At 48.0% G+C, this 70,145-nt stretch overlaps 4 protein-coding genes, 4 long non-coding RNA genes and 1 pseudogene across 11 annotated transcripts; 3 read left to right on the top strand and 6 right to left on the bottom strand.

The window, feature by feature from the left end:
- Positions 1–12,235: 12,235 nt before the first annotated feature.
- Positions 12,236–15,411, top strand: LOC120694846 (CBL-interacting protein kinase 2-like). The gene is made up of 2 exons (XM_039978142.1): positions 12,236–12,692; positions 13,526–15,411. The coding sequence occupies exon 2, from the start codon at positions 13,861–13,863 to the stop codon at positions 15,211–15,213; it is 1,353 nt and encodes a 450-aa protein (XP_039834076.1). The 5' UTR covers positions 12,236–12,692; positions 13,526–13,860; the 3' UTR covers positions 15,214–15,411.
- Positions 15,412–17,930: 2,519 nt separating this feature from the next.
- Positions 17,931–19,730, bottom strand: LOC120694847. The gene is made up of 2 exons (XR_005683671.1): positions 19,615–19,730; positions 17,931–19,527 (listed from the first exon to the last, which is right to left on the bottom strand). It is a non-coding gene; the product is annotated as an uncharacterized LOC120694847 (long non-coding RNA).
- A 594-nt stretch (positions 19,731–20,324) lies between these two features.
- Positions 20,325–23,143, bottom strand: LOC120694848. The gene is made up of 3 exons (XR_005683672.1): positions 22,460–23,143; positions 21,790–22,346; positions 20,325–20,852 (listed from the first exon to the last, which is right to left on the bottom strand). It is a non-coding gene; the product is annotated as an uncharacterized LOC120694848 (long non-coding RNA).
- A 12,585-nt stretch (positions 23,144–35,728) lies between these two features.
- LOC120694845 lies at positions 35,729–38,793 on the bottom strand (annotated as a pseudogene).
- A 4,804-nt stretch (positions 38,794–43,597) lies between these two features.
- LOC120694844 lies at positions 43,598–47,638 on the bottom strand. Of its 4 annotated transcripts, none has more exons than XR_005683666.1 (6): positions 47,441–47,638; positions 47,069–47,326; positions 46,803–46,888; positions 46,341–46,443; positions 44,963–45,208; positions 43,598–43,881 (listed from the first exon to the last, which is right to left on the bottom strand). It is a non-coding gene; the product is annotated as an uncharacterized LOC120694844 (long non-coding RNA). The 4 variants fall into 4 exon arrangements; XR_005683667.1 differs by having other exon boundaries at positions 47,074–47,326; XR_005683668.1 differs by lacking the exon at positions 46,803–46,888 and having other exon boundaries at positions 47,441–47,637.
- Positions 47,639–50,980: 3,342 nt separating this feature from the next.
- LOC120696265 lies at positions 50,981–51,470 on the top strand. Its single transcript, XR_005684049.1, has 3 exons — positions 50,981–51,040; positions 51,105–51,363; positions 51,429–51,470. It is a non-coding gene; the product is annotated as an uncharacterized LOC120696265 (long non-coding RNA).
- A 3,742-nt stretch (positions 51,471–55,212) lies between these two features.
- On the bottom strand, positions 55,213–57,452 carry LOC120694843 (WEB family protein At2g38370-like). The gene is made up of 2 exons (XM_039978141.1): positions 57,142–57,452; positions 55,213–56,940 (listed from the first exon to the last, which is right to left on the bottom strand). The coding sequence occupies exons 1-2, from the start codon at positions 57,436–57,438 to the stop codon at positions 55,516–55,518; spliced, it is 1,722 nt and encodes a 573-aa protein (XP_039834075.1). The 5' UTR covers positions 57,439–57,452; the 3' UTR covers positions 55,213–55,515.
- A 1,093-nt stretch (positions 57,453–58,545) lies between these two features.
- LOC120695621 (leucine-rich repeat extensin-like protein 3) lies at positions 58,546–63,197 on the bottom strand. Its single transcript, XM_039978820.1, has 2 exons — positions 62,980–63,197; positions 58,546–59,531 (listed from the first exon to the last, which is right to left on the bottom strand). Exons 1-2 carry the CDS (start codon positions 63,195–63,197, stop codon positions 58,847–58,849), a joined length of 903 nt encoding a protein of 300 aa, XP_039834754.1. The 3' UTR covers positions 58,546–58,846.
- A 3,589-nt stretch (positions 63,198–66,786) lies between these two features.
- LOC120694842 (cationic peroxidase 1-like) lies at positions 66,787–68,244 on the top strand. The gene is made up of 3 exons (XM_039978140.1): positions 66,787–67,085; positions 67,185–67,379; positions 67,460–68,244. Exons 1-3 carry the CDS (start codon positions 66,876–66,878, stop codon positions 68,027–68,029), a joined length of 975 nt encoding a protein of 324 aa, XP_039834074.1. The 5' UTR covers positions 66,787–66,875; the 3' UTR covers positions 68,030–68,244.
- Positions 68,245–70,145: the final 1,901 nt, after the last annotated feature.

Genomic DNA, 70,145 nt, shown 5'->3' with positions numbered 1-70,145 from the left:
TCCAATTCCTCCGCCGCGGTCGTGCCCTCCGGCTCAAAGGCGGCAAGGACGGCGCTCACCCCGCCGCAAGCCGAGCCTTCGCACCTGTCAGCACAGTTTCATTTTAACTCCCCGCGAGTTGGATCCGAAAGGAAACAGGGTGGTCCCAGAATCATACCTTCGCGCGCCTGGCGCTCCAGGCGGAGCTTGCCCTCCGTGGCATCCTCCCTGGCCTCCGCGGCCTCCCGAGCCTTCTGCAGCTCGGTGTTGGTCTTTTCACAGGCCGTCAGGTCGCGCTTCAGGGTGCGGACCTCCTTCTCCAGCCCTGAGAGGGAATCGATTAGCTTGAACACAAACGAGTCAGCATAAAGCATGGTACGCCTCTTACCCCGCTTCTCGTCCGCGAGGGCCTTCTCTGTCTCTGCCCGCTGCTTTTCCAGTAGGCGGTTTTGCGCCTCCAACTCGGCCAGCCGGGACTCGAGCTCCTCGAGTTGGCCATCTGCGGCCGGCGCCCCTCGCATCCTCTCGGTGGCCCGCTGGCTCAGGACGGCCAGTGCCTAACAAGAACAGGGCAATCAGCTCAAAATTCGGTGCGACACGAACTACTACACAGGCAAGGGATGTCAGCCTACCTCGGCCGATTCCGCCACATGGTGCGCGGCGGCCTGGAGCTCCTCCGCCAACCCAGCCGACTCATCACCTTCGGCCTCCTGCTCCTTCGCCACCAGGACCCCGGGCAGAACAGAGCCCTGACGAGTGGGGAATAGCTCCTGGCTCGGGGTCTCCTGCGGCAGAGGCGACGGCGACGCAGGTGGCACCCCTGCCACCCCCATTGGTGCGGCCTTTCTGGCCGCCGATCGCCCGGTGTTCTCCGCCTCGCCGGCGTCGCCTCCCGGCGAGTGCAGGACCGCTGCGGGCTCTCCACCGACGGATCGGAGCTAGCCGCCCCGGCCCGGCGGGTCTCATCAGCGGACTCTCCGCCTTCCTCTTCCTATGAAGCCAAAAATTGCGCATCATCAAGACACAAATCACGATAAAAATGACAAGGGATTGTACATGCAAACTCCACTTACCCTATGCTCCGGCGAGCGGTGAAAGACAGCCTCAGCGGCACAGCGGGTGGCTGTGGTCGGGGCACGAGCGGAGGAGATCCGATCCCTCCAAGGTGCGCTAGCCCGGCCTCTGCTTCCCCTTCACCACGTCCGGCGTCAGCGCCGGCAATTTCACCTGACAATTCGGGGGCGTCCTCCGCCCCCAGCTCTTCACTCCCCGACCTAGAGGCGGCGGCGAAGCCTCCCTTGGGCAGGGCACTCCTCAAGCCAGCCTTGGAGGCCGGGATCTTCCTGATGGCACGCCTCCTCCGCTTCGGCGAGGCCGGAGGGACGCTGGCACCTACAACTTCAACATCCGACTCGTCCCCAATGGACGAGTCGGACGACACCTCCAGAACTGTTGCCTCCGGCTTCTTTAGATCGGCCGAGGTGGCGGCATCCTTCCCCGCATCCCACTCTGACAGGGAAGCGGGAGACCATAACTCCAGAACTTTCTCCTGCATTCACAAAGACGTTCCGAGTTGGTTACAACCCAGCGGGTGCCCTGCATACGAAGAAGTAGGGTAGAAATGACTCCAAGGCTAAAACAGAACAACTCAGAACAAAAAGCAGAACAACACGGGAGAGACAAGAAGACTTATGGCTCTGGTCGGCCGCTTCAAGCAATGCGTCTTCAGGCACCCGCGGTCGCGGATCGGCCTTTGCATCATGCGAACAACCCGGTTCGCAGCTTCTTCCCAGGGAATCTTTCGGTTCTGCCCCCGGGTCGGGCCCTGATGACCCCAATACTCAAAGCCGGGGTGCACCCTATCCCGAATTGGCTGCACCAGCCGTTTACTGAAGGACAGGGCCACCACGGCGCCCGTCAGTCCCTGGGCTGACAGGCTGGCGATCTCTTTGAGAAGGAGATCCACCTGGACCATCTCCTCCTCGATCGGCTGTTCTTCCCAGCACGCGCGAGGCTCCGGCGCGCGGCCAGTGCGGGCAGGCAGACAAGGGGCCGGGTTTGACATCACGAACCACTCCTTGTGCCACCCCTTGTTGCTGTCGCGCAACTCCAGGGCCGGGTATGATTGGCCCTGGCGCAGCGAGAAGGCGGCGTCGCCCACCACGTCGCGGCGAGCGGCAGACGAGTACCCCCTCAGATGGTACAGAGACCGCCACAGATTGAAGTGCGGGGCAATTCCCAGGAACGCCTCGCACAAATGGATAAAGGTCGCAATCTGCGCGATGGAGTTTGGCTTGAGATGTGTTACCTCAAGGCCGTAGAAGAAAAGGAGCCCACAGAAGAAGGCCCCCGCGGGCAACGCGAAGCCTTTCTCGTAGAAGGACCGGAAGACGGCCGTCTCTGTCCGGTCCTCCGTCGGGAACTCCTCCCCGATGCAGCATTTCCACCCCGAGATCTCTTTCTCAGGGAGGAGCCCGCACTCCACCAGATATTGGATGTCTTCCTCCCGGAGGTTGCTCGGTGCCCACACCTCTGAGGGCGGCGGCATGTCGGCGGCGCCTTCAGACGCGAAGGAGGAAGATTTCGGCGACTCGGCGGCCATTCCGAGTGGCGGCGGGTGGATCGGATCTGTGGGGGCGCGGGGAGGACGACTGGCGGTGAGAAGGCGAAGAGACAACAGCAAGAAGGCAATAGCGAGAAGGCCAGGGAACGGGGTAGCCCTCCATGGGCCGGGCCCTTCCCCTTTTAAAGAGGATCAGTCGCGCTTGCAACGGCAACCCCAAAGATCGCGCGGAATTCGAATGGACTTTCCAGAAGCAGCCTGAGTCGTACTCAGCAAGGAGTGGGACCCCAACGATAACTTTCTGCCCGTCGCAGTAAAGACCAAACGGTAAAAATACAAACTACCAGGGCGCCGCTACCACTCGGCGTGTCTTCGCGACTCCACCAGCGACCCTGCTCGAAGGCTGGGCGCCACTAACACTCGGCGTGTCTCCGCGACTCCGCCAGCGACCCTGCTCGGGGGCTGGGCACCGCTACCACTCGGCGTGTTTCCGCGAGTCCGCCAGCGACCCTGCTCGGGGGCTGGGCGCCGCTACCACTCGGCGTGTCTCCGCGACTCCGCCAGTGACCCTGCTTTGGGGATGGCGCCATGACTTCAAAGTTGGGTGGATCTGGTCAGACAAACGATCAGGGAACAACAAGACGGCATGATGTACTGGGTGTTCAGGCTACCTAGGAATTCAGGCGAATAAGGCTTCTGTATTGACCCTCAAAAAGCTTCTTCAAAACCTTCCGAGGCTCGGGGGCTGCACCCAACGAGTGCGCCCAGGGGCGCATCCTGTTGAAGACTGAAGGGAATCAGACATCATTATGAGTCCCAAAGAACTTCGCACAAGTCAACCATCAAGATTCAAGCTCAAGCTCTTCAGCACTCGGGGGCTTGACGGAGGTACATCTGGTTACCTCCCAGCCGAGTAGTTACCTCCCGACTGGGTACCTACTCGGCCAGGGCCACTCTACACGTCTACCCGACGTACAGGCACTCGGCTGGATGTCGGAAGGTTCCTCCGAGGATCAGGATCAAGGCGCGGATAAGTATTCTGGATATCTAGGGATCTAAACCGACCTGATTCCATGTAACAACTCGAGTAGATATCTTCCCTTACTCGTAACCCACGGCACCTGGCCTATAAAGGCGCCGTGAGGGGACCCATAGAACGCATCCATCATCATCATCATCCCATCTACACCTTTCATCATCAAGCTCAATACATACAACACAGGACGTAGGGTATTACGCTCCCGAGCGGCCTGAACCTGTCTAAACCCTAGCGTCAACTCGCAACCATCTAGTTCTTGGCTCCGGAATCCCCTCTTCACCTACAAATCTACCACCGGGCATACCTCTGGTGGACTTGCCGGATAAGCAATCCGACAATGACCCTTTTATGGTAGGGGGGTTTCAATTTGGCCAGGTTCAGTTCTGAAAAAAGCAAAGGCAACATCAACAAACATTCCTCTCTTTTCAATGCTGTCATTGACAGTCAAGAACTGCTTGATCTCCAAATGGTGGGGGGTAAATATACCTGGACAAATAATCAGACCCCCCTACACTTGAGAGATTAGATTGGTGTTTAGTAAGCAAGGAATGGGAAAGTCTCTTCCCTACTGCCTTTCTACAAAAACTACCAAGGGAACTATCTGATCACAATCCACTTATCATGTCTTCAGCTATGAATCTTCCTTTGAGAAACTTAACCTTCAGGTTTGAAACATCTTGGTATAAACAACCTGAATTTATTGACAAGGTGAAAACAATTTGGTTGAAGCCTTGTCATGCAAATTCTGCTGTTGACAAAATGCAAAGCAAACTGAAAAGATTTAAACAGTATTTTAAGAGATGGGGCTTTAATGTCCAAGGATAAAGAAGGAAACTCAGGAATAATATGCAAGATGAGTTGTTGGACATAGAACAAGCTGAAGAAAATGCCATGCTATCCCTCAGCATGTACAATAGAAAGGTGGAAATTGAGAGCAACATTCTAAAGATGCTCAAGGAAAATGAGATATATTGGTTTAAGAGGTCCCACGAGAAATGGTTGCATGAAGGAGACAATAACACTGAGTATTTTCATAGGATTGCTAATGGGAGGAAAAGAAAGAACACTATTATTTCCTTCAAATATGAGGGGGAGAGTGTGGAAGGAATTACCAATCTTCTTTCTCATGCTACAGAATATTACAAAAAGCTGTTTCGGCCTGACATTGGCAATCAGTTCCAGCATGATTCTGATCTGTGGGATGAGGGGGAGATGGTCTCTGAAGACGATAATGCATACCTGACCAGACCCTTTACAGAGGAATAAATCAAAGCCACACTATTTCATATGAAAAAAAACAAGTCTACAGGCCCTGACAGTATGCCTGTGGAGATCTTCCAAGGGTGTTGGAAGATCATCAAAAAAGACATACTAGAACTGTTTCATGAATTCTGGGAAGGGGAGCTGAATGTAAGTAGGCTGAACTATGGAATAATCACCCTTCTTCCAAAAGTGACTGATGCAGAAAAGATTCATCAATATAGGCCAATATGCCTCCTTAATTGTATTTATAAGTGGATTACAAAAGTCCTGAACATTAGATTAGAACCAGTGGCTGAAAAGCTCATCTTATCTTCACAATCTGCTTTTATGAAAAAAAAGAAACATCATGTCAGGGGTGATGGCTCTGCACGAAATTTTGCATAAGACCAAAGATAGGAAGAAAACTGGTATAGTCCTCAAATTGGACTTTGAATAGGCCTATGATAAAGTTTGCTGGGACTTTCTCTTTACCAATATGGAAATGAGGGGTTTCAATTCTAAATGGTGTGAGTGGATAAAACAGGTTGTCACAGGGGGACAGTATGTGTAAAAATCAATAGTACCCTTGGGCCCTACTTTGTAAGTCACAAAGGGGTAAGGCAGGAGGACCCACTATCTCCTATTCTTTTTAACTTTGTTGCTGATTGCCTTTCTAGAATGGTAAGGAAAGCACAAAGAAACAATTTGATTTGTGGGCTGGCTGATAATTTGATTGAAAATGGGGTTGTCATTTTACAATATGCAGATGATACTATCATTTGTCTTAAAGATGACATTGAGGTAGCGAGAAACATGAAATTACTTCTTTACCTTTATGAAATGATGTCTAGACTCAAGATAAACTTCTCAAAAAGTGAAGTCATCCTGATCAATGGGGATGAGGACAAAAATCTGCAATATGCAGAGATCTTTAACTGCCAAATTGGCAGTTTCCCTATTAAATATTTGGGGGTGCCTGTTAGCCCTAGCAGACTACATGTCAAAGATTGACTACCTTTGGTAGAGAAAAATGAAAAAAAACTTAAAATTTGGAAAGGAAGTTCCTTATCTATTGCTGGCAGAACTAACTTGATTAATGCCAGCTTGTCCAACGCTTTTATCTACCATATGTCCTTGTACCTGTTCCCTAAAACCATTGTTGCCATTCTAGACAAACAGAGAAGGAAGTTCTTTTGGCAAGGAGGGGGGACCAAAAAGAAATACCATCTGGTTGCATGGAAAACAATTTGCTTAAGCAAAACAAGAGGAGGGTTGGGCATTAAAGACATAACTAAGATGAACATAAGTCTTCTCTGCAAGTGGTGGTGGAAGTTGGAAACAGAAAGTGGGCTTTGGCAAGATCTTGTTGAAAAAAAAGTACTTGAAAGGCAATTCTATTAGTGTGGTGAAACATAAAGCTGACGACTCCCCTATCTGGGCAGACCTTCTGAAAATCAGGGAAGTCTACTTGAGGGGGAGAGTTATTCAGACTGCTGATGGTAAAAGAATCTTGTTCTGGAAAGATGCTTGGTTACAAAATAAACCTATCTGTGTGCTCCACCCAGTTTTGTTTGATTGGTGTCAGGATAAAAATATTACAGTTCACAGTGTTTTGGAAAAAATAGGAGAGTGCCATTTGATAGATGGCTACCCCCTTCAATGTTTGAAGAATGGATAGATATAATAAATACTACTTTCTCTTTCAATTTCAAACAACAGCCAGATGAGATAAGCTGGAAATGGGGAGGGAAAAAGATCTTTACTACTAAAAGTGTTTATGATCACTTGAATCAGCAGCCTAAAGTCCGGTCAGAACACATTTGGAAAGCGAAAATTCCATACAAGGTCAAGATATTCACTTGATTGCTGGAAAAAAAATGCTATTTTGACCAAAGACAACCTAATAAGGAGGAAATGGCAGGGAAATCCTTCCTGTGTCTTCTGTGATCAAATTGAATCTGTAGACCACTTATTCTTTCAGTGCCCTGTGGCCAGATGTATATGGGGGATGGTTGGGTCCTGCCTGCAGGCTTCAAATGTGCCTGGTAACTACAGTCAATACAAGCAATGGATTGAAAAATGGTTGCCTGATGGGAAGGTTGTACATCATTTTGGTTTCGCAGCAATAAGCTGGGCCTTATGGAAATGTAGAAACAAAGCGGTTTTTGATAACAAAGTAATTCGACATCCGGCTGAAATTCTCATCCATGCTTGTGTATTTCTGAAATATTGGACATGTTTACATAAGGAGGAACGGCAGGTGGAAGTGCTGGAGGGGGTCAAGACTCTTCTTGCCTGCACGCACTGAGTGATGGCGCAACAAAGGAGAGCGACCCTGAATCTACTTCCGGCCCCATGCACCTCGACGGCTGATGAGGAAGAGGAGTGAAGGCATCGCTCTCTCTTGTTGTCGCCTTCTGAGCTAGGCTTTATGTTTCAGGACTTCTGTCGCACTGTGTTTGGCTGGTCTGTAATAATCATGCTTACTTCCTTGCTTCTGTCGGCTACTCAGTAATCCTAGCGCTTAAACTCTTTTTGCTGGATTCCCCTAGCGTGAAAGTCAGGCGGGGGCCTACTAGCAATCTCTTCCCCTCGGCTCTTCTAGCCTTCTGCTGCTCTACAAACTCTGTAATTCCGTTTATGAAATGGAATTGGGGATGTGCCTCGTTTCGAAAAAAAATTACTAATCCAATTAGCTCATGAATTATCTTTAGGCCATGGTGACATGAGGTGTGATGGTGAGGACTGGGAGGTCAGCCTCAGCTGGACACACCATGGGAGCAAGGTGTCAAGCTGCCATAAGATCTGGGCCCACGGTGTCAGAAAGGGTGGAGGCGGTGGTGCCACCTGGACGACGATGCGTGACGCTAGCAGAGTTGTTCGAGTCCGAGCATCGTCGTCCTCGTGTTGGTGGCGGGAGAATCATGGAGGGAGGGGACCTGTATGTACAGTACAAGGCGTGTCTGCTCACGAACCTGTGAGTGATACTGTGACAGCAACCATTCGATATGATCCTGCGGCCCGCAATTTGTGTGGTGATGATACTTTGAGCGAGACAAGTTACTGCATCCAGGCCTTTCCGTTGATTCTGATTCCGTCGCAGCTGCAAGAACCACGAAAGCAGCTAGGCTTCCCGTAAAGGAAGCAGCCTCCGAGACAATTCGATCGACTAGCCGCCATGGCGGTCGCAGCAGAGAAGCGGTTTCCAGAGCTAGCGCCAGCCACCGGAGCATGTATGCCGCGCCCGCGATGGAACAGGCAGCCGAATCTTTTTCCGGAGATGGCTGCTGCAGTGAGCGTCCAGCGGATGGAGGAGGTTTGCACCGGCGGCAAGGGACAAAAGCTGGAGTCGGAGCTTGCATCATGGTCCTGCAAGGAGCGCGGACCAAAGTGCCCACGCCCCTCCCACATGCCTGAAAGTGAAAGCTACTGTGTTTAATTTTCTCCTTCTGGGATCCTGATTTCAGAGGCATAGGCTGCGGGACTCTTTCTTGGCTGTTTCTATCTCTGGTTTTTTCTTTTTTCTTTTTTGAAATGGATATCTCTGGTTTTTTCATGCTCTTGTAGAAAGACGAACGAATTAATATTTGGTGCTCATGGAGTAGCTAGCATCACTCTGTTCTGCTGGTAGCCCAGCAGTGTTTTTCTCTTACACCAAATCTGTACTAGCCACCAGTTAGACAACAGTATTTTTCTCTCACAGCAAATCAGCACCAGCCATCAGTCACAGCCAGCCGTGAGTGCTCTTGCTTGATTACATATATCGCGAAGCTTCCGATGAGTAATAACAGGGGCGAAGGCATTTTTGGCGTCGGGGTCCGATGCATTCGGCACCGGGGTCCACCACACATATGAACAGTACTAAATAGTGATTTCCGACGACCCCGGTGCCTCCATGCAGCTCCGCCCCTGAGTAATAATGAAGCAGCAACATAGTACTATGCTAGCAGATTGGACATGCATGATTTATATATGTGCAGCTAGCAATTGCAATTCCACTGGCTCGAGCCCCATTTCATTACCCTTTCGTTTCAATGGAAAATAGAAAATCAAAACAGAATGGAAGAAATGAGCTAGGAGGAGCAAGCTGCTAGTAATAAGCTACCAGCAGGCAGCCGGGCGGGAGTGACGGGCGACATCGCTATCATCGTCTCTAGAGGAATCCATCCAACCGTTGATGATGCCATGGCTGATTTGGACATCGGGTGGGGTCCCTCGCTCCTCGTTTCGTTTGTGTGGCTTCATTTCCTGGCCGGTCAACGTCACTCACTCTTGTGGCCTGCACTGCATATCGATCTCCCTCGATCAGGTAATTAAAGAGAAAATCAGATGACGATGGTCATTCGTTTCCCTTTTCGATCGTAACAGGTATAGATGTCCATTCGGGCCGCCCAGCCCGGCCCGCGCCCGGGCCCGCCCTGGCCCGGTCATCTCCGGGCCGTGCCTGGCCCGGCCCTACTCCTTAGCGGGCCGTGCCGGGTCAGCCCACGGGCTGCGCCGACGGCCCAGGCACGGGCCCGCGGGCTAGTTTCGTGCCGGGCCAGCCCGCGGAGCCCGGCCTGCTTGTCGGGCTCGGGCCACCCGCGGCCCACGAAGGGAGGCGGGGCGCGGCAAGGGGGCGGCGTCCCAGTCGCCCGTGGGAGGAGGGGCGGCGGATCGGCGAGGCGCGGGTCGCCGGTCGCGGGAGGAGGCGCGGGTCGCCGACTCGCCGGTCGTGGGAGGAGGCGGGGGTCGCCGGCAGCCGGTCGCGGGAGGAGAGCAGGAGGCGAGGAGAGGAAGTGCGGCGGCTCTAGATCTAGGGTTGCGGTGCGGAGCAAGGGGGCGGTGTCGAGGAGGAAGCGGCGGCCGGGAGGCGGAGCCGAGGAGCGGCGACCGACGGGGCGGACCGGAGACGAGGAGGTGGCACCGTGGCGGGGTGGAATCGCGGTCTTGGCCGGCGTCTCGCCCTCTCGCGGCGATGCGGTCGCAGTCTCTGGCCTCGAGGCGGGGGCGGGGACGGGGGCGGGGGCGCTACGCGAGAAGGGAGGGGAGCGGGAGGCGGGGGCGCGGGCGCTGCGCCGCTGCACGAGAGAAGGGAGGGGCGGGGGCGCTGCGCGACGCGAGAAGGGAAGGGGGAGGGGGCGTTGCTGGGCTGGGCTGTCTTGGCCATTGGAGTTAGCGGGCCAATATCGGGCCGGCCTGCTAACTCCGTGCCGGGCCGTGCCAGCCCACGGGCTGGGGTGACGGCCCAAGCCCGGGCACGGGGAGCGGGCCGGGCCAGCCCGGGCACAGTTTGGACCGGGCCGGGCCGTGCTTGGGCCGGGCCAAATTGACCGTGCTTCGGGCGGGTTAACGGGCTACGGGCTACATGGACATCTATAGTAACAGGAAGCAGCACTAAGCAGGAAAGCATCTTGAAAATAAATAAAGTGGCATGTGGAGGGATGCCACGCACTGACATCTAGTAGTCTGCTGGCCTTTTGGTGGTCGATCGATTAATTCGTATCTCGCTCTCTCCGATGGATGCCTTGCAACAAGCAAGCAAGATCTTTTTTATGGCCTTGCTTGCTTGCTTGATGCTCAAGGCAGCAGGCGGCAAGCAGATGTTTTGTGCCTGAAACTGATCCAATCCAAGGTGGTATTGTCGCATTGCGTTTGGGCTACACGAACGAACGAACCTCTTTCGCGCGCAAACATTACTAGACGCGTCGTAGACAATGATGCATGCGTGTTGTCCGTCCAAGCACGCAGGCAGCAGCGATCCGTGAGACGACGTGTCATCTCCTCGAGTTGTGACTTGGATCGGACCTTGCTTGCTGTCGTCGTGCCGATATAATGGACCGGCAGCCGAACAAGCCGGAAATAAAGAGGTCTGGTCTAGATCTGATTAGCCGAGATAGATCAATTAGAGCAAATTTTATGGTTGCGCCGGGCAGCGAGTGGAAAGGGAGCCAGCGCGGCATGTGTTTAATTCTGCTACAGCAACAACAGCGAGCGGCGCAGTGGCAGGGGCCAATCGGCAGCAAGCAGCGCAGCCAATGAGAGCACCCGCGTGCGCATCCGGCCCACCTCAGCCGCCGTCTCGCGAAATGTCCGCTTGCTTCTTTTTCATATTTTCTCTCTCTCACGTCGGATTCCGCCAGCTCCCTGTCGCTTATAATACTTGCTCGTATATATATTAGACGACAAATATATAGGCGGGCAACGTACAGTAAAGCTCGATATATAGCATATCGTTTCCAGAGGAGAGAAGGACGCGGCGTGGCACCCCGGTTAGTTGTTGCAGCTCGATCGATCGTACCTGATCGGAGCCGGAGCAGGTAGGCGACAGGTGGACGGACGATCTAATCTACAGTAGCTAGGTTGAGGTGGTCTGGTACGGTACCTGATCGGACCCCGGCTGGTTGCAACAAGTTACTGTACTTGTTTAGCAATCACCACAAATAACCCAATCCTAATTCTACAATCGGCCGGAAGTTTCGATACTCACGGTCGCTCATGCATGGGTCAAGTTTCACCTAGCCCGCACACATCCCCACGTGGTGGGCCCCTTAGCCCTGTTGACCTTTTCAATCCCTCTTTCACCGTCCCCAATTTCCTTCCATAACATTTTGATCTGTAATTTATTTCCTTCCAAAAAATTTTCCACAACAATTTTATTCTTTGGAATTTTAGTCATAATTTTTCTTCCAAAATTTTGTTTCCAAATTTTAACCCTTTTTGAAAAGTTTCTCTCATAAGTTTTGTTATCGATTTTTTTAATTTTCAATGTTTTCTGCAATCAACATTTTCTTTTAATTTAGATTTTTTGTTTATAATATTGACTTCTAAGTTTTTGTTTTCAAATAATATTTCTTAATATTTTTATTTTCATATTTTTTTATCACAGATTTTGTTACCAACATTTTTTATCTGTCACAAAGTTTTTGTTCTAAAGTTTTTTCTCTCCATTTTTTCTCTCCTTTTTTTCTTTTCTCCATTTTTGTCTTCAGAAAATTTGCACAAATTTTTTTCAATTCATATTCTTTTTATACAAAACTTCACTCATGCACTACAGTTCGTGTCAGAACTTTGGCGGAGTGTTCAAGTGGATTCATCTCAACAGCTGACGTAGGTTGGTGAGTGGTGACCAAAGAACCAACGGACCTGTTAGCTGGGCCCACCATTCCAGCGGAAGCACAAAATTATTTACTGGTCGCCGTGCAGAAAATAATCCAGTGAATAATAAATAGCTGGTCGCCGTATTTTTCTTCACTCACTGCTGGGAACTCGGTCGCTCCACGTTTACTGCCTACTGGTCAGTGTACGTACGTCTACGACGGCAGGCATGTCGTGTGACGTGTGGTGACCGGGACACGCACGCCTCCAATCACGCTGCACGCGCCGAAGCCAGTTTCGCTTTTGGTTACCTTGCTTGCATCGTTCCTTCCGTTGCGCGTGTCCACTCACTGGCCGCCGCAGCGGTCGGCAGCACACGGCTCGCCGGCCTGAATTCTGGTGCAGGCGCCAGGCGGGCGGCAAGTTGCCTGCACCTGCGGACCTGCCATGCCAGCAATAATTGGTGGGTGATTTTAACGGAGAGGAGCCAGCCAGGCAGCACAGCAGAGCCCCGAATATCTTCTTCTGGGGGAGGGGATACCATACCATACAACTCCTACTACAAAACCGAAAGCCTCGCCTCCTGCCGCATAAACAGCATCGACACCCACCCGCCTCACCACCACACCCAGATTTCCTCTCCTCGCCGCGGCCTCCATTGACCGCCCGCGATTCCCCCGCGCGCCGCGCCAGCCCAGCCACCTTCTTCGTGCCGCCGCCGAGCTAGGGACGGCCGCCCTCACTCGCCGCTGCGCCCTGCTGCTTCTCTTCGTCCTCGCCCGTCCGGATCTGGTACCACTCCATCTCTTTCTTCTATCCCCGTTCATCCTCCGCTGTATGTGATTCGTCTAAAAAAAAGAAATCCATGGTTGGGGGGTCACGGTAGCTTCTCAGCGCTTGTGTTACAATACAAACCGAGATCCCATCCGTCCCGTGCTGCTGCATCATGTGACTGTCTCTGTTCATTACCCGACTTATACTAGTTACATATGCGATTGCCTTACGGAAAGGTATTGTTGGATGCACACGGCGCAACGTAATAGCGGATGCGATTTTGGACCGCATATGGCCGTGTTACAAAAATAAAAAATAAGAAATCTTCTTTATTTTACGTCATCAGTCATAGATACATAGATAGATAGATGCCTTTCATCGTTTTATAGCGCGCAGCATTTCTTTCCTGAATTCTTTGTCCCAAGATCTCTATCTAGTTTTCAGTCAAACAAAGCCACCTCCTGTTCCATTGCGCTACTGTCTTTCAATAGTTTTTTTTTACTGCTCTGGTCTTGCGGGGGGTGGCTTCGGAATTCAGATACTCCACAATAATAATAGATCCTCGCGGGTACTCACTGAATTTTGAGCTGCCTGCAGTTATTATAAACAAAAAGAACAAGGAAATTTTGAGCTCTCGATCCATATACAACAACCCGATCATTAGAGCAGGGGCAAAAATAAACTTAATAACATGATAGAAGCCTACCTCTTCTTGTGTTTGCCTGTGCTAGAAAGATATCGGTTCATCTGCTTTAGATCTGTGTTGTATTTATTTATTTTGACTACATACCGAGCATGACCTTGTTCTTTCAGTTCATGACTGACCTTATTTTGCTCTTTCTTCTTCGCAGAACTGGCCTTTCGATAACAAGGAAACACCTTAGGGAATGCAGAAAGATGTGCTTGCATGTTAAAGAGCTACCTAGTGAGGGACTTGGCAGGGTAGCCGCCCATATTTCTTCTTTGCCGCCTCTTGATGACATTGGGGCTCATCAACACGCACAGCTCCTGCTCCTTGTGCTTCTGCACAATGGGGTTCGACGTGGCAGCTCAACCATCTTCTTAGAGAACCACCTTGGGGGAGACGGTTGAAGTCTTCAATAAACACTTGCAGGCTTCTTGTTAGTCCGTTTCAAGTCTTGGATCAGTGCGGCCTTTTGTGTACATATAGTATACATTCAGCTTGATGGCGGAGCATAAAGGAAATGTTTTGATGCAGAAATATGAGATGGGAAAGATGCTTGGACAAGGGACCTTTGCAAAGGTCTACCATGCCCGTAACATGAACACTTTAGAAAGTGTGGCGATAAAGGTGATTGACAAGGAGAAGGTTATGAAGGTTGGCCTCATCGATCAGATCAAGCGGGAAATCTCTGTCATGAAGCTAGTGAGGCATCCCAACATTGTCCAACTATATGAGGTTATGGCTACTAAAACCAAGATATACTTTGTGTTGGAGCATGTGAGAGGTGGAGAATTGTTCAATAAAGTTCAGCGGGGACGTCTCAAGGAGGATGCTGCTCGCAAGTACTTTCAGCAGCTGATTTGTGCGGTGGACTTTTGCCATAGCAGGGGTGTCTATCATCGAGATTTGAAGCCAGAGAACCTTCTGCTTGATGAGAATAGCAATCTAAAGGTGTCGGATTTCGGTCTGAGTGCACTTGCTGAATGCAAAAGACAAGATGGCCTGCTCCACACGACTTGTGGCACACCTGCTTATGTCGCACCTGAAGTGATCAATAGAAAAGGTTATGATGGTGCCAAAGCTGATATCTGGTCTTGCGGGGTCATCCTTTTTGTGCTACTGGCTGGGTATCTCCCGTTCCATGATAAAAACTTGATGGATATGTATAAGAAGATTGGGAAAGCAGATTTCAAGTGCCCAAGTTGGTTCTCTACTGATGTTCGAAGGCTTTTGCTAAGGATTCTTGATCCTAACCCGAGTACAAGGATCTCAATGGAAAAAATCATGGAGAATCCATGGTTCAGGAAGGGTCTAGATGCAAAGCTACTCAGGTATAACTTGAAAACAAAGGACGCCCCTCCTGTGGTCATGAATGCAGATTTTGATTCGATGGGTACCATCCTAGCTACAGAGGGCAAGGAACAAGAAGCAAGAAAGCCCGCCAACGTGAATGCATTTGATATAATATCTCTATCAACTGGTTTGGACCTGTCAGGTATGTTTGAAGAATCTGACAAGAAGAGAGAGTCCAAGTTCACGTCCACCAAGACAAGCTCAACGATTATATCAAAGATTGAGGATATGGCGAAGAACTTGCGACTGAAGCTCACAAAGAAGGATGGTGGTTTACTGAAGATGGAAGGTGCCAAGCCTGGAAGGAAAGGGGTGATGGGCATCGATGCTGAGATATTTGAGGTTAGCCCGAATTTCCATCTTGTGGAGATAAAGAAGACAAACGGTGATACTCTAGAGTACCAGAAGGTTTTCAACCAAGAGATGAGGCCAGCGCTAGCGGACATTGTATGGGCTTGGCAAGGTGAGCAGCCGAAGCAGCAGCAACAGACGTCATGTTAAATATTGTGATAAGTGCAACGTTTCCAACATTCATGTAGTATTTGTTTTTACCATTATGTGATTTGTTTTTGCAACCCCCCCCCCCCCCTCCTGTATTACCAATATAAACATCTGTGTTAGGAGTATCTTGTAAGACAATTTTATCTCAAAGGTAAACAAGTATCGTCTCATTTTATCTAATGGATTCGAACACTGAAATGGTGACTTCATTAGTATTACCTGTAGACAGACGCGATAGGGTACTGCAGTGCCCTGTGCCTTGTAGGTGCAGAGACGAGACATATCTATGGAAAACTGCTTGAACCTATTGGAAAGTGAATTTTATAGCATTTTATTTGAGCAGGAAAAATAATTCCTAATTAGGTTGAGGTACTCTGTCTGCGGCATTCATGAGTATGTACTAATAACTATTTCCGAATAAAGTTTGGAGGATTCTTTTGTGTACATAAATTGAACTAGTCACAATTTCTTTTGCTCAACGGTTGGTCGTCGCCATGATTGAATCTTTGTATTTTGATCTTTAATTCGGGAAGATACTGTTAGGAATGTTATCTTGGATGCATGGCTCTTTTTTAAGAAAAGAGAAATTAATGAGATATGCTTTTTATTACACAAAGGTTTCTTTGCTGGTAGGAGTGCCCGGCAAAGTTGTGCTGCCATGGCCCAGTGATAATTGAAAGCTTTGTCCTGTCTGCACGATGTTATGGGGCACTATTGTTTTGTCTATGTTCAAGCAATACGTCACAAGTTGCAGATAGAATACAAGTTTAGAAGACTAGACTTATTTGTTGCATACGGCTACATGTTTCGGGCAGATAAATAAGATGCATGCTAGTAGACTGGTAGAGTTTATTTTGCGGCGCAATAGATGTGGCTAGATTTCTCTAATACAAATGATGGACAGATTTTCTATGCGTTCGATTGACAAAAAAGAATCACCTCTAGCTAGATTCATGCACTGCTCCTCTTTTATCTTTCTTTCTTTCTTTCTTTCTTTCTTTCTTTCTTTCTTTCTTTCTTGAGAGAGAGAGCGCTCGTGACTTCACCTACCTGAAAATTGAACCTGATTTATTATTGAACTAACTGGTAGATGTGATGAATCTGGACCACTGAGCGAGGAAGAAGTTGATTTCCACTTGTCATGCTCTAACACTTCTTAGGTTGCAAAGTAAACTGTAAGCTTACCTCTTGCAAATTTCAGACAATCGTTTACTTCCTAGTATTTTTTTTGAAAAGAATTACTTCCTAGTATATACGACAAATAAAGATCAGATAACTGTTTGCTGAAAACAGGAAAAGAGGCGGTAACCGTATGGCTGTGCTTATGTCGCAGCTTAATCTCAGAAACAGGTAAATATACTGTGATGATGAGAGAGAGAGAAAAAAATGTCGTTGCTCAACTATTAAGACAGTGTACCCCACATGTATAACCATTTTCAATTCCGTCGATTATTTTACATGATGATTGCTTAACAAACCTATGATACGCTTGTTGTTTTGCTTTCCTGTGGGCAGGAACAGGATACCTTGCCAACCCAACCCTAAGCATAATTCCAGAACTCGATTCACCGGACCAGAATTATGTCTGATACAACTTGGCTATGCATTGCCTGGCGCAAGCACCTTGCTTGGCCAGGAAATGAAGGCTCATGTGGAGTCAGATCAACAAGTATCCTCAAGTCCAGAGTGGCCACTAACATTTCCCCTGTTTCAACTTTCAGTTGTCTAACTGCCTGCTCAATTCTGCAACCAGACTTGCTAAAGCTTCCAAAACCGTGTTTGTGTTTGGGCAGTTTGGAGGCAACCGGCACTTAATTGTCTCGTGCAGCAGTAGAAAGCCACAAGTCAGATGGGCACCTACCAAAACGACGACGGGTACCCGAACGAAGGGCCGGAATTAAACTCGCTGCCACTGGAGCCGAAGTATACATGCCTCGATCCTCACTTCAACGGGTGGGTTTTGCCGTTTTAGTACGGAGCACAGGCTGCCGGCCGGACGTCGCATTCAGAGAGAGAAATCGGTGGGCTTCCTGAACCTCCTCCTGGCCCTGCTCCGTGTGCCTCTTGTTTTCTAGCGATGATTGCAGGCTCCGTTGCTTTCAGTGGAACGGACGACCAGGGACCGTGGCCATGCATAATACTAAATACATCACAGTGAGAGCGATGGTAGGTCGGCGGAGCTGCAAGATGGAACTCAGACTCATCATTTGTCTACAGGAGGCAGGCCCAGCCAGCCCAAGGCGGCACGCCGCATAAGCAGCGCCTGGGCTGGGCTCCTTGTGCTAAACGATGTCGTGGGCTTTGCCGCCTTGTCCTTTGCTTTGGGAGGGCCGGCCTACCTCCTCCATCCCGCTCTCTCCTCCTCCGTGAGGCCCACCCTACTGCTGGTATGTGGATTACACGGCCCGCGCAGCATCTCTGTCTGGGCCTCTTCGCGAGATACGGGCCGTCAAATTGAGCGGCCACGACAAGCCCACCGTCCAGTCCGGGCGGCTGGCGCTCTGGCAAGCCCAAGATGTCTCCCCCTCTTTGGACGGCTGCTGGGCTCAACTGGTTGCGCGCCGATCCATTACGGCTCCGATCCGGTCATGTCCAGATTAATTTCACCGTGCGTCGTTTGCATCGTTATTAATTCTTCCTACGCACATAATCTCTCTACTTTGATGGCTGCCGCTTAATTTGATTGATTTTCATGCCGCAATTTTTGAAGTCCTTTATTTTTGCGAGAAAGAGATGCAGCTTATATTAAAACAAACGTCAGCACAGTACACCTCAATCTTACAGCAAAGACCCTGATTAAAACAGAAATTACATCCAAGTCCCTGTCTCTACTGTTTATCTTCTTCCTCACATCGAGAAAACACTGCGCCTTCTTCAGAGCTCGCTCGCCGGCATCCAGGAACGTCAAACCACCATCTCGCCAAAACAAATCGAAGGCCGGACACCAAGCTTTGGTAAACCGCAAGAAGTATTCGTTGAAAGGAAATCGGTCATCGGACCCAACGATTTGTCCCCACAACCACCAACATCCGCCATGGATGTGAGCCATCCAGATCCAGAAGCTCCAGACCACAGCACGAGCAAACACAAGAAGCAGAGGAGCAACATCCTCAACGAGGAAACGGGTTATTACTTATTGGGCGATTAGCTAGCTAGCTGGTGTGCTTTAATTTGGCGGCATGCATGCATACAGCTACAGGGATGGATTATCATCAAACCCGGTCAGATCATCGTATACCAATTGGGAGTGTTCAATTTTTACCGCCATTTTTGGGCAAGTGGCAGTGAAGCCAGATGTACCAATACCTGCTTAATTTACTCATGAGTCAACTTTTCCCTTGACTAGGTTTGTGCCCGTGTGTTGCAACGGGTGTCAAAAATTATAAACTCATATACCAATATTGCCATGATATAGAATACAATTGTTTCAAGCTTTCGTAAATTATTTGATAGGAGTATAATATAATCTCAAATTGTCAACCTATACACTGCAACTCATCAGTCGTCGTACTCGTGATGTACTCTCCTGATTCATCATTGTCCTGTTCTCTCAGAATTCTTTCTGAGCATCCCATTCTTTGACGGCCTCATCTATCTTGTCACCCAACAGTTTATCACTCTGACGGACGTGCTTAGCATCTTCAATGTTGACGGTTTGGCCTGCCTTTGTCAAGGTGGAAAGTAATGTCAAGCAGGGCGGGACATGGGTTTTTGGAGCATGGGTAAAGTTTGAAATAGTATCTTTTTGACAGCCTAAATTAAAGATTCATAAAATTGTTCCTAACTTGCATGTCTGTCGCTACCACATTGTCACAAATACACAAACATTGACAAATTGCTCACCTGAGTAACTCACATGGTAGCTTGGCTGAGCTAGAGAGAAACTCAATCATCCTTTCTAGTTTCTACCATTCTGTAATGGTAGCTTCAGTAATTCAGGTTAGAAGAATTTCAAAGCACTTGTTTGAATACAATCTGTCAAAGGAAAATCATATGGTTCATGGAGGCATTGAAGTTAGAAGAATTTAACCAGTTTTGTTTTCAGTTCAGATGATGTAAAACAGAGACATTGAACTGACATGGCTGGTTATCCTTTCCTGGGCTAGGTCATGGAGTATCTCTGCCCAGAATAATGGTAAGGTCATACCTGAACCATCTTTTTCATACCACCCAGTACCCAGTCTAAATGTAGAAAACATGGAACAATAGCCCAATCTAATATAGAAAACTGGGAGTGCACGATGTGGTCTTATTTCAGGATCCAAAACAGGCGAATCAGGAATGGTCATGGACGCAACACATGCGGTGCCTTTCCTGAGCATCAATTGAACCTAGAAATTCAATCACCCATTTGCGGATTTAATTTGGACGACTACAACCATGGATTAGAAGATGACGTACCGGGAATTTAGTGGAGGACGGCGCGTCGAGGTGTGCGTCGGCCGGCTGCGGGGTGGAGGGAGTCGCGCGCGAGGTGAAGCAGCAATCAACTCTGAGGTGAAGCGCGGGGGCGGGGGCGGGGGATCCAGATCGGCTGACGTTGAGCGCTCTACTTCGGCGGGACGTCGGACGCCGCATCGCCGCCCATCCTGCATCCGACGGAAGAAAGCGAAAATGGAACGCTAGACTGAAGCAGACGCACGACGCGGCCCAAATAAACACTCTCGGTTCGGCCCATTAGAAAGCGCTCGCCCAAGGCTGCTGGCTGCTCGTCGCCTCCCCTGACCCCTTGCCATCCACAGATATCAAGGGCTCGGCGGCTCGGCGGCGGCGGCGGCATGGACGTGGGAGCGGAGCAGATTTCTGAGGACACCTCGCTGCTGCGGATTCCCGCTGCTGCTGCTCTTTTCCTCCGCATCCCCTGGCCTCGTGATCTCCCCAGCACACGAGCTCCACCGCCCAGCATTGAGGTTGAGGTCTCCATGGGCAGCAGCAACACCAAGAGTTGAACCCAAGCCCAATGCCAAACGTTCATGCTATTCATGGAGAAGGACGAGGTGCTAGCGGTGGACGAGGGATCTAAATAAGGGTGCTGCAGCCAAGGTCTAATGCAAGCTCAGGGGTAGCATTTGAAAGCAATTGAGAAGCAGAGGTTCAGATTAGGAGCAGACAATTTAATTTTGTTCAAACAATGTAATCTGAGAATATAAAGATTGTAATTTGATGATTGAATAATTTCTCAGGAACAGCAAATAGAATGTGGACAACATTGAGTCTTCAGTAAAGAGGGATGTTTCCAGAACTGAATTGCATATAAGCAATATATTGTAGGTTACAGATGGCAAAATGCTTCCAGAACAGAACTGCACATTATAGGTGCTTGTTTGTTCATCTATGACACATGATGGATATCCTCACACGATTCCACCCTTCATAATGCTCCCAGTACTGCAGGCTACATATGGCAAAATGCTCCTAGATCTGAAATGCCTGGGCACTGGATCAGCATTCCCTTGCAAAATAACAAGAGACAACCACAACTACTAAAATAAGTCTCTAGTTAAAATATCATCACACGGTGGTCCATTTAGGAGTTGAGACCAGCTTATGAGGCCCATGCTATCTTCAGAACCTTTCACCCTATCTTCGGTAATTGGTCTTTGTCCCTGTGCACCATCATTATTTGCCTCCTCCTAAACCTTGTAAATATAATAAAACCAACATGCTTTAGATAAACATGGGATTAAATAGTGTACTAGAATGCAATTGTTCATTGCATATCTTTGATTTTTGCTTCTTCTTCCTTGTCTTGTCTTTCAAAATGTTTGAAGAACCGAATGAGATCCAAATCAGATTTGAAATGGATTTTCAAGTCATTGTTGAAACTCTCACTCAATTGTGTACTTCTCATTCCTAATGTGAAGACATCCTTCATATAACATGCAGCCCATTTTTCTTTCAACTTGTATATACTGTCCAACCAAGTTTGCTTGGTCACCTTTCTCCTCATGAGGTTAAACTTTTGTTCAAATTCTGCTATGTCTTCATACTCAAACATGCATGCACTAAAATCTGAGAGAATACTTGGCTCCTCATTCTTCTCCTTTTTCTTCCCTTCATTTTTTTCTTCATTCTTCTCTTTTTTCTTTTGTTTTTTCTTCCCTTCATTTTTGTCTTCGTCCTTCTCTTCATGTAGATGCTTGATAGCATTTTGCATGATGTGAAAGGTGCACAATCCATGCCATGTTTCTACAAACACTTCTGCAACTGCCTTCATCATTGCAGCATCTTGGTCAGTATAGAATGTTTTAGGTTGCTGTCCATTGTGAGCTTTTAGAAAGGTTTCAAACAACCACTTGAAGGACTCAAATGTTTCATCATACATGAGAGCAGCACCAAAGATTACAGTTTCTCTAAAGTGATTGAATCCAACAAACACACCAAAAGGCCTACTCTCATTGTTGGTTCCAAAAGTAGTATCAAAGCTAACAACATCACCGAAATGCGCATAGTCCAGGACCATTTTAGCATCAGCCCAAAATATGTTTGCTATTTTTTCTTCACAATCCATTTGCAATGTATACTGGAACGATGGATTCTCAGCAATTTTGTCCTGAAAATACTTGAGCATGCTACCGGCTTCTCCATATGCCATCTCTCGTTGTCGCTTGGTTCGCAAATAATTCTTGTGGTCACGAAGGGTGTAGCTAAGATTGAGTGGACCACCAACTTGACGGGCTGCCAACTCATGTGCGGCTTTTGGCTAAATTCCCGCATCATCCGCCGTTTCAATTTCAAAAGCCTGTAAATCTGAAATTTTCCTTTGCGACACCATTAAGTGCAAGGTTTCTGGCAGGTGCAGTGCATGATTGTGCTCCAAAACTAGTTGAGTCACTTTCAAAATTCCCTTCTCTCGGTCCATTACAAGATTCATTTGGACTTGACAATCAGTTCTAGTTTCAGCTCGAGGGCACTTTATCAAACGATCTCTTTTATCTAGAGATCGATGACCCTCATTTGCACAAACAAATCTACATGACGTAATCTTGCCATCAGATGGTCTCTTATTTGTATATCTTTTTCTAACCTCAAACCCTCTCTGCCCACCATAGCTAAGCCAAAATGCCCAAGCCACATCTGAATTTTTGAATTCCATGCCAACATGAGGGACCAAACTAGGCAAACAACTATCTCTGTACAAAAAACAGTGCACGTTATGATGACAAAAAAGTAGACACATGTTCTATGATCACTGATTATATAGACACAAATTCAAAGAGAACCATCATGGGGTAGTATTGCACACCTATGTCCTTCCATCATAGGACTGCTAGATTTGCTCTGGTTTTCTTCCATCACATGACCTGCTACAAGCAAGTTTGAAATGGAAAAATGTGGTCAAGTTTAAAGCAGCCTGATGAAAGAAGCCTGCTCTCAATCATGAGAAAAATCAAAGTAGTTCAGATCTTAACCTTAGTTAACATCTAGGTTCAGAACATTCAGAAAAATTCAAAGTTGATACTTCAAGCATTTAGAAACTTTAGAGCAAGAAAAAAAATTCAGGCAAGGCATTCAGGGATAAACAACCTTCAGTAATGGGGACAACAGTAAAGAATGAAGACGATGGATGATGGATTAATACTTAACGCAAAGGATATTGACATTGATCATCTTACGTACAGGAGGAGAAGAAGATGGGACCGTCCCCTCCGACGATCGGAACCCTCGCGCGTCCCCTCCGGCAATCGACACTTTGGTTCTCGCGCTCGTTTCTTGTCATTCTCGCGCCATTTTATCCCATGTCCTGCCCGTTTCGCGCCGCTGCATTTTACTCCACTGCCTAGGGCTGGGCCGGTCGCTTATTTGGGCCGCGTCGTGCGTCTGCTAAAGCCTAGCGTCCCATTTTCGCTTTCTTCCGTTGGATGCCGGACGGGTGGCGATGCGGCGTCCGACGTCCCGCCGAAGTAGAGCGCTCAACGTCAGCCGATCTGGATCCGGGGGCGGGGGCGGCGTCCGGCTGAGCGGTGGGGCCCCGACCGGCGCCCCAAGGGCAGTGCGTCGCAGCGGGGCGGCGTCGCGAGAGCCGCGTGTCGGGGCGGAGCGGCGCCGCGCATTGGGGCGGAGGGCCCCGAGCCGGCGCTCCTAGGGCCGCGCGTCGCGGCGGGGCGGCGTCCCGAGAGCCGCGTGTCGGGGCGGAGCGGCGCCGTGCGTTGGGGCGGAGGGCCCCGAGCCGGCGCCCCTAGGGCCGCGCGTCGCGGCGGGGCGGCGTCCCGAGAGCCGCGTGTCGGGGCGGAGCGGCGCCGTGCGTTGGGGCGGAGGGCCCCGAGCCGGCGCCCCTAGGGCCGCGCGTCGCGGCGGGGCGGCGTCCCGAGGGCCGCGTGTCGGGGTGGAGCGGCACCGCGCGTTGGGGCGGAGGGCTGCGGCGGTGTGAAGGGGAAGGGAAGGCATCGCAAGCGCCAGGGTGCTCCGAGGGGCCAGGTCGATTTTCCGACGGTACTTTTTTTTCGTTTTTAGAAATTTTTTTATTGTTTTCTGAGAAAAATAAATTTAGACATTTTTTTATGAGTCAAAAAAATTTCAAGTGAAATTTTGGTGGTAGAAAAAATTTCAAGAAACAAAATGGTAAGATAAAAAAAATTACGAGAAAAATTTTGACAGATAAGAAATTTATCAAATGGAAGAAAAAAATGTACATCCAAAAAAAACTCGGAAAATATTTTTTTAAAAAATAATGTATGCAAAAAAAACTGGATCTGCATGGGGCGGCGCTGGAGGCGAGCGCCGCTGGCGCACCGCGCCTCGCCCCGCCGCCAGGGTCGACCGCCTCGGGGCGAGCTCCTCGCCGCCGTGCCTTCCCTTCGCCGGCTCGCCGCACCGCGGCCTTCCCGCCCGCCGCCGCCAGGGTCGACCGCCTCGGGGCGAGCTCCTCGCCGCCGTGCCTTCCCTTCGCCGGCTCGCCGCACCGCGGCCTTCCCGCCCACCGCCGCCACGCCTCCCCTCCCCGCGGCCTCCCCGCTGCCGGCCCATCACGCCGCCTCCGCCCAGCCGCTGGTCAGCTGCCACGCCTCGGGGCGGAGGAGCAGAGGTCCTATCGGCAAGCTCGGAGGAGCAGGGGCCCCGCGGCGTGGGGCGGAGGAGCAGGGGTCCCGTCGGTGAGCTCCGAGGAGCAGGGGCCCGGCGGCGCGGGCGCGGAGAAGCTGCTAGATCCAGACAAGGAAAATGGAGAGAGAGGAAGGGAAAGAGAATGGGAGAGATGCTGCCGCGGTAGAAGATAAACATGTGAGTGTTGGGCCCACCACGTGGGCGGGTCAGTCGACCGTGAGATGCCCCACTTCCGGTCGACCGTAGATCCAGTATTGCGGAATCCGAGGGCTCTCGTTGTCTACGAGCAGAACGACGAAGCGTGGGGCGTGGGAAGTTACCGGCGATTGTTCCGGAGCATCGTTGATTGGCCTCAAGTCTGCAATCGGACGTCTGCAATTTCACGCGAGGCAGACTGACGAGCGGGAGGCGGACTGGGGGAGACGGACGAGTCGCCAATTGGAACTTTTTAGGAGTAGAGATTATTCAACATTGTCTGCGCTGTCAACGTTATATAACAGTTTTTTATTCCCTTTTTCTCAAAAAGTAGTAGTTCAGCTTCAGCTGGCTATTGAATTGGACGATTTAATTTGTTCCACTACTAGCATACTTTGTTTTGATTTGGGAATTAAGAAGAAAAGTGAGTGGGACAGTAATAATAAATTAAAGCCGCTCGCCTTATTACAACATATCAGCAGACCACTTTGCACCACTCTTTCATTTGATTTGTGTATATTATATATACAACCATATTATAATATTAGCCCATCGCCATCGCTGCTTGATCGACCTAATAATCGACAATCCCACCAAACGCACTAATTAGCTCCAAGAAATGACATTTCATCAATCAGTCTGCTTGTGGCTAACAAGCTCGAGAGAGATAGAGAGAGAGAGAGAGAGAAAACAAGCTCGACAAAAAGAAGGGTGCACTATAGACACATTTCCCGGTTATTAATCCCATCATTATATATCTCGATACTGGAATAAACATTGCCCAAGCAATACTATATATAATCATGGCTGAGCATGTTAATATATATACAGCACATTTTCCACCATTAATTACGTCTTGGAATAAATAAACATTGCCCAATCATGATTCATCAGGTTAGCTGACGACGGCCAATAATGGCTGTGTATCCCTTGTCATAGAGGCCGGATTGGTAATTCTTCGAGAGTTGTACACCGTCGTCCGATCCCATGGCCGGAAATTACTTCGAGAGTTGTACACCGTCGTCCGATCCGGCCGGCTGCTGCTCACTGCGTGCGTCCGTCCCAGGCAAGAAATTAAATCCGAGCAGCACCAGTATACAGGAGTACCACACGCACCAGCCGCAGCGTGACGATGGGTGAGAGGTGAGGTGGCAGATTGATACGGACAAATGGCTATAAGGGACGACAGCACAATAATATAACTAATTAATGCATCTCGTGGCATCTATCCGAGTTGGCCGGAGGGATGGCACATGGAAGGGAGGGACCCGTCAAGTCTCAAGTGAATTGGTTGCGTTGCACCGCAGGCAGTGTTGAGAACAGCTGCAAGGCTAATAATTTACTTATCCGTGTTAATACTTGCTCTTACTGATCGCTATAGCCGGCCCATTTTGCTTCCTGTCCAGTTCTAGTGATCGCTACAATCAGTTAATTCTCACCACTGCCAAGCCCATGGACTGTCCTTCAATTTTCTGCCTCTGTACGTCTGGACCACGGGCATACCCTGCCAATGCTGTGCTACCTGGGTCTCCAACTCTCGGCAGAGAAACACACAGCATTTCATAAAAAAAAAGAAACACACGGCTCTCTACAAATGTCCAACACTTTTTATTTTCGAAAGACATTCCGGCATGTATTAATAATAAGGAGAAACGTGAAAGCAGTTTACATGGAAAATCTACTTACAGCCGTTCGGCTGAGCTAAAAAGAGCTCACTGGGCTAGGAATGGAATGGCTAGGCAGATCATGTGCAGCCGTTCTTTCCTTCAGTCAATTATATTCCTTCAGCTCTATCCAGCATGAATTAATAAATACCAGTTTTTACAGTGCATTCCGGCCACCAACCCAGCCCAGCCAACAATTTTCAGCTCAGCCGAACGGCCGTTAGAAAGGTTGTAAATAAGCAGAGCATCGGAAAGTTCACAACTGAAAAGAAAGCAAAAGAGATTACTCACTACTTGGATTCACAACTAAAGCGGCCAGGTATTTTATACCCACCTGGCACCACAACCTTGCTTCATCCTTGATTTCCTCAACTAGCCTATCAACCATCTTCTCAGTGTTGATGAAGACACGAGCAATCCGTTGCACGTATATATATTAACCTTCCTTCATCGGAAACGTCCAATACTTAAATCATCGTCAGATGGTCCTTTGCACGCGTACTGCTACCATGCTTTCACCTCTATTCTCCGTATTGGCCCTAATTTTGGAAGGCATGATTTCAAGGGAAAATCCAAATTTTCATGCTCAAACTAGATAGCATGATAGTTTGAATTTGATATTCCGGTTTTGAACTCTCAACTATAAAAACTAGATAACGGGACGATCCAACTGTTGGAAGCCGAATAAATTTAATTTACCACTTGGGTGGTTTCAAAGCTGGCTTTTGTTTTTTATAAATTTTAAAAAAAATGGTTCAATAAAAAACTTTAGAGCTAATTCATTTTAAACTATAAAATAAGAAATTCGCACCAACATTTTTCTAAATGGTTTTAATACACCTGGGAAATATCACACATACGGTGGTCATGTAGATTGCCAGCCGGGTGGCGTGTGACAGACAGCTAGCTAGCGTACACGACTCCTACTAGGTGAGGATGATAACGAAAAGTGAACACGATACGGCGGGGGAACTATCATATCGGCCGTACATTCCACATTGGGACACAAAAGTACGGCAGCCGCCGTCACGTCCAGGTTAAAAACGCACCGTTTGCGTTTGCAAGTTGTAATCTTCTTCCTCTAAATTTCTTCTTTACTTATTAATTTTATATTTTTCCAGCCGGTGTTGATCAGCTTCCACTTCCACGCACATTTTGGTTATCCATCATAATAGCTAGCTACTCCCTCGGTCCCTTAATATATATAAGGCATTTTAACAATTCTAAAACATATTAAGGGCTCCGAGAGATCTTCATTTATTGGCCATAATTAAAGTTAGAAAAGGTAAATATGCAGCTAATTAAGAGCCAAGTGAAATTAATTAATTAATTTTCTTTAATACTACTTATCCAAAAGTTCCAGAGTCCCTTGCATTGGAGTACAAACTGTGAACCCTCAAGGTCTATATCTCAGGACGGAGGGAGTAGGTTTCATATCGTGACGATGATATGTTCAGGCATTCAGACAGGAGGTATTCCAACTCATATTCTCCTCAGCTCTCTCCGTGATGGTGATGCATGCGTGCTTAGGTCAAGTAGAAACACCACATTTTCGTCATGCTACACCATTGATGCATGTCCTCAGATCGATTTATGGAGATTATTTTAGCATCATGCATGTTTGGGCTTTGCTTTGGAGTTGTTAGTGGTGAAGCCGGGTTTCCAGCTAGGAAAAAACGGTTCCATCATGAATATACAAGCCGGCTAATTGATTGATTGAACGATAAGCACTGTCTGTTCCGATCCGTCAGCATTTGGCAACGTTTAGTTTTTTTAATAAGTTTTTTTCAGGGTGGCTTTGGAGTTGTTCTAACCACTCCTTAATAAAGTAAGGCGTGGTGCACTTTATTTTGAAAAGGAAAGTAAGTGTATATAGGACAAATTAAAAACGTCGTTATACCATATACGTACCCCGGCTTTGCACGTCTCGGCAGACCATTGGTTCGCCCATCACTATCGGTTCAAGTTGAACGAACTAGCTAGTCAAAAACCAGTCATTAATTAGTCACGAGAAACGGCAATTCAACAGTTGTGTGCATCATCACTATAAAAGGGTTGGTCGGGAAAGAATACAATGAAGGCTCTATTGTGTTTTATTTTAATTTGCTCCCACTTTGAACCCCTGGCCTCTAGTTTATTTCGGATTACATTTTTTTTATGAACGAACATGGCAGGATTAAAAATGATATCATTAGTTTTTGTTTCATCTGTTATCTTTGAGAAATTAAACTGTCTAATAAGGTACTGTAGGTGACGAGTTAACATCCAAGCCACATGTAGCACATGGCTGCTGCGTCAGCAGAATCAATCATATCCACTACATATTGAGGAATGTGGAGTACTCACTCCTGGTTGTGATGAGTGAATTATCAACCGTGCGGTGTGATCATGTGCTTGGTCTTTGGTTGCAGGTACACGGGCATCGAGTGTCGACGGAGAGCTGCCGTGGAGGTGCTGTGGCCGATGAACCGTGCGGTGGACGGCGGTGAAGGGCAGCCGGGACCGGAGCTCGGGTCGGGCGGCAGCTGTGGCATCCACTCCTGGATCGAGGGCGCAAGTGCCGACGGAAGGCGGGTTTCTTGGTTTGCGCCACAAAACCAAGCTGGCGGACGGCGGTTGAAGACGCCAAGTCGTGGAGGCACGGGCGTCGGTCTCAGGGACTGGCGGAGGAACGGGCGTCGACGGCGTCTAGGGCCTCGCTGTAGGCGAGGAGGTGACGGGCGTCGGGCGGCGTCTAGTGCCGTCAGGAGGCCGAGGCGGGAACGGCGTCCAGGGCCACGGCGTGGAGGCGGGAATCTTCCCGCGCGTGGAGTTTTGGGGGTTTTCTCAAAACCGGCCACCTACCCGGGTTTCGCGGACCCACCAAAATCGCGGACCGGATCTTCATCTACGTGGCGGCATCGCGGAGAAGATTTCGATTCGAAGAAAGAACCTCGGCCGTCGGATGAGCTCATGTAGATATTTCCGGTTTAGCCCCTACGGGCGTTTTAGTCTCTAGTTTAAGTCTAAGGGTATTTTGGACCCCTGTGTGGGCACCATAAATACACCCTCACCCCCTCTCCTCTTTGCCCCCCCTTTTTTGCCTGGTGCCCAGACCGCAGCACCCCTCTCTCCAGGCGCCCCTCCCTCTCTTCCTTCCTCATCCCTTCTCCTCTCTAGGGATTGAGGTTTTAGCCATGGATTTTTGAGACTTTGTATTGAAATTGATCGGGAAAGGAAGCCCAAACCTCCTTGTGCCCTCCGGGTTTTTGAATTTGCATCAATTTCATACTTTGTGGCCTCCATGAGATGAGTTTTGGTTCTTCACGTTTTGTTCCTTGTTCATGAGATTGAGGGCTGTTTCTAGATGATTTTGTGACTCCTTGGGGTGCTTCTAATCCATCTAGCCTAGTGCTAAAATCCCCGGAATCACGAGCCCCTTCAATTGGAGGTTTTCGCGTTCCAGAGAAAACCCCGATCTTGCTCTGATTTCTTCTGATTCCTCTTAATCCGTGAGGACTTTCGTTGAAATCTTTTGGGGATGTGTTCTTGAAGTCATCATCTTCATCTCCCCAAAATTTGAGCTCCTTTGGACTTGATTTGATCCCCCAATCATCAAGATTTCCAAAGGTCGTGGGATGAAAAAATCGTTTCTGGGCACGGGCAAAGTTATTCCTGTCACCGGTTAAACCGACGCTTGTGATATGTTGCGTCGGATCAACCGGTGAGTTGGTTTTTCGCATGTTAGGGTTTTTGGCCTTTCTGCTTGGTTGCACCGGTGTATTAGTTCCTCGTGCATCGGTTCAACCAGTGAAGCTTCACCTGCTGTGCCTGCGTGCTGTTTTGCTCGTTGCACTGGCGTATAGAAGTTCATCTACGTCGGATCAACCAGTGTAACGAGTAGTTCGTTTTGGGAACTCTCTGGACAATAGCACCGGTGTTTTGAATTTGATTTCGTCGGTTTAACCGGTGTTCAGCTGGTCCGTCTTGGAGCCTCTCTGGACAACTGCACCGACGCTTGAGTTTGATTTTGTCGGATCATCCGGTGTACTATCGCCGGTTGAACCATAGCGTCGGTTTAACCGGTGAGTGATTCTTATCTGTTGCCGGCTCTGTGATGTCGGTTGAACCGGTGAAGATTTTCTTCACACGTCGGTTTAACCGGTGTTCATATACCGTGCTATCTTTGTTACTTGCTCTCCGCTCTTGATCCGATCTCTTCACGGCTTGCTCCTAGAGTTTTTGCTTGGTGTCTAGCTCAGCTATAGCTACACTTTGCACACTCTAGAAGAGAGGGTTTGGGTGGACTCTTGGGACTTGACCAAATCGGTTTCGCTCGTGAATTTTTTAATTTGCTCCCATTCACCCCTCCTTTGGTCGCCTTTTCGATCCCTCACATATATCAGCACACTCTTGTATCATCATCCATCAGTTGTTCATCTGCATGCTCTCGTCGCCTTGCATCGGGACAACATGCAACGAACAATAATTCAACAAGAAACAGGATCGTCTGCACCTTGCCTCGTCGATGATGAGAGGTGAGGATGCTGGCGAATTGATAAGGGCTTGTGTTTATAGGACAGCACGCGTGACACAATGGAGAGAGGCATCATCGTCGGAGTTGGCCGGAGGAAGGGAGAGACCCGTGAAGTGGGTTGCAGACTTGCTGTGCAGCATCAAAAGCAGGGTGTTCAGTACTGATGATGGCTAGCCAGCTTAATTCCCGTTTATTCATTCGATCTCGGTGGTTACTACTCCTTCCGTTGCAAATTATACAGGTCGTTTGACTTTTTAACTCCAAATTTGATAGCTATGTTTTATTTAAAAATTTGTGAAAAATATCACTTCTTTTGTTATGGCTCACTTCAGCAATAAAAGTTCTTCAAAAATAACTTAAATTTAACTATATGTTTGCATAAATTTAACTTAAATAATTTGAGGTTAAAAAAGTCAAATGATATATAGGCAGGATTGACTTGCGCTTAGAACACGTACTAGGTTGCATAATTGCAGTTTGCTGCAGGAGACTTGCTTGGTAAAATATGCATGCATTATTGCGCGCGATTTTCTGCTCGATGTCACAGTTTCAGCTCACACTGGTTGGCTAGTCCGTGGATCGGATCTCGCTGGGTCCTGCTGGTACAGGCAGCTGGAGATATAGGATGATTTGGCCACGACGGTCGAAACTAAACATGTGGACATGCGGCCGGTGCGGTGAGCGTCCGCGCGGTCCACGAGCTACTCGAGTGAGTACTCCAGACGTATACTGTTGAGCTAGAATAATGCTGGATGGGGTTGAGCAATGTACTCTTGCAATCGGATTCGAGGACCCAGTGCCATCCATCACCCGATCGACTGTCCCTTGCGAGAGGCTGGCAGAAAGAGCAAGCTTGAGAGCTAGCCTTTTGTACCTGACTGCTAGTATGTGTATGGCCTGGCCGCATCTGCATGCATCGACACATCCTTTTCCTATCTTGTTCCTGGAGGCGCGCTGGATGGATCATCGTGATCAATTCAGAGTAGGAGAACACCTCGCCCATCCAATAGCTGGGAATGAAACCGTGTGCACTTTTTCGACCTGCCATGCTGCCTGTCCCGCCCCGTCCTTGATGGAGCCATCACCCATCAATGATCGAGAGCTGCTAGCTGTCCCGTTTGAGTTCGATCGGCGATCGCGGTCACGCCCGGCGTACACGGCATCACCAAGCTAGCTAGCTGCAGTAAAAGGTAGCCTAGCGCGGGAGCATCTCGCGTCGCCCAGCTTGAACGCGACCCAGCTAGCGATGCCTCCGCTAGCTCAGCTGTTGGTCGTTTCTCCGACTCCGGGGATGGGCGGGGGCAGCTGGCTGATCTGCTGATTGGCCATGGCCGACGCGCGATCAGAACGACCCACCGCGGCAGCACATGGTGGGAGTGGGGTGTGGCGTTTCTAGCTTTGTTGTGGTTTAGGCCTCCTCCGGGGGTTGCTGGTAGCACCAGCGAACTGAGAAGCAATAGAAAAAAGAAAAAATTACAATAGTACTGTGCTGTGGCGGTGAAGTTGACAACCTTTCGATGCTGATCCAACGGTGAAAAAAAAACGAGTGTGATATAGATAACCTAACCCCGCTGCGTCAGCGCCAATCACTCCACACCCTTCCTTTATCTTTTTTCTCCTTAAAAAAACATCCTTCATTTTATCAATTGTTCAGTGTTCACCATGCATCAACCCTCCTATCATAATGTATCATGTGACCTACCAACCACCAATATTCGAGAAAGGAAACACAACACTTGGAGAGCATCAGCGGAGTTTCGAGACGAATATATATGATGAGAGGTGAGGTGGCAGATTGATAAGGACTAATGGCTATTAGCAGGCCAGCATCAGCACGTACACAAATAATGGAGGGAGTTTACGGACCCGTGAAGCTTGTAGTTGCATCTGCCACTAAAGCAGTGTACTAGCGCAGCTGCTGTGTGTACTGACGCCGGCCCGTTGCTTGGTACGTGTCCGGCCAGTTCTAGCTAGTGATCGCTAGCATCTTCTGTGTTCCGTCCTGTTCGTTGGTAGTGGTCCTGAAAGAGACGCCGTCCGTCCTGCTGTCTAAATTAATTAAGCTTGTTGAAATATTTGCTTGTGTGTAATTGCGTTCCTACCGTTGTGATTTTGATTTTGAAGTGCAGCGTACTGTTTGACTAGCTGACGGGGACGCTAGTTTTGGGGATTAGTCCGTCTTAGCTGGTAGCTTACGAATGGACGTTTTGGTGTGGGCAGCTCGATGAAAGTTGGCCACGAATTTTCGAGGTCATGAATGAATGGACTGCAACTTGTAATTGGTTTCGCAGCACGCGCATAAACTGTGGATCATTTCCAAACTGTTGATCGAGCTCGATTGGCTGAGGTTACCATGTAATCGATGGATCCGCCGCATCCATCCAACTGTCCCTGCCAAGGCGACTTTCAGAGATTAAAGCCTGCTTACTTGCTTATGGATGGCCGCCTTCATACCCTTTTCCTATCTTGTTTCTCCATCAAGTCGGAGCCGGACACCTCGCTCGTCAGCCTGCGATCTCTCTATCTTGAGCTTCTGGACAGTGAAGTCGATCGTCAGTGAAAGCAACAACAGGAAAACCAGGCGCTTTCTTTGCCAAACCGCCTTTACTCTTCATTGTTATCCCCATCCCAGTACTAGACCAAGTAGCGTTTGAACTTGCAGCTGGCATATGGCACTGGCACGAGTATGGACGCCGTTGCTCTCTCCTCCTCGCGTCCGAGAATGGCCTGCGCTGATTCAATTACATCATCAGAGCTACTCCAGTATTCAGAGCAGCGGAGTGGCCATCTGAGGGACGGACGAACATCCCACATGGTGCTGATGATCAGCGTTCTCCCATGTTACCATCATCAGTCATCAGATCGATCAGTTGTTCAGATCTCAGAGCTAGCCTATCTCTCCATTCTCCTTATGATGGATGATGGAATCGGGGCATTCTCTTATCGGCTGGGCCCCCACCTGCAACTGCCCCCATACCGTCCTTGTCTAGTAGTAGTACTGTACCAGAAACAAAAGCATATGCGATGGCATATTGGCACAAAATGGTAACGGTGGGATAGTGGTGCCAGCTAGGTGAGGGACCAGCTGACTCGTAGTACGAGCCACGAGGACAGGCACCAACGAAGAAGGGACCTGCTCCTGCCTGCTTGTGTAAGGTCGCGCCAACAGCGTCCTTGTCCGACTTGTTTCCACGGGGAATCTCACTCATTCTTCTCAGCGTGGAGGAGGAGGCGACGACGGTACGGAGAACGGGAGAAGCAAGGTCCGGTGGCCGGCGCTACGCGTGACGGTGGGCACCCCAACCCTCCGTTCATCCGCGGTTGACTCGGGCAGCTTCCGCCATCTTGCTATCCTATCCGGCGGGCGTCAGAGCGATCTAGCCATGTGCAACCATCTTCCCATCCTATCCTATCACCGTGGGTTACTTTTTTGATATTACAAGCAGGCAACTTGTGGTTTTTCTAGTCTCAGATCGGATGGCCACCCGTTGACGTTGCAATTCTGCTTCCTAGTATTTTATTTCCCAGCAGCAAGCAAGCCAAGTTCATGATTCATTCTTGAAATAAACAAGTTTACGATCCATACAGCGGCGGAGCCAGGGGGTGCTGGGCTCCGGCCCCCCTACTCCCAATAGAATCCATGGAGCCCCCAAAGTCCCCCAACATTTTTCAAGTATGAGTGAAGAAGAGGAAGAAGAAAGGAGGAGGAAGAAGAAGAAGAAAAAAGGAGGGAGGAAGAAGAAAGGAAAATGAGACCCCCTCAATTTGAATCCCAGCTCCGCAACTGGATCCATGTCATCAAATTCTGCAGCTCCCGGCTGGGGACAAGCAACCGGGGGTTCGTTCATCCATCGTGCTGTGAATCCAGACTCCAAAGCGTCCTCCTCCATTCCATCCCGTCAGTTTCAAGCGAGCCTCCGCTCCTCTGATGAGTCTGACAGAGACCGATTCGTCTCAACATCGCAAGGATTCTTGCTTGCCTGCCTCGTTTTTTTTCGCGAACGTGTCTAAGCACGTATTTCATTAAAAAGAAGAGAATTACAACGACACCATTACGAGAGAGCCCTCGTAGGGCAGGGTTACAAGACCATCAAGAAGATGGCAACGACCGCAAGCGAGCTAAACTAAACAGAAGGAAAGAAATGGGATGCCACCCAACCTAATAAACCTAGAAACGACCAATAACCATCCCTGCAGAAAAATGTACATCGCGACCATGATTGTCTACGGTGATTAACTACTCGAAGCTGCAACTAAGGTGGCAAAGCATGCACCTAGACGGCAAAGCATCCGTCCAAAACCGATCAGCGCGACAAACGGCGGCTAAGCATCCACCAGAGAAGCGACGACGACGGCAAATCTTCCGCCAAGACGACAGTGGTGGCAAAGCATCCACCAGCAAAGCACAAGACCACAGCGGCGTAGCATCCGCTAGATACGACCACAAGCGTAGACACAGCATGGCGAAGATGCAACAAGAAGGCACCTGCAGGGGTGGACGACGACCTCGGAGCGACCACCAACCGCAGCGACCAACCAATGCCAAAGCCCCCGAACGACGGGTAGTGACGACAGGCCAGACAGGCGCCAGCTACCCCCAGCGGTGGCGGCGACAAAGTCAACCAAAGTCCAACGACGCCGCGCACTAGGGGGCACCCGCAGCAGTGCCGGTCACCGGAGCCGAGGCGCCACAACAAGGGCAAGCCCAAGAGGCGACGCCTGACCGGCGGCCGGCGACCACAGACACCAGCTTGTGGAGGGGGGTGGCGACCGTAGCACCACCACGGTGGCGCACCCGGACCGGCTACCGGCGAAATAGGGGCACCCCCGAACAGATCCAGCCCGGGGGCGACCGGATCCGGCGAAGGGACACCCAGATCTGCCCCCCTGTGACGACAGCCGGCGACCACAAAAGGCGGCAGCGACCACGGTTTGCAGGTTGGGAGGAGGAGAAAAGAGAGGGAGGAATCAAGACGAGCAGGGCCGGCTTCGGCCGAGCCGCGGGTTGGCGGCGGCGGGGGGATGCGGCCTGTGGGAGGGAAGCAGGGGCGGGGCGAAACAATCGCTCCTGTGTCGCCTGGGAGGGCGAAGCAGGGGGTGGGAGTCGGCTTCCCCTCGTTGCCTCGTTGGAATAGGAATATTATACACAAGATGATGCTGATGATTTTCGCCGACCCGGCAACAAATCTCGCTCGCTTACCGTGTGTTTGGTTGCGGGTTGGGTGGGTTGGAGTGGCTCCAACCCAGGTTTTAGGGATGACTCCAACCCTCCTCATGTTTGGTTGGCTTTATTGGAATGGGTTGGCTCCAACCCTTAATCTTTGTTTGGTTGGAGGAATTGGGATATGAAATGGATGGCAGATTAACTCCGTTAGTGGGTCCCACGTGTCATTCTCCTCTCTCTCCATTTCCTCCTTTCTTCTCCCTCCAGCTGCGTCGGCAGGCAGAGAAACTCCTCAGGACACCCAAAAGGATATTGCTTCAGTGGCACAACCCAATGCAGCAGTATATCATGAACTCTGACTTATCACAAACACAGGCCTTTAGGTTTAGGCAAAAACAACCTATTCCAGTAGTTTCTAAATATTAACGCGAACGTCATCACAACCCCTAGCTTTCAGTTGACATCACTTTGGCCAGATGGCCTGAAACACTAATCCTATTCCTCCTTGCTGGTCCATTTCATAGCACTCATATGGACCAGCAAAAGGAGTTGATCCGACACTTTGTATGCAAAGCATGGAGACACATGACACGAGCCCAACAAGTGCTCATTTTCAGGTGGAGACTGGCAGCAGCGTCTGCCTCCAGTCCGCACGTTCACGCAGCGGCAATCCATCGAGCAGGTGGTAGTGTGGTACGCGGGAGCAGAGGCAAGGAAGGGGACACACCAAAGACCTCAAGGTTGGGGGGAGGCGGGTCAGTTACCGGAGGGCGACATGACGATGAGGCGGTCGGCGAGCGGCACGGCGGGGTCGTTGACCTTGATGGTGATGCTGCCGCCGGTGCCGGTGACCTACCCCTGCGCGTAGAAGTGGCGGCAGAGCTCCGCCACCAGCTCCCGCGCCTCCCGCTCGCCGCTCAGGTACGCCTCCGATGCCGTCGCCCCCGTCCCCGCCGGCGCCTCGCAGCCGCACCCGCTGCACGACATGGCTGGTGGCTGCCTGCTTCCTCGGCCGCTCCCGGTGGGGTGTGGTGGGGGGATTCGGGCTGCTCCGCCTCGTCTTATTATTCTCCGCGTGCCGCCGGGGCGGCACGGTCGCGAGCCGCCGCGGGCAACGAGGACGACGAGGACGGGCGGCGCGGGCGCGAGGAGGACGACGAGACTGACGGCGCGGGATGCGCGGACGGAAACCGGACGGGTTCGCTCCGTCCCACGAAATTTGACGGGCAGAGGGAACCCGCATCTGGGTCGAATATCCTCTCCCGGAGCCGCTCCGCTCCCTTCGCCCATCATCCAAACAGACTAAAAGTAAGTCGGCTCCAACCAGGTTCGCTCCGCACCTCAACCAAACACACGGTTAGTGCTCTGCTCGCTGAGCGTGCCAGGCACCATACGACACACACACGGCCAAAGAACCAAATGAATTTACCATCACAACAACAGGAAACGAATCCCGTTCCCGGCAAGCGGCAGCGGCGGCGCCTGCCAGGAGCAGAGCAGGAACCCTCGGCGGCGGCCCCGATCAGCTTTCAGCTCAGCTCAGCACTGGGGGCTTCACGGCCGGCTCGAGCCGCTCGGTCCAGAAGAGTGCCGCCTCCGCGCCGTCGCCCTTGACGACCTCCACCACTGACACCGCGTCGGCGAGCTTGAAGACGCTCACTTTGGCCACGATGCCGCCGCCGCTCTCCTCCTCCAGGTAGACCGGCCCGGTGCCCCGCTTCCCTTCCCTCCTCACGCGGTACCCTTCCTTCCGCCCAGCCGCCTCCACGCGGCTCAGCACCGCGGCGGTGGGCTCGCTCACGAACACCCGCTCCTTGCCCGGCCCGGCGCCGAAGAGCGCCGACAGGTCGGACCCGGCGGAGAAGTTCAGGATGTCGAACGCCGTCATCTCCCTCGCCATGTCCTCCTCCTTGAACTCGGGCTTGAACCAGGGCTCTTCCTCGTGGCCGCGCATGAGGCGCGCCAGCTCCTCGTCGCCGGCGCCGTGGCAGAACCACGGGTGGCCCACGATGCCGTCCGCGTCGGTGCGGGAGTCCGGGTTCGGGTCCAGCAAGCGGCGCAGCAGGTCGCGCAGCGCCGGCGAGAACCAGCTCGGGCACCGGAACCTGCCCGCGTAGATCTTGCGGTACATGTTGACGAGGCTGGCGTCGTTGAAGGGGAGGTAGCCGGCGGCGAGCACGAACAGCACCACGCCGCAGGATCAGATGTCCACCTTGGCCGGGTCGTAGCCCTTCCTCGACAGGATCTCCGGCGCCACGTACGCCGGGGTGCCGCAGAGCGTGTGGCGGAGGTTGCCGTCGGCCACGGCGCCTAGGCCAAAGTCGGCGACTTTGAGCTCGCCTGCCTCATCGAGGAGCAGGTTCTCCGGCTTGATGTCGCGGTGGAACACGCCGCGCGCGTGGCAGTAGCGCACGGCGGAGATGAGCTGCCGGAAGTAGTGCTTGGCGAGGTCCTCCGTCATGCGGCCGGAGGCGTCGACGAGCGAGAAGAGCTCGCCGCCGGCGGCGAGGTCGAGGACGAAATGGACCTTCTTGCGCGTGGCTAGGATCTCGTGGAGGCGCACCACGTGGCGGTGGCGCAGGCGGCGGAGGATGGCCGCCTCGCGCTCAATGGCCACGGGGCGGCGCCCCTTCTCGGCCCCGGCGGCGCGGGGGTTGGGGAATGACTTGATCGCGACGGAGCGGCCGGTGAGGAGGTCCCGCGCGCGGTACACCTTGGCGGACGCGCCGCGGCCGAGGAGGTCGCCGAGCTCGTACCTGCCGAGGAGAACCGTGGCGGCGGCGGCGGGAGATTCCTCTCCCGCCGCGGCGGATGCGACGGCGCCGGTGGCGGGCGACATCGTGGCGGCGGCGTCTGCTCGGCCGGCGCCGTCGTAATGGGCGGGCGCGACGGGGGAATTTTTTTTCCTGTCCTCTCCTCCCTCACTGGGCGAAGGCGATCGTGCCGAAGCTGCTGAAACCCGGGCGGCTTTGCGGCTGGGCTGTTTGAGTTGAGGATCCCACCCACCGTGCGCCGGTATTTATCCGTGTCGCGCCGCGGTGGACGCGTCGCCAGGCCAGGGGAGGTGGGAGGAAGGAGGAAACCAAACCGTGTCTGATCAGTGGGCCCGGCGGTTGCCGGCTGACAGTCCGTTGCGGACGGTTTTGGTTGGGCAGGAACAGCGAAAGTTCGTGCCATCAAACGCCGGTGACTTGTAATTATTTCTCTCGTTGCATTGCATCGCATTCATTTCCCGGAATTCGCACGCTGTTTTCTTTTCATGATGCTGGCCGTACAACTGATTACCAATACTAGTACGAACGATCTGTTAGTTTAATAATATACAATCTCTCTGTTCCAAATTAGAAGTCATTCCAACAATCTTGGAGAGTCAAAAATTTTCAAGTTTGATCAAATTTATATGACAAGATAATAACATTTATGATACCAATTAAATATTATTAGATTCTTTGTTAGCTATATTTTCATAGTGCACCTATTTGATGTCATAAATTTTTATATTTCTCTCTATAATTTTGATCAAACTTTGAAATGGTTTGACTCTCCAAAATTTTTATAATGACTTATAATTTGGAACGGATGGAGTATCAGATTTGATGATTATGTGAGAGCATCTCCAACTTATTGTTTGCCACTTCCTCGAATAGGTATGGAAAAGAAAATCTCTATTTTTACCTATTTTTATGTAATGGGTACAAAGTAACCAAATTCTGATGACACTTCACAATTTAGTCGAAATTAATGGACAAAAGAGGTTACTCTTTACAAGCGATGTGGTCCGTGCTATTCTCGCTAAACATGTGCGTGTCATGTACTAATTAGTATCATCTTTAGATGACCAAGGAAGGACAAAACACTGTAAAACGGCGAGATGTAGGGGATGCGTTATATACGGCTTGGGATTCTTAGCAGCAACACTTGTGATATGGAAAAAATATCCAAATTTCGGAACCCAGTTAAAACAAAATAGAGAACAATTGCAGTTTTCTCATATCAACTAAGAAAGCTATTATATGCTCCTGTCGCCAAAAGAAAACAATTACACGCTCGTAAAAGAAAAACTAAAGCTATTTGACAATGATTGGCTCGCTTAAAGTCTTCCGTGTATTCTTGATGGTAGTATATACAAATATCATAGCTGGCCAGACCTTTCGAAGCATTATTGTCACGTGTATACATGGATGTCCATATTTGGAAAGAATTGCTTAAATTAAAGGACCATATATAGTAATATGACATCTCTAGCTAGTTGGTTTAATAGGTGTTTTCTTTTACGGTTCGTATTCTGGATTGGATTCATCTCTTTAGTAATCGGAGGATCCAACTTATAAACATGAAAACGTAGGAACTTAGCGGGTCCTTACTAGGAGCAAGAAATAGTGGCGGCAGCTGTTCTTCAGCTGCACGCACTAACAGCTGCACGCACTACTGTAGTAGAACTGAAAATCTGAAATAATAGAACCATCTAAATGAAGCTAGTACAACAGAATTAGTGACGAGTACTACACTTTCCAGCTCTAAATATGGTGGCGCATCGGTCTGATATCCATAATTCAAATAGCAAAAAAAAAAGAGAGAAGGTTTTCTTTTACGAAAAGCAGCAGCCTGATGATGATGAAGAAAAAGAAGAAGAAGAAAGTAATTCGAGCGGCACTTGCTGCAAATTAATCTGATTGTAGGCTGCATGCAGAGGGTCTCCCTGTCTGTCAGTGTTTCACAATCTCTCCCATCCATCAGCGGCCCAGTGGCCCGATGCCCCGGTGTAGTGTTGTTTGTGGCTGTGGCTTGAGGCTTGGAGAGATTTGTCTTCACAGTTGTTTGGATTCCCTGCCATTGGGTACACCCCAAAGTCCAAATGCTTTTACCGGCCGCCGGCCGGGAAGCGTCGCCGTCTTGATGCGATGGGATGGGATGGGACACAAGACAAGCAAAGCTTTTCATTTTCTGCAGCGCGTGAGATAGATTTCTCCGATCCAAGCCCTGCAAGGTCGGTCGTCTTTGGCTGTGCAGCGGCAAAGATGAAAGGCAAACAGCTTTTGGCCGTGCAAAGACGACTGGAAAAAAAAAACCTGAAACCCTGCAGTCCGAAGCTTGAAAAGAGTTTTCTATTTGGAACAATAAAACTAGAAAGAGAAGAGGTAACTTAACTTGGGTTTTCCATTAAAAAAACTTGACTTGGATTCTTGGGATCGAGCACGTGTGACGCGTGCCGCAATTGCTGGTTGCACACTCGAGCATAGCCACATACAGGTGGAGTCCAAAGCAACAGGTTGATGCGGTGTGCTTGTTTGGTCAAACAGGATGAGCCGGTACCGTACTGGCCGCGCGCCTTTGTTCGATCCGCTGCTTAATTACAGTTGTTGTTCAGGGCTGTCACGCCGGTAACAGCCCTTTAATTTGGATCTTCATCCCGGGCGGCAGATATAAACAAGAAGGTCGTCGCGGCAGGCAGCTGGCATGTGTTGCAGCTGCACGGCCGGACGCGTGGCCGCCACCGGGATCCGCGCCGGCGTGGACCGTCGCAGCAGCAGCCGTCCCCACCCGCCCCGCCGCGCGCCGAGGTCGGGCATGTGTGTGCCCATGCATGGTCGGCGCGGTTGGGTTGGGTTACGGTACGGCGGCGACTCGGCCGGCCGGCAAGGTTAATGTACTCCTTTAGTATGCGTGATCCTAACACGTCGACGCCATTTGCCCGCTGCAGCAGCAGCACCGCAGCAGGGAGCAGCGATGAATCACTCCAGGCCATCTTCTCATTAGTTTAGCATAAGACTCATGCGGCATTAACTCTTCCCGTTGTTTGTTGTTTATAAGCAAACGGTGTCAGAAATTCTTTTAAAAGAAGAGTGTCAGAAAGTGGCAGTAAGTAAGATTTTTGAAAAGAAAAACGGGCAGTAAGATTCTCGGTGCACATGATACACATTCCTTTTTGGCCTGCACTACTTGTTGCATCCTGCCAAAACTGACCCGAGTCCTCTGGAACGGCCGGGGGCATGCCATTTGGGAGTCGCTGGTTTGGCAGCAAACCCATGCCGATCACCCCCCCCCCCCCCACCCCTAGTTAGGTATAGTAGTAGTATCATGGGCGCGCGCGAAAAAGCAAAAATTGGTTATTTTCAGCAAAGAAGAGAAATGGTAACACCCAGCATATATATAGAGATCGAGAGAGATAATGCGCTAGCATCATTTAGTTTTCACCGATCTTTCGTGGATCTTTCCGCTGTGATAGATACAGTATTAGTACTGACACTGTGTATTTCGTCTCCCAGGCCAGCCCTCTTGTCATACAATGCAATTATATATATATTTGATCCAACCAACCAGGTGCCGTCACCTGGATCGGACAACAACGGGCCGGCATGAATTCACCCCTTGTCATTTTCACGAAAAAAGCTGGAAATGAACAAGTCACGCTCGATCACGCACAGTACACGTATCCTATATTCGCATATGTCAAAGCATATATGAAGCGCGTGCGTCACGGTGTAGGGTGATCAAGTCTGGCTTCTTTCGGACATCACCATCACACGGTTGCCTTGCCTGCTGAATGCCTGATGATATATATATATATATATATATATATATATATATATATATATACTCCCTCCATTAATATTTGGATCGATATTGTTTTGACTTCTCTAGATCCATCCTTTTAGGTGTGTATATATCTAAACATGCATATCGATCGTACCGTATCGTATATAAAAAGATCCAGAGTTTGAAAGTGAAGAAATATATCTTCTGTTATCTTATTATTATTTGGCCAACAAACGAAGCCTCCACATTCACTCTCAATGCCTAAAATTCCCACGTTAATCAGAAAAAATAGAAAAATAAAAATTACCCACCACTGCCATTACGATAAAAATTAGCCTAAAATACCCCTATGCCTAATTAAAAATCACCCACCAATGCCATTATGAAAAATTAAATATAAAATATCATTTAGCTATGTATCAGTTACAAATATATACTATTAATAAAAACTAAAGCTAACAGCAATCAATCAAAATAAAATGAAAATAAGAATACTTATCTGCATAATAATAATATTAAAGCTCAACAAATCAAATTTTTATTATAGATAGATCATAGTTGAATTGTTTTAATCACCAATAAGACATAATTTATGATAATGAACATGATGATGTATGGTAAAAAAAATAGTATAACCTTTAAGTAAGGATACAACGACATGCAAATTTTTGAAAATTTTCAATACTAACTGCGCAAATACGCGGGCTATACGCCTAGTGTATATATAGTACATATGTAATTTTTTTTAGGGCATATGTAATTGATGATAATATATAGGCATGACTACTCGGCCGGGGAACGAAGAACAAAATCTGTGGAACGTATTACGTGCAGAGTCTCGTCCCGGGCCACTCGGTGCCGGCCGGCCCTTGGCACGCCGCAACGGCCACGTCTCAGCTCGCCGCCACACCCACACAAAAGGCTAGCTATAGTATACTTGTTATATATATATATATATATATATATATATATATATATATATATATATATATATATATATGATGAGTACGTGAAACACGCTGCGGCTGCACGCAGACAATATACGTAATTACTACGTATTTGCTTTTCCTTGAACGTTACGTGACTCAGATTTTTTTGCTCTTTGATTACTGTAGTCATTATCATATGGACTTGGCTAACATACGGCCGGCTGTAAATTACCGGCCTATTTCTTTTTGGCAATTGGGTATCAGATTTTTTTTCTACTTTCCCTTTTTGGAAAAAGCTTCACCATACGGATGATTCCTAAAAATAGAAAACACTGTGTGGATAGAATATATAATTGTATTTAGAATGCATATGAGTAAGTATACACACATTATACAGAACTGCAAAATGTCATAAGCATAGCAATTAGTTTACAGAAGTCTATTTACACAAATAGATTTGCCTCTCCCTCATTCCTTGAATAAAAAACTACATCACAGGCAACTATTAAACTTTCATGACTCTAGTGCTGTGCAGGCATCTCACAAGAACTTCGATCATATTATCACAAACGCACATTACTGTACTTCATACTTGTATAACTTATTAGCTCCTTTCATGATCTACCATATAATGAGAAAAATAGAAATACATCAGATAGCATGTAACACATAAAGCAAGTTGGATAAGCTGAAAAACTGTGTATCCTAATTATCAACATGCCTACATGCATATGCATTTGCTTGTTTGGCAGCCCAAAAATTGCTCAACTAAAAGTATTACTTTGCCTAACTAACAATCATTAATTTTCTAGGCAGAATAAGCAACGTTTTGGAACCATATAAGCAAATTTCTAAGAAAACTAGAGCATGAACAAAAGTATTTTCAATTGAATTTTACAAACCATACACAAAATATGAAAAATGGCATTTTAAAATGAGAAGCCGCAAACAAATGTGCTACTACCAAGCTGCTCAGCTCAATCAGAAAACAAACCTACAAGATTGCTCGACCTGTAAAATGCTAAAGATCTAAAGAACTGCACAAACAAGCTTATGAGTTTTAAATACTTGCTCAGAGGAACTAGGAGAGGGAGTCCTAACAAATGCCTCTAGTAATATTTCATCAGGTTCGTTCACCTCCATGGCTCAATTGCAAAAATGCTAAAGCATGATATATAAATTGCTTAACTGTTATTGGAGAAATGCTAAAGTCCTAAGCTATAATTGCATAATACAATATATTAGTCTAAAAGTTGCTAAAGCGCCATAAGTAAAATGCTTAGTTGTAACTAGAAAAGATGCTTAACTAAAATGAATGTTTGCTTTAGAAATTGATTATCAGAATCAACATAGGAAAAATCTTCGACGTATCAAAGATTGCTAAAACAAGAACACAAAAATGCGACACCACAATGGATAAATTACTCGGTGATCTAAAATAACTATCCTGCATAAAAATTGTCGAGGCATCATTGTGTTTGTGAAGGGAAGTGCATTTTGGAGTTAAGAGCATCAAACAAACAACATAATTAAAAAAGATTTATAGGGCTGCAACAGCAATAGGAGGAGATACCATGAATGATCTATATTACTGAGAGAAAAAAATAATATCATTCACCATCTTACTTATTATGGGCACATTACAAAAGAGTTTAAGATGTTATCGTTCCTAAGGAGAACTAAAATTTCTCGAGGAGCTCACCGTGTAAAGTGAAGCCTCACTAGTTTTGACTGTCACATCATTGTATGAGCTCATTCTGTCATTCATATCTTGCCTGCAGCAAAAAATAGTTTTTCCCGGAAGCTTGACTATGGACAAGCAAAGAAATGCTGCTTTTTACAATCTAAGAGTGAATCAAATCTTACTGCATCTACATCTTCTTGCCGAGTAATGTAAATCATAGTTCATCCTTTAAATATTCACAAATTATTTGGGCAACCTCCTTCCCTGTAGATAAAACAATAAAAGCACATCTATTAGGATATTTGTGCACATATGCACAGAATAGAGCATCCATAAACAATGCAGGTGCTTTTATGAGAGTCAAGAAATACAATTGTTCAATTGAGCAGGGAACAACTAAGTACTATTTAAATGCTTGGTCTGATAATTTTAAAATTGCTTACCAAATATTATTAACTTACTACATCAATACTACTTAAATACCAGTTCAATATTATTAAACTACTTTGTTACTGCATAAGAATGTGACTGTGACCTCTAAAATTACCCAGAAAAGGTGTAATGCCAATGTACACTAGTAGCTGCGGTTTTACAGGGGAGTGATATACATAAAAAGAGCCGAGTAGCCTGGTTGCATAATGTGTATAGAAAAAAAATGTGGCTGCACAGTCTAACTACCAGATATTAGTTTTTGTATACAAAGTAGGAAGCGTGCGTTTGAAAAATAAAAGTATGACAGTATGAATTAAATTTTTCCATGTTGTCATGAATGTTTGCCAAAAGGGGCTGCTACCCCTCCATACAGAAAAAAGGAACTACGTGTCTAATGAAAAGAGCAACAGATGGATCTAGTAAGAATGCTCCTATTTTTTGTGACAATAGTTCATATCATGCTTCAAAAACTTAGCAATAGTTATAAAGAACTTGCTTTTAGATCTAGTGGGAATATATGCTGCTATCTCTATTCAATATACTGAAAATTAGGTGCCATATTATTGCCTAATTAAGAACCACATAACTGCCTAAATTAGCCATATTATAGCCTAATGAATTTTGAATATGTACTCTCAAGATGACTTCACAAATAGCATTAACTCACATGTGGTCACGCTAAAGAACTAGGTTCTGTGTTAAACACCAGTGCTGACAATAGTATATTACCTTGTACTTTAGGCAACCAATGAAAACGAATTCTAAAATTCTAAATTAAACATTACCTAATGAAGTAATCTATTTTGCCTGGTTAAGAACCATATTATTACCTAATCCAGAACCATATTTATTTCTAAAGTTCCTGTTCATTTGTATTTCCTAACGAAGTAAAATGCCATATACTAAAATGTATTGTTGCCTACTGAGAAAACAAGAAGCGAAAAAAAACCAGAGGTTGATATACCACATTAGATGAGGCAGCATGACCTTGCTGCTGCTTCTGCCCTTTTGTCACTTCATTATCAACGAACCAAGCACCTTTTTAAGTCAGGAAATTGCAATCGTCCCTGAGAACCATATTAGCTAGTTAATCATGAAACCATGATAACATATTAGATTGAATCCATCAACTCATTGCAATCGAATAAGCTCACGACTAAAGGTGGAGTCTATCTGAATTGGACGTAACAAATATATATAATTCCCAATTCCCAACATTTGAAACTTAAAAAGTTATTAATGCCATCATTTCTCATGAAGAGCATAAAAAGCAATTAGCCCATGTGGAAGCATCTGAACTGGCCTTGTACTGAGTGCTACCTTGATTATCTGGGCTTAAAACGTAATGGTAACGGACCATATGATCCCTAAATAAATAGCATCCATGAACAAAAACCAGAAACTAGAGCACACCCTGCTGGCATACCTAATAAAGTTGTTCCCCAGCAGCTTGCAAGCAAAGATGCTCCTGAGTCGACAGATACTCGTGCAGGCAAGACCGTACGGCGCGACCTAGTCACTCACACCACTACCAATCAAAGCAACGTAAAAGCAAGCAATCATAGAAGTAGAAGAGATTTTACCAAATCCGAGAGTCCCATTCCCCCAACTCTGAATCCAAAATTCGGCTCCAAACCCGCACAGAGAAAGCAGCTAAACAAGGGGAGATGACGGGAGCAGAGGGTGCCATACCATACCAGGATCAAATTGTTGGTGCAGCCGGGAATCTTCAACGCCTAGTCGTCCTGGTGGAAGATGTCCCCAGCAGCGGCCACGCCCGGGAGCATCGCAAGCAGGAGCAGAACCGCCAGCGAGCTGCGGGCCATGAGCGGAGGAGGGGGGGGGGGGGGGGGGGCACGATTGGATTTTGATTTCACGCAGATCTATCTAAGAGTGTCCTGATCTGCGCTTCGACACCTCGCTCCCGGATAGACACCGCGGAATCCCCAGCTGATGAGCGCGTTGATGAAATCCGCAAAAATAAGAACACATCAGAAAATGGCGTGGAAAAAACCACAAGGAGGGGGGATTTTTGGGCGCGCAGCGGAGGAGGAAATCACTCACCTCGTCCAAGATGCCGTTGATGACAACCGGATCTAGCCGAGTTGCTGATGTGCGGGTGATGCAAGAGGTTGGATGCGAAAAATTGCCAATCGATGCGATCGAGGAGAGAGGAAAGAGACTAACCTTAGAGAGAAAATGGGGAATGAAATGAACAGGTGCTCTGACCCCGCCGCTCTCTCTCCCCTCATTTCTGAAAATATAGAACCGCCCAGCTGCACGTGGTGTACGCGCGGGAACCCCGGCCGAAGGACACACGACGGACGAAAGCAGCCGTACAACTTGACAAACCTTAGGCCGCCTGTAATAGAGTCTATTATAATGTGGGTCCCGGCCTGTGAGTAGAGTAGACTAGTACTGGCCGGTATGGCGGTATCGCATTGCAATCCCCTACTGCAGCAGTTAAGTATGCAAGCTTAATTATATTAATAAATCCGTTCCGTCTCTTAGCTTGACAGAGCCATGCATGCACGACCACGAGCTGATGGTCCGATCGATCCAGCAACGATGAACGAACAAATGTTAGTTCCAAGTAATGCAAATAAACTAACCCTGGACCGGCCCGTCCCTGATGTGCTGCATGCTAGCCGAGCCGTGCCGGCCCGGCGTGATGCTCTCTGCAACTTGTCTCCAACTTCATTCAATTCCGATCCATCTGATTGATTGATACACTTCAGATTATTCACTTCATATTATTGCGGCGGGCTGAGCTGCCGCTGACTGTCATGTTTTGAATGGAATCGTGAAGGCTCAGCCAAAGCAGTCGTTCGGCTGCTGCAAAGATTGAAACCCCACCCAACTTTAAAAAGCCCATCGGCTGCAGATAACAAGCCTGCCTTCAATTCTCTTCTCCTCCACACCAGTTTCTCTTCCCTTTTTTTTTGGAAATTATTAAACCGTTTCTCTTCCTCGGCGACGCGAGTCGAGAGCAGAAGTTGGCACGCACACGATTACCATTGATGCCCAAAGATGCGATGCTGCTTCTTGCATGCGTATGCGTGATTGCTGACTGATGCACTTAAAAAAAAACGAAAGCAGCGGCACAACATTATGAGGACTGAGAGAGGCCCACGATGGGAAAAGCAGGCGGTTTTTTTATTTTTTATTTTTTATTTCTGTTTTTTACAAAAATATATTTTTGATTTGGAAATTTACAGAAATATACCCTGGCCGCCCCGCTGCCGGGCGGCCGGGACCTGTCCGCCTGGCTGCCGGGCGGCAGGGGCTTACCTGCAAAAAAAGAGGAAAACAAATTATGGACAGGTCCTGGGAACCGGCCGGCCGGCAGCCGGCCGGCCTCCCAAGCCGCCCGGCTGGGGGCTGCCGGCCCCCCACCCCTATATAAGGGTGTTGGCTGCCCCTCCCCCTCATTTGCCTTGCTAAAAATCCAGAAAAAAGAAAAGAGAGGGAGGGAGAGGAGGGGTGAGAGAGAGGCAAAGCGGCGAAGCCCTGTCGGATTTTCAAGCCGGCGATTTTAAATAACTAAAATTTTCCATATTTTATAAATAGATTATGTTGTAATTATTTTTTTGAAACAGTAGATTAGCAATCAGTTCAATTATTGTTAGGAGTGATTAGTGGTACATTTAGGTGCATTTGCATATAGTGATTAGCATTGATATAATACATTAAGTGTTAGATTTAGTATTAGAAAATACTAGAAAATTGTTAGAGAAGTATTAGAAAATGCAAGATAATATTAGAAAATTGTAGAAAATGTTAGAAAATTGTAGAAAATGTAGAAAATGTTAGAAAATTGTAGAAAATTATAGAAAATTGTAGAGAATGTTAGAAAATTGTAGAGAATGCTAGAAAATTATAAAAAATTATAGAAACTATTTTGTTGAAACAGTAGATTAGTAATCATTTTAATTATTATTAGGATTGATTAGTGGTACATTTAGGTGTAGTTAATTGTAGTGATTAGCATTGATATAGTACATTAGCAATCTAATTAATTAATCTTAAAAATTGCAAGATAATATTAGAAAATTTCTAAAATGTTACAAAATATTAGAAATTATTATTAATGGTTAGAAAATCTTATAAATTATTTAGGAAATATAAGGAAATATTAGAAATATTTAGATGTGTGTGATTGTATTGTATTGTTTTGATCTTACGTGGTAGGTATGGCCGGGGTTACTCCTGCATTGCTGGACCCAACAATAGGCTCGGGTCACCGGTCCTTCATTGCGAAGGTTCAGCACCAAGAACTAAACGTGCTACGTCCACGTCCACCTGCAGAGTTGGTTGCTGTAGACCCACGATGGGTGCCCAGGTGATATGTCGTATATTTTCTGTTTTTATCCGTTATACATTTCGTTATATAATGTATTAACATTTGAGCACTGTATGATGCAGGCTGAGCGAGGCAGGTCTTCTCACAGTGGCTCGTCTTGCTGAGAGTGCTTTGGTGAAGCTAGACAGGTCTCGACTTTCAGCTCTCGTTGACAGATGGAGACCTGAGACACACACATTCCACCTCCTTTGTGGGGAGATGGCACCGACCCTGCAGGACGTTGCGATGCTGCTTGGTCTTCCTATCACCGGAGACGCTGTCAGGCCTCGCGTGGTACCTTCTACGTGGCTGGAGGATCTTGAGGAACGTTTTGCAGGTGTTGCCACCATGATTGACCCTGAAGATTTCAATGAGCACCCACAGTCGAAAGGCCCTTCCAAGTCATGGCTCCTACAGTTTCAGGTATAATTTCGTACAAAATAATGTGTTGATGTATTTTATGGCTTTGAAATAACTCATGTGTTTCTTATTCTCAATGTTTATACTTCATTGCAGCCGGATCTGTTGGCAGCCCATGCTGATGACTACAGCGTGACTCACTCGAGGCATACCTGCTGTGGTTATTTGGGTACATCCTGTTCAACAACTCACACGGGCACTGTGTGGATAGGGTGCTTCTGCCATACACACAGGAGATCGCCGATGCAGATGAGGATGCCATACCCTTATATAGTTGGGGTTCAGCGGCTCTTGCATGCACATATCGTGGACTCAGCAAGGCATCACGGCAGAATGATAGGAATGCTGTCCTAACGGGATGCCCAATTCTGCTACAGCTTTGGTCTTACGAGAGGATTGCGATCGGTCGTCCCATGATTGACCAGTCACCGTACACGCCGGATATGTACGGTGACATAGAGGACGACAGACCCACCATGGGGACTCTCTGGTACTCTCGACAGGTATGGACCTGATAAAAATTTATATTATATGCGTACTATGGTCATACATTGTTCCCTCAATACCTTTCTTATGGACACATAATTTTTATTTTTGCAGAAAACATGGGCACATGTACAGACCCGGTGGTCTTATCCTGAGTTTGTTGCCGAATTTGATCGATTGACCCCAGAAGACATTGTGTGGGAGCCATACAGTCCTTCGACTATAGCCGCACGTGCACCGCTGGGGATATCTTCGGTGTGCACACAGGACCAGGTCCTATGGATGACTACTGCAGCTTTGGTGTACGACGTTGCAGTTGAGGCCCACTGCCCGGATAGAGTCATGAGGCAGTTCGATCGACGCCAGTCTTTCCCTGTGTCTTCAGCGTTGGATCGTGTTCAGCGCCACGATCATAGGTAACAAAAATGTATGAGCACCCATGTACTAATAACGTGAAACTAATTTCTATTTAACGTGCAGTTTATCAAGAGCTGGGCATCCTTTCTCGACAATGTGGGTCACTAGATTACAACCATGGGTGGCTGCGTGGGATGATGCAGACGAGCAGTTGGCTGAGGATACCGGTCCACACATTGAGCCTTCGTTTCGGGCGTACTTGACCTGGTACGAACCGAAGACTCGTTGCCGTTTGACGTATGTTGACATGCATCCACAGCCGCATATTGCGACTTCGCAGGATCGCTATGCACGACACAGGGATGAGGCATTAGCTGGGGTGGTGAGTAAATGTTGACGGCATTTTCGATCTTTTAATATTTGTATACTAAGTTTTTTTGGTTGCAGTTCGAGGCATGCAGGCTGCTTGAATTAGATTGCTCACTGAATGTAATGAGGATTCATGACGGGTCTACGATGAGCATGCCGGCACAACTCGAGGCTTGGACCACTCAACGTGATAGAGCCCGAGATATGCTTCAGGCCTTTGGTACGCGGACGGAGTACGAGGATTCCTACGGATTGTCGCAAGCGTCGACGTCGGTTCCTTGTGGTCCCGCATGACAGCAGCCTCCCTTATACCGCCGACAGGCAGAAGGTATGGTGTGATATTTACCGATCCGTATGTTTATATGCATTATTTAAATACGACTCCACACAGGGTACGGGTACCCCGGTTCTCAGCCCTATGGAGGGCCAGATGCCTCGCAAGGGGCTCCATTTCATGGAACCCAGTTTACCTCTATGCCACATGCTGGAGGGACTTTAGGTAAATATGTGGTGCATAATTTTATTTGCTTATGTTTTATGGTCGAAGGCTCATACATTATTATTTATACTCAGGATCACAACAGTTCACCGGAGCGGGGCCGTCTTCGTATCACCCAATGCCGTCACCAGGAACATATGAAGGAGCTTCTTCCTATCCACCACCACCACCTCCTCCAACACAGGGTACGTACAATAATTTGTACGGAATTGCATTCACCTTTTGAATGTTACTTAATTTTTTTTTGTGATCTGTAGGGTGGTCTGAAGACAACGCCGCGACCTCCTTGGACGAGTTTACACGGTTGTTTGCTACGCCTACCCAGGAAGATGATCCCAGCTTGCATACACCTCTGGCTCAGTTACGCCGTCCTGCCAGAAATGTGGGGCCACCGGAACATCATAGCTACCCTACAGATCACGTACACGCACAACGTAAGAGAGGTCGGAATGGTAGGGGTCATTAGTTGTTTCCACTTGTTTCTCCGGCAGCATTAGGGACTGTTTCTACTGTTCGGATTATGATTGTTTATGATTGTGGTAGTTTACTTGTCATTTGTTTCTATAGATATTATTGATGTGAATTTATTATGTTTGTGGGTTCCATAATGCTCGTGAAATAAGGGAATCTCTTGCGAATTTTTTCCGTGATTTAATGAAGGACAAGTTAGATGCGGGAGGAGATAGCGGCCGAGATCCCGCCGACGATGATGACGACTACCGCATACAGAGTAAACTTCGTGACACGCTCGTATAGCTCAAAATAGGGACCATAGTGTATCTATCTGCGAGTACGAGATCACAGGTTGCCACTGCTTAGCACGGCGATCACGGGTTTCGCATATGTCGCATTGTTTGCCCAGACAAACGTGACAAAAGACGACAGCCCAATAATAGTGCCCTTTTACCATTTCAAAAAGATGTGACAACACGGCAACCACACCAGCTCACATTCAAAGCAGTCTCTCGGGCGAGGACGACGGAACTGTCATTCTACAGCGAAGGTCTGTGGCGTGTAGTGGAGAAGGCGGCATCTAGGCACGATCGACCGAGCGGCAGCGATGCAGTGCTGTGAATCTGCATGCACTTAGATGCTCTGCATGCACAAAGATGCATTGAGTAGTCAGTTCGATAATTGAATCTAGCCTTTTCAGTGTTCGGTCAGCTAGCCTCTTCACTGTGTTGTCATGTAGGCTTTTCAGGTCCATTTACACTCCACACTCCGGGTATCAGACCTTTGTGCGCCTATAAATACTCCGAAGTTTGTGAACTCCCAGCAGCACTCAAACAACAAAGCTCATTGTATACCCAATGTCTGGAGGTGGGTCTAGCGGGAAGAATTACTACGGTTTTGGGAAAGGAAAATGGGGAAGAAAGGGAGACCCCATAATATGGGAGGGGCCTCTTGGACCTGATTCCTTTCCGGAACCAGTGTTTGAGTTTCCGCCACAGCACAAGAGTGATTTTACCAATGAAACTCCTCTACGACAATACGATAACCGTAGATAACCGTGGCCAAAATGCAGACATGGTGAGGACTGCTGAGTGCAGATGTGCACCGACAGGATGGATGGCGGTCGGCGTTTCTTCAAATGCCCACACGCATGGGTAATACTCGGTTGCTTTATTTCTTTATCTTCGTTGAGATATCTTACATGAAATTTATTTTGCAGTCTTCAGATGCTACAGAAAACTGTGGTTTTACCAGATGGGTCGATCCTGCACCTATTGATTCAGTTCAGAAGTTCATCGAGTACCTCCAGATAAAGATCTTTGATCTGGAATGCAAGGTAAACCATTACGAGGAATTGAGCGAGGGTAACAAAGACGACGACGATGATGATACCAGCAATGCTGCCGCTTCACAGGATGAACCATGCACTATTCCTTACTGCAACTGCCTTTGTCACAAGAAGAAGGGCCCTGCCCCTCCGGCACCACCGCCTGCACCACCTGCAATGGGTGGATACTGCGGAGAAGGCTCAACGCAGTTTGCTACGTGGGGGTACGGCTACTAGGACTACCTATTGCTAGTCACATGCTACATCATTGTGTTTGTTGGGTTTTTCTAAATTACCTAAGGCATGTTAGCTTAGTTCAGAATCTGTTTACTGTAGTTGCAACGGGTTCTGTCATGCCACTGCATGTCTGATGTGTGTTTCGTTAATGTTGTATTATGATGTAATTCCTATGGTTTATATTGTGTAATGCAGTTTTTTGTTCTTAATTCTTATCGTTATATTTGATGTGTGGTTCACAACATTCTAGTATTTTGAAAATGTCCGAAAATATTTAAGGCAAGTTCTAAGATTCACTAGATTGCTTGTGCGTGCGTGGCACCTCGGCGCCGTGATCTGTGGCGCTAAGACGTGTTATCTCGGCGCCACATATTACAACGCCCACCCCCAGGGTCTATTTCTGCAAAAAGTTAGAAAAAAGCACATATGTGAAATTATTTCGCGAAAAAGGCTAAATTGCAAAAAAAAAATGCCGGCCGCCCAGCTGCCGGTTCCCAGGGACCTGTCTGCAATTTGTTTTCGTCTTTTTTTTCAGGTAATCCCCTGCCGCCCGGCAGCGGGGCGGCCGGGGTATATTTCTGTAAATTTTCAAATCGAAAATATATTTTTATAAATAACAGAAATATAAAATATAAAAATAAAAAAACCGCGAAAAGCAGGCGGGGCAGGCTCACCTTCACAATGGAAAAAGCAAGAGGCCCAGCCCAAAACTAACTAAGAGAGCAAATAAAAAAGGTAATATAATTGATCAAGAAAGGTATTATAAATTGCGTCTACAGCAGGGTTCGAACCTGCGCGGGCGTAGCCCAACAGATCGACTCTTTTGCTTATACTGCGTTTCTAAACTTATTTATCAAATATACTTAAACATTAACAAATCAAATGTGTCGTTATTCAACTTCTTTTCAGAAAGGAACCTTCCCGTTTTTCTTCAGAGAGCATGAGGGTGCACGGCAATCAACACAACCAGAAGGCAAGAATAAACCGACCTAAAACTATCCCGTGACTGATAGTAATAGACTGAAGCCTTGATTTTCTTTCTCCTCCACCAGAGGCCACACCACGCCACCTTCCGAGTGCGCAACCAACATGCCCATCCCCAATCTCATTACTTTTTTTTTATACTTCCAATCTCATTACTATTCAATTTAGAAACCAGAAACACACAGCGCACTGCATTTATTGATTGTATTGGGTCATTCCTTCCACATGGATCATGACATGATCAGATAACCCATACTGATATCTTATCCCAACCATCTCAGAACACCAAACGAAGGGACTTGCAAAACTAAATCAGACCACCATCTAAAAAAAGAGAGATAAATCAGAGAACGCTATGTTCAGGTACACTTGATATCAACTACTAGTGATATTGATACATTTCATGTTCACATAGTACTACATGATAACTGCTAATCAGCAACATCAATAGTTAGCTGCTAGCCTGCTACGGAAGTACAGATTACACGGAGGCACCGAGAAATCAATGATTAAGGCATCTACAAATAGAGGGTCTAAGTTAAATACTAGCTACGCAGACTACAAACAGTACTAGATTACAAGAACATGAACGCGGGTCCAAGTTAACAACTAGCTAGGTAGACTACAAAGGATATCTTTTTCTGGACAAGTTGACATTAGCAGTTCTAATGTGATTCCTTTTTCTTCTTGCTCTTGGCTTGCCTTGCCAAGAAAACTGAGAGTCCAGTAAACGCAAACTTCTTCCTTTTTCCTGAGAATTTCTTGTGAGAAGCCGCATCACTGCTATACACAACGGCACGGCTTCGGTTCAGAATCTGCCCAAGTGACACATTAGAAGTTTCACGTGTATTGTCCCAAACACTTTTGTCATACCCATCAGGCCCCATTAGCTTCATACTCAATATCTGACCGATCGACAATGTTGGCTTCAAGGAACCCTTTGAAACGTCCATGATATCCAAACTATGAGAAACTTTGCAACGCGGTGCTGCTTGCTTGAACTTGGGATGGTCATGGAATGAACGCCTCTTGTGTCCAGTTGCAGATCGACATTTATGAAGTGCCTCTTCTACGGCGATCTTGCCCCGGTTGGCAGCATCCACCCTCTTGTGCGCCTCTTGCAGTGCCTTCTTACATTCATCAACTTGTAATTGAGCTTCTTCCAACTTTTTAAGCGAGATGGATTCTGACTGGTTGGCTTCATCGACCTGCACTGTTGCAGCTTCAATTTTCTTTCTTGACAATTCCTCAGCCTCTTGAGCTTTGGCAGCAAGCTCAGAGTACTCTTCCAATGAAATGTCCACTCCATCTGCGCCCTGGAGACCCTCAGCCGATGATGAAGCTTCATTGCTTAGTAGGATCTTGATCGCAGCAAGTGCAAGAGCTTCTGCTGCTCTCGCCGCCTCTTCTATCTTTTTGGCTGCAAGACACCTCACCTCAGCAGTGCCAATGCTAGCTCTTATCTGCTCAATTTCAGCAGCCAACATAACAGCTTCAGATTTCAACGCGTTTGCCGTGTTCCTGAGCTTCTCTAGCTCAGACGTCATCTTCTTGATCTCGATGAAGATGTCTGACGGATCTTTACGCCTCCTCTGCAGATCCCTCAATGTCTGCAGCTTCTGTGTGGTCTGGTCCAGTTCATCCTCAAGTGATGAAATCAATGTGGTATTGGCACACACCTTCTCTTGGCTTCGCTGCATCAAGACTCTCTCTTTTGCGATGTCATTCTGTAGTGACTCGATGGAGGCCCTTATAGCTGCTAAATCACTCGTGGTCCTGTTTAAGTTAGCTTTGGCCTGCTCAAGCTCCTTTAACACTGAGGAACAAGGAGCCTGCTGCGCCTGTGCATCTTGGTCAGCCATACGCACTTCAGGTTCGAGTACATTTTCAGACTGCTTTTCTGCAGGTCCTCCCTTGGTGATGGAAAATGTACAAGCTTCTTCGTTCTGTACCTTGAGCTTCAAATCTGCAATCACCTTCTTGGTGGACTCCAACTCTTTCAGCACATCAAGCGTCTCCCTTTCTTTGATGGTGAGCTCCTTCTCTAGCTGGGCGGTCTGCTCCTCAAGATTGTTCAGTTCTTCAATCTCCTGTTTGTGCAGCAGAACGAAGGAGAAAGCAAATATCAGTCCCAGATTCTGAAGCCGTTCCCCACAAATCTGAGCAGCGAGCAATTGAGCCAAGATGAAAGATTCTTCAGCCACAGTTACAGTATCACGATACACAGCATACACAAGCAGAGCATGAACTGCAAGATTCTTGAGCCAAGATGCCAAGTCAGATTGAGTCACCTTTGGGGTCGCGAACATACGCCTGATGAGGTGGGAGCTCCAGGCGGCGCTGCCACCGAAGTGGTCGACGGCCTCCCGCACCGACTTGAAGGGCGCCGAGGTGTCGACCTCCGCCCTGGCCTCCAGGCCGCCGGCGGCTGAGGGCGGAGCCAAATCTTGCGGCTCGGGCTCGCCGTTCATGGGGACTCGTCTTTCTTGGGTTCTGTGGGGGCTTTGTGGGGTGACGACGGAGAGAGCCAAAGGAATCGAAGCCAGTGGAAGCACACATGGCGGAGCAAGAATTGGATTTATCGCCATGGGATGGGATTGTTGACCCGGTGGGGTGGTACAGTAAATTGTAGCCGTTTGATAGCCGTTGCTGCCGCCTCCTGCAGGCTGCATCCGTGCACTTTGCATGTTTTTCTTCGGCTTTTGGCCTTTTGCTACAGAAAGCAAACTGACGAGTGTCGAGGTATCGAAAAATTTAAATAGTTTTTAAAAAATTAAAGAAAGGGTTGATAATAGGTGGTCAGCAGTGCATTAGTGATTAGTGAAGTGAGTCATGGACTTCATATTAAAAAAATGTGATCTCGGCTAAAGTTTGTATCTCCCATCTGTTTCCGAAGTATTTCTATCTTTACTAGTTTCTTTTGGTATGTTTATTCCTTCAGTTTATCTCATTCCCGGTGATAAAATATGGACACGAAAATGGGTAGGGAATTCCTGCTTGTTCCTATCCCTTTCATCACTACTCTCTCTTCCATATTTATCTTTGGTCTCGGAATAATACATTTCGCAATGTTTAATGATATCAACTTTTGTAGTTCCTGTAATATTTTTTACTCTATTAAATGTTTTACAAGAAGAGAAGTGATTATATAATGCTATTTAATAGAGGCATGGATTGATATGTCATACTCCTCCGTTCCATAAAAAGTGCAATCCCAGTATTTAAAAATGAAATCCTACAAAAGAGTAAAATTAACTAGTGCTTAATTAAATTGTCGAGTTTGAAAAAGGACATCCTATAAATGGGATTGCACCTTTTATAGAATGAAGGAGTATGACACCATGCCTTCTGTTTGATGTGAAGAGTAAAATTAATTAGTGCCTAATTAAATGGTCAAGTTTGATGTGCAATCCTAAACCAGTAAATTAATTTATTGCCGCAGTTAGTTGTATATATTCGATAAATGAAGACACACCACCAATAACCTATCTGTCAAAAAAATTAGGATTGCACTCTTTATGAAATAGAGGACTTAAATATTTTCCTTGGAACTATTTCGTTTTACTTAGTTAGCATGGTGTGTTAGTTATATACCAACGCAATGCTACGATATAATTTAGTTGCGTCTGTACTTCCAACACAAATGTGAGGCCATGTGGGCCTACTTCCACAAAGTATTAGAAAGTTCTTGATAAGAAGAAACATTTGACAGGTATATATATGTATATATAGTATTTTGAGCTCACATGCAACAACATATAAATCAACACACGAGCAAGACAACTCTTGTTACAGCAGGGTCACACACGCACGAGTCATTCTCGGCAAGCTAGCACACTCGATGCATGCACTTGACTTATTTAGATTGTAGTATATATGATAGTAATAGTAAATGGCCCGATCATTAGGCAAGTGTGAGGAAATGGCTTGGAAACATGTGCACACGCGCGCGCATGCATTAGCGTTGTGCGAGCTACGAGCGCGTTGCATGCTTGCTCAAGCAGTTCGGGCTTGCACGCATTTGAGGGGTCCCCTGACGTTGGGGGATTTTACGCCCAAGACGGTGTCGTAAGTTGAGAAATAGCACAAGCATATTTTGGCGGGGATGGGTGGGTAGTTGTCAAGCTGCGACTCACTGACAAGGACCAGAAAAGTGCCGTTGACAGCGAACGATAGAACGCCAAGCTGATACTTGGCAAAGTTAATGAAGCCGGCAGGACACACAGCAGCTTGGGGCGGCGACGGTGGAGGTGTTGTCGAAGGAGGTGGCGATGGAGATGTCGGTGAAGGTGTTGGAGCGGGCGTCAGGGCTGGGGTCGGCGCAGGCGTAGGAGCAGGGGTTGGACCGTTGGAGCACGGGTCGGCGCAGGGGTCGGAGCACGGGTCGGAGCATGGATCGGTGAGGGCGTAGGAGCACGGGTCGGCGAGGGCGTAGGAGCAGGCGTAGGAGCACGGGTCGGGGCAGGCGTAGGAGCACGGGTCGGCGAGGGCGTAGGAGCTGGGGTCCGTGCCCGCATGGGTGCAGGTGTTGGAGCTGGTGTTGATGGAGGCGGGGCACGTGGTGGAGCTGGTGTGGGTGCCCGTGGTGGCGACCGTCCCTGGGCTCGCACGGAAGGCGCAAGCATGAGCGTCACGGCGAGGAAGAGGAGCGCAGGGGAAGCCATGGACTTGGATGCCATGGCTAAGCTAGCTGCGGATGTTCTGATCAGCCCTGTGTGCGCTGCCCCCCTTGAAGCGTATCGACCCGACCATGGGTATTTATAGGCTGGTGGTAGCCATGCAACGCCTATTACATGCGCGCGACGGGCAAGTTTCTGCATGCAGTGGCCCCGGCTAGCGCACATGCAGGCGATCACGTACCATGAACAGTTGCCTCTTGTGGACTTGCATGATGCACTGGATCGGAGACTCGCTCTTGCAAGTTGCAGGACGTACGTACCGATACGACGTAATTAACAAGCTAAGAATAATAGCGCGCCTAACTTACGTGCTCACCTCAGCTTAGATAATTGCCGTGTGCTAGCTCGTCATGCATCCCCCTGCTACTAGGAGAAACAAGAGTATAGGACACCGTACCGTACCCAGAGCGAAGCTAGAGCCTCTTTGGCAGGCTCGGAACGGAACGGCTTCTCCACCGGCTCTCAAGAGCCCCGCCAAATGGGTGCTAGTGTGAAGCGCTTTTGTCTGTTTTGTGGGAGCTCTCGGGAGAGCGGGAGCTCTTTTTGTGGGCGGATGGGTCCACGAAACGCTCCCAAATGCCCCTAGTCTCCACATAAAGGTAGTGCACATCATGGTATATTCAACGTAGTCCATTACAAATTCTAATCATTCTGCTCGTATTTTCCTGCTTCACCATGGTGCACGTGCACCAGGGTAGTACACGATGTGCATGCATGCACGATGCTAGCTAGTCCTGACCCAATGGATTAGAAAATTTTAAAAGCCCAGCGCTTTCAAAATTCGAAAATAAGGTGCGCCTAACTTCCGTATGTAATTAAGAGGCCATTTGTATGGTACTTGTTGCCGGCTAGGTTCAAACTTGTATACCACATGAAGAAACTAAAGTAGCAGTTTATTTTGAATGATGATGCATGTTGAGTGAGTGTGATGGGGGAAGCATCTGGTCATTTTAATTGGTTGGTCTTTGTGCCTACAATAGTTTTGGAAGCATCTATTTGTTTAGTAAAAATAATACTACATGCAGCAGGATTATTTTCTTTCCCTAGGATGTCCTAGGGAAATTAAATTTCCCTAGGGCTATGTTTCAAAATTGTAGGGAACTCCTGATTTTCTTAGGAATCAAACATTCTTGTAGGGACAAATTAACCAGGGAAGATACTACCCATTGTGTCGGGGTGTCATGGTTCCCTACAAAATTCTACCATACCGTAGGGAAATGAATTGTTAAAAACTAGTCTATCAACCCGTGCTCACGCACAGCTAGTTAGAGATATCTAATAATTATCTATATCACGCTCTCTTTAACCAATTAAATATTCTAATCAAGTACTGCAAAGATACATATTTATTATTATATAATTATAAAAAATGTGATAGGTTTAGTTACTAACAATTTTCTCACTTTGCATCACACCTCCATATATGTTTGATATGTGTTTAATTGAGCACTTTGTTTGAGCTATGTGAACAACATGAAAATTGGTATTCTTATCTCTTCTCTTGTACATAAATATATGGTGACAAACACCTTATGGTTAGTATATATGTTTATATAAATAATAACATAAATAATGTATTAATAATGATAAGAATAGTAATTTAGAATTTTATATTGATGCGCTTTAAGATTTTATTATAATAACATAATTTTGTTTCAGATTTGGGGTTGATTTTAAATTTTATTATCTTATCATTGGATAATATATATGAAAATTTAGGGGTTCTTTGATATTATTTTAGAATAGCATAAGTGGGTAATTTAAATAAAGATTAGGGGGTTACTTTAGATTATTTTTTATAATGGCAGAGGTGGGTAATTTAGATACATGTTTAGGGGGTTACTTTAGTTTATTTTCATAATAGCAAAGGTGAGTAATTTATTAAAAAAGATAACAAATCTAATGACTATTATGATTAGAGTTGCCGAATTGATGGTCGGATGTTTCTGATTTTTGTGAGAATTTGTAGGATTTCTCTATTTTTAGACTGTCCACCTAGGATTATAGGTGTCTTCACCTGGAGGCTTCAAAAGGAGCCTCCAATTAGTAATAGTAAGATAAAATTCTAGGTGCGGTGCTTTACGTCATGCTAAAAGGTCTTAGGCTGGTTCCAACAGTGGGTCTGCAGCCCCAGCCCGCAGCCACAGCCACATCAGCGCCACGTCAGCTCTCGCCAGCCCACTCGACCCCAGCGCTCCATCAGTGAGCCTGCAGCCTCAGCCCACAGCCACGTCAGCGCCACGTCAGCTTTTCCATTCCAGACTTAACCATTTCAGAACGCGTTCTTTTATAATTTAAATGGACACAATAACCTCATTTTATTAAATTTAAAAATTCGGAAATTACATAAAAATTACACGACAATTTAAAATAAAGGAAATTACATAAGAATAAAAAAATTACATAAATCTAATGATGATTTTTGTTCCAAACATGCTCAATCAAATCCCTCTGAAGCTGTGAATATACTTGCCCTGATGTCATCGCGGCCTCTCTCTGAAGGCGAATTGCTAGACTCGGCGGTGCGTTGTAGTGGCATCGCTGGTCCGACGAAAGAAGTGACAGTCTCATAGTTTTCGTCAAACGATCCGCCTCGCTCGTCATCGATGATCATGTTGTGCAAAATAATGCAAGCACGCATGATCAACCCAAGAGTACGTTGAGAGTAAGAACGTCCGGGAATGGCGAGTATGTTGAACCTCTTCTTCAATATCCCGAATGCACACTCAACATCTTTCCGCACTGATGCTTGCTGCTCTGAAAAAAAGCGATGCTTCTCCAGTTGTGGAAGAGGCACGCCCTTCATGAACACCGGCCACGAGGGATATATACCGTCAGCAAGGTAGTATCCCATATTGTACTCATGGTTGTTCACGGTAAAGCGCACCAGTGGGCTCCTGTCCTCTAATGGCATCAGTGAACAACGGGGACTGATTGAGCACGTTGATATCGTTGTTGGATCCCGCAACACCAAAAAAGGCATGCCAGATCCAACGGTCATATGAGGCTACGGCTTCAAGGATGATGGTTGGATGCTTGATGTCCCCCCTGGTAAATTGGCCCTGCCAACCCACTGGACAATTGCTCCACTGCCAGTGCATACAATCGATGCTCCCTAACATACCAGGAAACCCACGCTCCTCTGCCTTAGCTAGTAGACGCTGAAGATCCGACTCAGTAGGCCGACGATAGAATTCAGCCCCATAACACTCAATGATGCCCTCACAAAAATTCTCTAAACACTCTAAAGCAGTAGATTTACCTAACTTGAGGTACTCATCGATCGAATCTGCGGCTATGCCATACGCTAACAGGCGCAAGGCAGCAGTACACTTTTGCAAAGGAGATAAACCTCTACGTCCAGTGGCATCAACTCTTTCAGTGAAATATGAAGAATATTCACCTAACCTTTCCGTAATACGTAGGAAAAGACTCCTACGCATACGGTACCTTCGCCGGAAGTAGTTGGGAGGATAGATACAGTTGTCGGTGAAGTAGTCGTTGAGCAGCCTGGTGTGAGCGTCTTCGCGATCACGATGGATGTAGCGACGAGGACCCCGCCGTCTTGAGGATGAAGCTTCCATCTGTGCCTTCAGCGCGGTGATCGTATCCTCAACGACGGCGAAGAGAGCATCGCCTAGCCCGTCGCTTGAACTCGAAGAAGACATGGCGTGGGTGAGGAAGTGAGTGAAATGGGGAGTGAGAGGTGTGGAATGAGCTCCAACCAGCCCTCTCTATTTATAGATGAGTTGGGGACGAAATTTGTGATTTTTTGGAATTTTTTTCGAATTTTTTGGAGTTCAAACGGTCAAAAACGGCTAATTACAACGGCTAGCTGACGTGGCAGCCGTTGGCCAATCACAGAGCGCCATGTGGCAGCCGACCGGACGCCGGGTCGGTACCGACCGGCCGGTACCGGCCGGTACCGACGCGCGCGGCTCCAACGCCGGTCGGTACCGACCGCCCGGCCGGTCGGTAGCGCTACCGCCCCGCGCTCTCGGTTTCCGCACTTACCGACCGGCGCGGGTCGGTAGCCGGGTCGGTACCGACCGGCGGGGGTCAGTACCGACCCCCGTTGGAACCAGCCTTATAACGGGCCGCCCGACCGGTAATAGCATGGCCCAAGTCCCAAGCCTAGGTCCTGCTTGGCTGTTCATTCTCTGTGGTGTCGCCCCAGAGCTCCATCGACATTCGACATCTCTCCAACTCGATCGTCCGCCGGCCTGCTGCAGCAAACTTAACGATGGTCATTTGTTCCTCCTCCCATCGGCATCGCATCGTCTGCATCCGCTCGGCATCACAACCAACCCAAGTCTCAACAAGGCGTCGACGTCCATCTATATAATTTGGAGGCGGCGGCGGCGGCGGCGGCTTGTTATTTTTGCCGCCGCGGCCTGAGGGAATGGGATCCTCCTCCATCGCCGCCCAGGCGTCCTCTGCCAGTTCGCCTGGTTGGCGCCCTCCTCCTCGTGAGTCTGTCTGATGAGGCAGCCGCACCACTAGCGCGAGAGGAGGGCGGTTGACAATTGATCTACCACCCACTGATCCTCCTCGCTCCTTGCACTTTTCTTTCTCGAATGGATCGAGCTGAGTTTCTGTTCTTTTATGAGCTGCTACGCTGCAAAATGGAAAGAATTGTATATATATATGGGCCAGTTGGGCTTCTTGGGCCTGAAATTACACCTGGGATTGGCAAACAAAAAACTAACTGTACATCCGAATCCCGTTCGACCGGAGCAGAGCTATAAATATAACACACTTCGGTTTGCCCTAAATTAGAGGAGTCTAAATTTAAGAAAATTTGGTTAGGTGTTAATATTCTTATCAATGAATTTGGTTAAACTATGCTTTAACTTAGAACAAACCAAAATATCTTATATTATAGGATGGAGGGAGTAAACCTGAAATAAAAATAAAAAAATTTCACACAAAAGTCCAAATTAGATTTTGATTCCACACCATTTAAATTTGTTTGAATCTAATTTGGCTCTAGAAAAGGAATCAACATTCCATTAAGAAAATCATAATTTACTTAAGCTGTCATTTCACGCATGTATGGCCCTGATCGATAAAGTAATATTTTAAAAAAAGAAGTACAATGTTACGTTATTAACCATGGTGGCATACATCGACTACCGGCAAATCGGATGAAACCAAATCACAAACAAAGCTAAGGGCATAGTCCATCCAGTCCAGGCCAAGGGTACCCACCATACGCTCAAGTGAGGTTGTTAGTTATCCCATTCTAGCGATCAGTCAAATTAGCACCAGCTGTTGCCTGTTGGAGAGAAGCATATATATATAAACAACTATGGTGTTCGGATGGTTTCTTTTCGTGTTAACTAAGAGACCAGTTGTGATATATGTGGTGGATATGATGGCACATGCATGCAGTTGGTAGCTTAGCTAGCAAGTTTCTGCAAGAAACGTTGCTACATGTCGGTTGCAGTGCCAATGTGCATGTGTAGGTAAATCCGTGCAAGCACAAGCTGGTGGATCATATCGCGAGGGACGAGACGGATGGGGAAGAAACTGTATGGTCTCTTGCTTGATCGACAATCAAGCAGCTGGGCGTCAGGGACGTGGGCGCCGGCGAGCTGGACGCCGGGAACATGGGTGCCGGCAATTTCGACGTCGTGGGCGCTGGCGAGGTTGATGACGTGGGCGATAGAAGTTTCGTCAAAATATGCATCTCTAGAAGTTTCGCCATTCTTCATCCAACTATGCAAAATATCTAATCCTAGAGAATTCTTGTCTTGACAAAGCATGACAACTCCTCTCTCTTACAATCTCCAAATTATTCTAGAACCTTCTCAAGTATGTATTGCTATTTTCAACACGGATTAAAACAAGCGAACCAAAGGCCACCAAAGAGTCCAAGCAACACACACTAGTAATCTGGAAAGCGTTATTGTGCCTGGAATCCTGGATACACACGCTCGTGAATAAATAGGCAGTCAGGTTGCAATATTTTCTTTTGGGAGGTTGGTTGTTTGCCCTCAAAACTCTTTCTGTATTTCAACCGGCCCATTCTAAGAAAACGCCCCAAGAGAATAGGTACGTTCTGCTGTATTCTGTCCTCGGCCTAAAAACTTTCCGGCCCGGCCGGCCGGCCTGGAAAATTTTGTGCTTAGCGTCTACAACCACACGGTTTGCATGACGCTTTGTTCTTGGGAGTGTTTTTATGTATTGTATCAATCGTTTCTTTTTGGCCAATGAAACGAAGACCCATAGTATTGCCAGCAGATAGGACTTTGGTGATGAGGTACATAAAAAAATTTCTACAGTACCCGTCACATCGAATGTTCGGACACACACATGGAGCATTAAATGCAGTTAAAAAATAACTAATTATATAGTCTAACTGGTTAGCACGAGATAAATCTTTTAAGTCTAATTAGTCCATAATTGGATATTATTTGTTAAGTAACAACGAAATGTACTAAGTACCAAAACCAACAACTTTTCACCAACTAAACAGGGCCAGTTTTGCTTCGAAGAGCAACATGAAAAAATCGACTGAAAAACTAACATTGATCAACCGAAAATTCAGAAGCTGTCAAAACTGACACACAGCAGCGCTCGTTGGATTGGTTTCCACCAGCACCTTGTAGGCCCGGTGGGAAAAAGATGCAGTAGTATCGCAAAGATAGATCACTACTTTTAGGAACAAGGTAACGGTAGCATGTAATATATTGGTCACCAATTCAAAGAGAAAATTAAAGGTTGCTTCTTTGACATGGCCACCAATTCAAAGAGAGGTTGTTAGTTATTATGCGATCCTAATAACGATCACTTAAAATTAGCCCCAGCTGTTGGAGAGAAGCATAAACTATGGTGTTCGGATGGTTTCTTTTCGTGTTAACTAACAGACCTATAGCTAGCTGTGACAGTCGTCGATGGGAACAGGATATGTCTGGTGGTGGATGGCACATGGATGCATGCAGTAGGTAGGTAGCTAGCTAGTTTTAGCAAGAAATGAAAATGTTGCTACCGGTTGCAGTGCCAATATGGTCGTGCAAGCACAAGCTGGTCGATCGCGATGGATGAGAATGAGATGGATGGAGAAGAAACGTAGTGGTCTCTTGCTTGCTCGACAAGCAGCTAGCCCTGAACAAAGCCTGGATCTGTATGCATTAGGTGCTATCACCAGTATACAAGCACTGGTTGGTCGCCTGGCCAATAATTAATGCTGCAGCTCGATCATAACACGCACACTCGTAGCTATATATAAGCATTCATCCCGGCTACAGCATCATCGCAGCGCAGCGCATTCGATCGTCGAGGAATCCACCAGCAGTTTGCGTGCTAGCTATAGAACAGGAAATTAATATATAATTAAGCAAATGGCGGGCGTTCTTGTGTACCTCACCGTCATGGCTGCAGCCCTGGCCTCGGCGGCGTTCGGGGCGGCGGAGCTCACCGCCGACTACTACAGCGAGACGTGCCCGCCAGCGCTGACCACCATCAAGCTTCTCGTCGGCGCGGCCATCCTCACGGAGCCCAGGATGGGGGCGGCGCTGGTCCGCCTCCACTTCCACGACTGCTTCGTCAATGTGAGTGTGTGTGTGTGGCCAGCCAGCCAGCTAGCTGATCCGGCCACGTACGCCGCCACCATCAACCAACATGTTGAAAATATATAAATAATGTTGCAGGGCTGTGACGGCTCCATCCTGCTGGATGACACCGACGACATGATCGGCGAGAAGACGGCCAAGCCCAACAACAACTCCGTCAGGGGCTACGACGTCATCGACACCATCAAGTCGGCGTTGAACACCGTCTGCTTGGGGAACGTCGTCTCCTGCGCTGACATCGTCGCTGTAGCTGCTCGTGACTCCATCGTCGCGGTAATTATATACTATTAATTATATAATTAATTAAAGTCAATGACTGACTGAATGATATTATTGGTTGTACGTACGTGCAGCTGGGAGGAACCTCGTACGACGTGCTCCTGGGCCGGCGCGACGCGACGACGGCGAGCATCGACGACGCCAACAACGACATCCCGACCCCGTTCATGGACCTGCCGGCGCTGCTGGCCAACTTCGAGTCCCACGGCCTCTCCCTGCACGACCTCGTGGTGCTCTCCGGCGGCCACACGCTGGGCTACTCCCGCTGCCTCTTCTTCCGGAGCCGCCTCTACAACGAGACCGACACGCTGGACCCGGCCTACGCGGCGTCGCTGGACGAGCGGTGCCCGGCCGCCTCCGGCGACGACGACGACGTCCTGTCGGCGCTGGACGACACCCCCACCACCGTGGACACCGACTACTACCAGGGCCTCATGCACGGCCGCGCGCTGCTGCACTCGGACCAGCAGCTCTACCAGGGCGGCGGCGGCGACGCCGACGACCTGGTCAAGTACTACGCTGAGAACCCCACCAAGTTCTGGGAGGACTTCGGCGCGGCCATGGTGAAGATGGGCAACCTCAGCCCGCTCACGGGCGACCAAGGCGAGGTCAGGGAGAACTGCCGGGTCGTCAACCAGCAGTGAGCTGAGCTGATAGATTATTGATCGCTTTGGCTTTCGTACGTGGTGGAACGAGATGTTTGCTGCCTGCAGCTGCACCAGCTTCAGCAGCAAGATTCTATTCTGCAGTGTGTGAGTGTGTTTGGTACTGTACTGGCGTGCCTGTTTAATTTGTGAGACTTTTTGTCATATTTTTACAAAAATATTTTGACCGAAATGTTTGAAGAAGCACTTATTCACGTACGAACTATTTCTCTTTCTTTCTCCGAGGGGAAAAAAGAAGAATCATTTTTCAAGGGTCCATGGACCAACCGTAGAATCTCAAATGGGCCAACAGCCGACCAGTCAAAGTCACAGAAAGCATATTGGGCCGCTACTTGTTTTGTTGCAGGGGGAGCTTCTGCGGCCCAGGGCATTCGTAGCCTATTTTATAGCCTGGGCAGCCCAAGCCTGTGTAAAACAGGCTATGTGCGTTTATTAGGTCGTCTTGCTATCAAATTCTGGCCCAGGTAAGATTTTGTTCGGTGGCCTGTAGTAAGATGCTTGGTTGGGTCTGAGTAGGGAGTTGGGCTGACAACTCGGTCCGTTTAGGTGCAGTTGAGTGCAATCGACTCGAGCTGTTGGGTTCTGATCTAATTGGCGGAATAAATCGAATGCTTGCTGTCTCCGAGTGACGGTTGGACACACCTAACGGAATTCCTGTACATCTTCCGCAAGAAAGTTTGCAACTCATCTTCCACTGCTCCAAGATTCGCGCAAGCTGTCTTAGCCGTCGAATCCGCTTCTTCTTCCTCCACTCCCATCCTAAGCTCCCCGCCTGCCGCCTACCACAGTCGCTGGCTCGTCAGCGGGAAATCGTGCACCGAGGTCGGAGGAGTGGGCGGCGGCAAGGTCCCTGCCAGCCGCGGCCAGCGATAGAGGAGGCGGCCTTTAGGGGTTTGGGTTTTTGGGGTCGGGGCAGGCTCCAATGGACCTAGAGGAGGTCGGGGGTGGCGATAGGACAGGCGGAGGTAGTGGTTCAGTTGCGCGGCGGAGGAGCGCTGCCAGCCGGCCGGGGTTGGATCCCTGGTGAGCAGTGGCCGGCAGTAGGGGTGTGAAGAAAGTTGGGAAGGGTGAGCTCGACGGCAACGGTAGACGGCGCGGCAGCGAGAGCTCGCCGAGCGGAGGACGATCGGGCGGGCGGAACGGCGCCGGCCGCCGTCGGAGACGGAGAAGATGAATAGTGAGTCATTAATGGACCGGAAGGTAATAGCCTTATCCATCTTTCGTTTGATGTATAGGAGCCTCCTAAAAGAAAAACTACTATAATATGGTAAATATTTTACAATTAGAGATTCCTTTTGAAACGTCATGTGAAGCTATCTAGAATTTGTGGTGGACGCTCTAAAAAAATTAGATAAATCACAAAAATCAGAAATATCTGGCCATAAAAATTTGATAACTCTAGTCATAATAGTCATTGAATCTGTTATGGTTGCTAATAAATGTTGGAATATAATGGTTTTTTAGCCCAATTATTCAATAATTCAATGGAAAAGAATTTAAGCTCACTACTAATGCTAAGGAGTCATGAGGATGTTAATACCATATTGGTAATTGTGGAGAGTAATGGCTGGATTGTAAATAGTGATTAAAATAGAGAAATGATGACGGGTTAATGGTGCATGTCGTGGTGCTGCAAACCACAGCCGGGTGGCGGAAGGCACCCGCCCTAGCCCAGAGGGTGTGTACTCGGGGGTTAGCTAGTCTTAGATCAATCTTCCTCAAGAACTCGATGAACACAGCAAGATTTAGAGTGGTTCGGGCCGCCGGAGCGTAATACCCTACGTCCACTGTGTGTTGTATTGCTTTCCCACGAGAGTGAGAAGGTGCGAGAGTTTCAGCCTATTTGGATTGTGGAGATCGTCCTGTGCACAGCGGGCACCTCCCTTTTATATCTCAAGGGGGCGCGTACACGGCTGTTGGATCCCCGACAGGTGGGTCCAACGATGCGATATAAAATAACGGGGTGTTCATACATTATGGCGTTGCAGGCGAAGGAGATCTCTCTCTTGGATTCGCTCGCCTGCTCCCGGAGCCCTCCGTCCATCATGTCTTGGCGCTGTCTTGTCGAGACGGAGCCCGACGCAGCTAGTAGCAT

This window comes from Panicum virgatum, chromosome 2K (genome assembly GCF_016808335.1).
Source record: "Panicum virgatum strain AP13 chromosome 2K, P.virgatum_v5, whole genome shotgun sequence".
NCBI lineage: Eukaryota > Viridiplantae > Streptophyta > Magnoliopsida > Poales > Poaceae > Panicum > Panicum virgatum.
Note: the sequence above shows the minus strand (reverse complement) of the source record. Positions and strands in the feature narration are given on the sequence as shown.

What these genes read in the sequence shown, in the direction of transcription:
- LOC120694846 (XM_039978142.1), top strand. Translation starts at nt 13,861, where the DNA reads ATGGCGGAGCATAAAGGAAATGTTTTGATGCAGAAATATGAGATGGGA.
- LOC120694843 (XM_039978141.1), bottom strand. Translation starts at nt 57,438, where the DNA reads ATGGCGATAAATCCAATTCTTGCTCCGCCATGTGTGCTTCCACTGGCT. An exon ending in GTATGTTCGCGACCCCAAAG is followed by an intron (nt 56,941 to 57,141) that starts GTGACTCAATCT and finishes CTGCACAAACAG; the next exon opens with GAGATTGAAGAACTGAACAA.
- LOC120695621 (XM_039978820.1), bottom strand. Translation starts at nt 63,197, where the DNA reads ATGTCTTCTTCGAGTTCAAGCGACGGGCTAGGCGATGCTCTCTTCGCC. An exon ending in CCCAACTACTTCCGGCGAAG is followed by an intron (nt 59,532 to 62,979) that starts GTACCGTATGCG and finishes CAGCTAGCTTAG; the next exon opens with CCATGGCATCCAAGTCCATG.
- LOC120694842 (XM_039978140.1), top strand. Translation starts at nt 66,876, where the DNA reads ATGGCGGGCGTTCTTGTGTACCTCACCGTCATGGCTGCAGCCCTGGCC. An exon ending in TCCACGACTGCTTCGTCAAT is followed by an intron (nt 67,086 to 67,184) that starts GTGAGTGTGTGT and finishes ATAATGTTGCAG; the next exon opens with GGCTGTGACGGCTCCATCCT. An exon ending in CTCGTGACTCCATCGTCGCG is followed by an intron (nt 67,380 to 67,459) that starts GTAATTATATAC and finishes ACGTACGTGCAG; the next exon opens with CTGGGAGGAACCTCGTACGA.